This window comes from Populus euphratica, unplaced genomic scaffold (genome assembly GCF_000495115.2).
Source record: "Populus euphratica unplaced genomic scaffold, PopEup_1.0 scaffold7.1, whole genome shotgun sequence".
NCBI lineage: Eukaryota > Viridiplantae > Streptophyta > Magnoliopsida > Malpighiales > Salicaceae > Populus > Populus euphratica.
The window spans coordinates 586,311-651,508 of record NW_011499871.1 but is presented as its reverse complement, the minus strand read 5'-3'; the positions used below and the strand labels follow the sequence as shown (position 1 = coordinate 651,508).

Here is a 65,198-nt window from a genome sequence, read left to right as displayed (position 1 = left end):
TTGAAACATTAAGTTGAAGGATGTAATTAAATTTTTAATAGGCCAATTTGATTTAATCATGGGCCAAATCAAATTTTAATTATGTTTAAGAATTAATTTGGGTCCAATTGAAGGATTTAATTAAGTGCAAGGACTTGATTATACTTTAAATGGGTCAAATTAATTTTATTTGGGGCTTAATTGGTGAAAAATTAAGTTTGAGAGCTTAATTTGGGCTTAATTGAGAAGATTGAAATTTTAAGAGGCCAAATTTAATTTTCTCCAAGTTAATTGATTGAAATCAGGGGCAAAATTGCAAGAAAATCCAAGTTTTGCGGTCAATTAGGAGTTAAATTGATAAAATTCACATCTAGGGACCAATCTGCAAGAGGCGCCACACTTTAGGGGCTTAATTGAGAAAAACCAGGGGGCTAAATTGAAGAAATTTAAAGTTTAATGGTTAATTAGGGTTAAATTGACAAATTCCAAGACCAAGGACCATATTGTAAATGGCGCGTAACTTCGGGATTCCAATTGAAGTTCAGAAGGGGCTTAATTGCATTAAATCCGAAGTTTAGAGTCAATTAAAAGTTCAATTGAAAGAAATTATAAGAAAAAGGACTCAATTAAAATTTAATAAAAATCTCTATTTTGGTTCAAAACGGTGCTGTTTTATTAAAAAAAGAGAAAGAAGACCAGACGACGTGTCGTCTTGTTACTGTTCATTATGTTCTTTATTTTTTTGAAAAAATTGGTCCGATTATCCCCTTTGTAGGTGCATTTAATGCACTAAACGTCTACCAAATTTAACCAAACTTGCACGAAAATGATCACCTACAGTTCTCTACATCATGGTGTGAATAGTTCAGTCGGAATGACAACCTATCGTCGTAGAATCTGGCCTAAACATACCAACTCAGGTAGCTTTTTCGGCAGATTTGACAGTGCATTATGCCTACTTTGAACTAACGGTTGGGATCCTTCCCAATAGAATTAAGGGCTGAAATTTTACCCTAGAGTAGATAAGATTGCCCTCTTTCACTGCTTATAAATAGGGGTGATTTGATGGCCTGAGAGAGCAGAAAATCAGGTACAAAATCACAAAAAACCAGCCTTCCGCTGCTTCCATTTTCCTTATTTCCACGTCAGTTTTTTGCAACTCTCCCCACCTCGGGGTGATTTGATGGCCTGAGAGAGCAGAAAATCAGGTACAAAATCACAAAAAACCAGCCTTCCGCTGCTTCCATTTTCCTTATTTCCACGTCAGTTTTTTGCAACTCTCCCCACCTCTTCCCCAGCTGCCTTCTTCGACGAGAACACCTACAAAACCGACCTATACACCACCACAAACACCAGCTCCACCACAGGAAGCCAGTATAACCACCAAGCAACCACCATGACTCTCTCTCTTTTTTCCTTTCGGTTTTTCTCCCTCCCCTGCACACTTCTTCATTCTGCATAGTAGCAACTCCAACGACCAAGCTCTCCATCAACGCCGCCATTGGCCAAACGTCCCCAGCACGACCAAAGATCCTCACCATCTCAGGTGGTTCTCCTCCCTGCATCATCTCCTTCTTCTTCGTCGGAGCCGCTGTATGCAGAATCCATTTCTATATGCAGCGGCATGTTAATTAACATGCCTTTGGGTCGGGCAAAAAAAAAAAACGGTTGGGCTGGGTCCAGTTTAGCAAAAAAAAAAAGACTAAATTCTAGGCCGGTATCGGCTCAACCATTTTGGTCCAATATTGGCCCACCTCTTCTGGGCTGAGCTGACTAGGCCGGCCCAGCCCACATGTTTTAATAATATTTATATATATAATATAATATTATATATATATATATATATATTTTATAAAAATAAAAAATTTCAAAAATCCTTAAAAAAAAATTGTGATTTTCTTAAATATTAAGTATTTTGAAATAAATTTAAAATTATTTTTATTTTTTATTTTATATTAATTTTGCCTCCAAAATATTTCAAAAAAAATAAAAAATAAAAAATATATAATTTCAAAACAAATTAAAAAAATATATTTTAAATCAATTTCTATTTTTAAAAATTACTTTCATGCATACAGCCAAATCCTAAAAAATTTTCAAGCATATTTTTTATTAAAAAAAATAGAAAAGTCGCATCTTTTTCATTTTTTTTTTAAAAATAGATATCGTAACCAGTTTATAATTATCCGTTAGGATTTGACCAACATATCAAAAATCTTTCTTTTCAATCTTTTTTTAGGATCTGGATATAGACTTTAATATTTGTGGGGTGTAAAATTACACGATAAAGTACTCCTCAGTATTAAAGATACAAAGTGTAAATAAATGTGATACTAAAATTTAGACTTTAGAACGGTTAAGATTTAACCATATAAGGTAGAAACTCTCTCATAAAGAGATATCTACCCTGAGTTTTAGAAAAGACCAACAAATAGAAACCTGACTTAAAAAAATAATCAAACAACAATGCAGCTTACTTTAGGTAGGGTGCACTAGAGGTGATATATTTTTTCTTTGCACAACCAGTCCCTCATTCAGACTCTCATAGACCATAAGTTTTCTGTGGCGACTCCCAAAAATTATTTGTAATTTTTCAACATACAACACCAATTATCAAAAGACATAAGAAGAGTCTCCATCGTCGGCAGAGAAACAATTTCATTGAACTTCAATCGGTGTGATATGTAACCAATTGTTGAGTAATTAATATATACATGTTTAATATGCATACACAGCAATTTAGGTCCGAAAGTGCTATTAAGACTAGCATTTTTCCTTGATTAGCTAGTAGTAATTAGTAATATGTCCCTGATTAGATGTAAGTGCTCTGATGCGTTGTATTTATTATTCATTTCTTTCACTTTCATGTGATATTTGGAGAGTTATTATTTGATCAGATCAATGTGAACCACGTGAATTTAAAAAAGAAAGAAAGAAAAAAAGTTAGCTCAGGATCGAGCACAGCATTTGAAATTTGAACTCCGGCTATATTTTGAATGATTTGAATGGATGGATGATTTTCAAGATTTTCAAGTCGCTGGTTGCAAGCTTGGCACTCAAAACTGAAAAAAAAAAAATATAAGGTCTTGTCAGCTTGTGTCCAAGCGTTAATAGGACAATATATTTTATTTTGGTTTCCAGCTTTGATATAGTACCTTAAATAGCTCGTAACAGTCTCCAACAGCTGCCGATCGAAGTGTTCTTGTTTAATGAAAAGAAACGAAAATCAATGTGTCGTGGCATTTATGTTTGAGTTATTTGAAGTTTCAAAAACCAAAGAAAACTCTCACTCACCCCACGTAAGCTTTGGTTCTACTTTCTACGTTGTTTTGTTTGCAGAGAATCTTCTTTTCTCAATCAAGGCAGACTTGAGGTTGGGTTGGCCAAAAAGCTTTCTTTGCATGAAAAGAGTGCTTGCCTTTTCACTTTCCAACCACTCTCGCACATTTTCTTAAGGTTATTTGTGAAGCACAGCCTTTTTTTTTTCTGTTTTCGATGGTGGATTTGGGATTTGATTATTATTAATCTGCTACTTAAAAAAAAGATCATCAGAGCACACCACTTTCCAACATTGCTCTACACGCGCTGCTGAACTAATGCGTGGTCTTAAGTATGTGACGATTACATGTAATAATACTACAATATGCATGGTTCAGATTAAACAATTGCTAATGGAATTGTTTACTGTAAAAAACAATGATCAAGCTAGCATACGCGATCCATGCTCAGACTCAAAACGATGGATGACAGTTGGAATCCATTAAATCTTATTGATCATCAAGGATGGCAAGAGGGACGACTGCATGCGGCACAAAAGCTGTAATCTATTAATTTGTTGCTGTGGATTTATTTTACAAATATTTGTTTAGTAGAAAAAGAGGAGAGTGGAGACAATGCCTTCGATGGGAATTGGGAAAGAACAAAGATCTAGGTAAAGTTAGGTGTCTGCTAGAGGAGGGGTTAGATCAATCACCATGAAATTAGGACTTCCAGAAGAGAAAAAAAATGAAATGCTTCTATTTTTTTATGGGACTGTGGTGCAAGTAGTCAATGTTGCTTGCACATTTGCTGGACTATGATCTTCAAGTATCCAATTCTTATGTCAAGGAGAACCTTTATATATATATATATATTAAGGTAGCTAGATAACAAAGGCTAATTACTTTGATCATGTAATTAGTGGCACCCCTACTTTTCTTTTAAGAATAGATCCAAAATACACATACTTTTCTTTTAAGAATAGATCCAAAATCCGAGTCCCTTAGGGCAGCACACATAAAAAATATGATTTTACATGATTGAAATCTTGCAAGTGTTATTTTCCATCCCCAAAACTACTTGATTGTGAAGGGAAAGGAGAACAGAAGCACGAAGTTCAAAGGGTGAACTTTATTAGCTCCGGCAATGCACATGATTAAGACATGGAATTTTGACTTTGCCGGGATGATGGTGACGTATGTTGGGAAAAATTTTGCTCAAGGAAAAAAAAAAACAAGATTGCAACAATCATACCAATAGAAATTAAATTAAATTGGTTGTCTTGTATAAAGAACAGAAATTTGGTTGTCAGTTATCAAAGAAAAGAAATTTGGGTGATCAGTGAACGAATCATCTACACATAAAATCTTTTATCATTCTAATTATGAAAGGATCCAATGTAAATACCAACTAGAGTTTAGATTGAGCAGCAATGACTTGCTATCACAGATTTAATTGATTGCTTTCTTTCACGGATTTAATTGATTTGTTGATCGAATCTCTCCAAATAAAAAATAAAAAAATCCAATATAATCATGCATACATGAATCCATCATTACTCATGTAATAGCATTTGATACATATCCATACCAAAAAGAGAAAAGGAAGTTTTTTTTTTTTTTGAGTAAATAACAAGAGGGGGGGGGGGGGGGGAGTACTGTACAGAAGAAGTATACAGAGATCATGTGAAAGTCAATTATTGTGTCCTTCTTAATTACTAGTAAAGTCATTTGATGATGTCATTCAATTGGGGAAGTCAATCGATGTGATTTATAGAGAATTAAGATTAAATTCCATCTACCATAGGGAGATGAGACGGATTAGGAGAGGGACTTTTACCCACTTACCCTTCTCAATCAATTTGAGCACATTGAATTCTAAATATTCTGTATCTTTTCAGTCCTTTATACACTTGTTTACGCCCCAACATTCAACATAAGATTTCAAATATTTGATTCCAGATTTCATTTTCTAAATAGCTTTAGTACATAGTTTCTTTAAAAGGCAATATACTAGCTAGTTCCAAAGCCTTTTACTACCACAACAAAGCAATAGGCGAGGTCAAATAGCTCAAAATCTTGGTGACCTATGCAAAGCCTTTGAACAGCCTCGTGGACATGTGCCTATATTTATTGAGATTTTGCTTTTTACATGCGCTGAGAGGTCACATTCCATTGCGAGCACCATAATAAATCCCAACATCTTTTTCCATTTTTGCAAGACCGGTACTTATCTTTCCCTTGGAGGAATCAAATTCTCTGGTGAAATATTTATTGCACCTTAATTTCACTTTGATTTAATCATCATCCAAACACTTCCTCCATCTCGTTAATTTCTCCTCAGTAGCAGTGCTTTGGGTTAAAAAAAAAAACACATTGCTGTATATACAAGAATATCAAGAAATCTTGATACTCTAATTATATCTACAATAATCAAACACATTATCTTTCTTTTTTCTTTTTTACAATTGCAAATGCCACAAAATAGTGCAGAGATTTTACCCTTTCTTCCATCCTTGTTATGTGGTGTCGTTCTCCCTGTAGTTTTTTCAAGTGTTTGTACAGTTTTTCTTTTCCATTAAAATTTAAAAAGAAAAAAGAAAAAATAAGCAAAGGGTTTGTGCCCTTAACACGTGTGGGCCCTGAAGCATGTAAATGAATCTGAATGGTGAGGGCCATGTGTCATGGTGGAGATGAGAGCAGCTGAATGCGAAGCAGTAAGCTGACCAGTAACCTCTTATGACTGTCTGTGACTCTCTCTCTCTCTCTCTCTCTCTCTCTCTCTCCCCCTCCTCTTTCTCTGTGTCTGTCGTCATCTCGAATCCCCCGCAAGCTTAGAAAAAAGCAGTGATATTTTTTTTGCAGTGAACGAGGCCACCCTTTTTCATGTTTGTTTGTTTTTTTAGTTTACCCAAATTAACATTGTACCAAAATATGAAAACACTTGCAAAATTGATAGGTACCCATAAATCATAGGACTAAACTATATAGCTAGGGACGGTGAATTAGCTCAACTAATCCTCTGACTCATCTTCTTTCTTACGTGTTTATTGTCTTATATTATCGTCAATGCATCATCACGTTATCATATCTACGGACGCCTCATTCAATGTCGATCAAATTCTTGAGGGATTTGGTTTAGGTCGGCAAGTGAGTTCATGCTTTAGATATGATCAATTTCATCATATACTAATTTAATATGATAGCATGTAAATTTGGTATGAAAATATTTTAAGCTTAATGAATATTATATATAAATTAGTATGAACGTTGTATAAAAACTGATTCAAAAATACCATATTGGTTAAAAAAATCGAATGTGAATTTAATCTATATATGTGAGACATGGCTTGAATAATACCATATTAGTTTGTTGAGAAAAACACAAAATAGAATATGAATTTATCCTAGTTAATTAGTTGATGGAAACGGAAGAAAGAAAATAGTATAATAATTAAGAACACACTCACAATGCTCATGGTGATCATGAATAGGTAACAAAATTCTTGATTAATGCCAATGGGAAGTATAGCTAGGGTTAGACATAGAAGTAGTGATATGGGTTAATCGAGATTTAATACTGTATCACTTTATATATATATAAAAAAGGGTATAATTAAGATGTTATTGTTAGCAAAACAGAGATAGTACTTGGTAATTTATTTTAAGCATAAACATATGATGGTGTGATTAGGTCATGATGATATATCGCGGCACACATGGGATTTAATTTGACACCGTGTAAAGAGGGAAAGAGAGCAAAAGGAGGGGGCTAAAATCTATATATATACACACAGAGCAAAAGGAGGGGGCTAAAATCCCCACACACACACACACACATATTGCATTGCATGGTAGAGAACGATGAGATTGATGAGAATGATGGGAGGAAGAGAGATGGGGTGAGTTAGAGATAGGGGTCGTGGTCATTTCTCTGGTGCCCGAGACCCATTTGTAGGGTCAGTGGGTCTGCCGCTTTTATTGCTTTCTTTGTCCTTTTCACCTTTCATCTCTCTTCCTGCCCTTTTTATCTCCTTGTTTTCCTTGCTCGTTTCTCATTCACCATGATCATACAGACCCATCTCTCTCTTTCTCTCCACCCTTAACTCTTTATATCTTTCGCCTCTCTCACAATATGTTTGGTTTAGAGGTCCTTTTTCTTGAGGAAATAAATAAGGGTGGTCTAGAGTTTGCTTTGGTTAATTAGGTTTTTGATTGAGAAAGAGGGGGAAATGGAAGCTATTTCTTTTGAGGGGAATGTTGTCTGGCTCGAGGTCACTAATGGGATCTATGATTTTATCTCAATTGATTGACTTTCTTTTAAATTCTAGTAAATTGAATTGAGAGATCATGATCAACTTATATTTAATGATGTCGGACCAGGCTTCATTCCCCCCAATTATTTCTTCCTTTCAAATCGTTGATCACTAAAATTAATTTCCCTTCCATTTTTGGTCTGGATCTAAAAGGTGAGAGTTAGTATTTTGTAAATCGTATCTTGTTATTTTCTGTATGTATATTTCTGTGCACATGTGTGTTTACTTGTTTTAAATTGATTTTGGAATGTTTTTGTGCATGGGTTTTTTGGTCAATAGAAACACTCTAATTCTTTTGAGCATGAGCTCGCAGATTGGTGTAATGATGAGGGATTTTGACTACCTTTTCTTTTGTTTTTCTCCTTCTTTTATGACTGAAAGAGGAGGATGGATCTTCATCATTACCCTTTTATATTTTATCCCTAAATTTTATGGATCAGGGTTTTATGTTTCCTTGTCAGTCTATCTAGCTAACTCTTCCATCTTCATCATTGAAACTAGTTTTTCTCATGATGGCTCCAAGAATCTTATCTGTCTGTTTCTGGTCCTTACTGATCCACACTCTAATTGGCTTCTTTTTCGCACTTCAACTGCCATAAACCTCTAGGGTTTCATCAAAATGAGCTTACCTTATTAGACCACAGTTACTTGCTTATTCAATATGTATATATGTTTTGTCATTTTTCTTTCCCCTATGCTATTTCATTTAACTAGAAAATAAGATCAAAATATGTATTATACAATTTTTTTTTTTTGTGTAATAAGTCATAACTGCTTTAATTGGCATCAGATGGTTGTATACTTGTCTCTTCATCTTTCTGTGCCACTTTTGAGAGTGGTGGTGGGTGGTAATCTCCTCTCCTCTCCCTTTTGTTTTGTTTCTGCTTTTTCTTTATCTTATGGTTACCTTTATGTTAAAGCTTTGATCTGTGCCCTTTGGTCAACTCATGTCCTTTGCATGCTTGAAGAGATCATGGGCTACACCCAGCTGTTGCATACGTATGGAAAGTAGCTAGCTAGGGTTCCGTCCTTGAATTTCCATAACTTTTTTCTTATGTAATGTAGCTTATATTTGTAAGATAATTTGATCCTTTGCTAAAACAATTTAGTTTTCTTCTGTGAGTCATTTGCTGGCGTGAAGCTTCTTCCATTACCTTAGAGAGAGGTGGAAGAATGATTAATCTTTCAACTTGCTATATATGCTGATCCATCTATTACTTGAAGTGAAACCCTGTTATAACCTCTGTGGCTCGTGCATAAACTATGCTGTGATTCAGTGCATTTCACTCTAAAGAAGAGAATATGATGTGATGGACTGGACCTTTGATTTTGCTTGACCATGCAGTCTTCTTCTGCCATACATGAGCAGGAACTTGTAGTTTTGGACTAAAAGCTTTTGCTCCTGTCTTCTCTAAAAAGCTAGAAATCTAAATTCCTAACATTCGAGGGGGAAACTTTGATATGCTTTACACTGGTATGCAAATTTTTGTTTTCATGTTAAAATGTAGGGATATGGAGCATTTTTTTTGGCTGAATATATAGTGACCATATTGTTGTGGTGTAGTTCTTTGCCGCAATTTCACATACAACAACAACAACAACAATCTATGTCTTAATTTATTGGCTAGATTATGTTATTACTGTTAAGAATTACAAGAAAATGTAGGATACAAACATCCTCTCCGTGTGGTTTTGATAATTTACACATGCACATTATTCTAATTTAATTAGGTTAAAGAGAGTTCATCATGTACTAACAGGAAATCAAACACAAAACTAAGTGAAGGTGGTTACTCTTTAAGTTCTCTTATTTGTAGAGTCCGTAAGGAGCAAAAACCGTAGAAAAATGAAAGAAAGACGGATATTTAGAAAAGGAAACAGGTGATCGGAAAGGTGAATGAGAGAAGCCTCATCAAGAAGACAACCTTGATGTGTCTTCTTTGATAGGCGTTTTTGCTTAGCTTAGAATTTTCTTATTTGCTTGGCGTTGTGGAGTAGTGCGTTCCAATTTTCTCTTATTCTGTCATCAATTTCTAAGTCCGAGCCATATGTACACTGAATGCCTTTAATGGTCTGACTCTCTCTCTCTCTCTCTCATTATTTACTATTAAACAGTTTAGTCACATCAGCATTGATGCCATGGATTCCTCTTTACCCTGACTGTGATAAATGACGACTATGATGTATCTATTATTTGGAAGAAGTCAGAACTGTGTGCTATTAGACCGCATTGTTTGAATTTTGTATTTCAAGAAGTTATTAAGAATCTAGTACAGTTATGTCAGCTTAATTGGTGCAACCCTCTTTTCCATCTCTCAGAGTTACTCTGTGGACTGTTCTTTGAGTTGCACATTCGCTTAATACAAACCCAGATTATTCAGGGAGCAACTTCGATGTGCAATTGGTATTTTGCCTTGAAAGTGTTTCGATTCTTGGAAAATGGAGGTTTTCAATTTGTGCTTCCTCGATCTAGTGGATACATAAACTGCATTTCTTGGAATTCATTTTTGTTGACTCAGTGTTTTCTGGTTTTGATTTTCTAAGCCCTCAAAGTATGTGTCTAGCTGAGAGGGTGAGAGTGAGAGTGAGAGTGAGGGAGAGGGAGAGTTCATTACCCAAAACCTGAGTTCTTCATCTCCCAGAAACAACAATAAATAAACTAAAATAGAATAAAAAATTCATGCTGCCCAAGACATCATGAGTTCCTCCAACCCAGCACCAGAGCTAGTAAGAAACAACAATACTGCTGTGCGAATATCCAATTAATTAATTATTATTATTCTTATTATTATTAGTTTTGATTATCGTGGATGTGCGGTAATTTATTTATGTGCATCTTAGTTATTATTTTTTTATTTTATTTTCATCTTAATTAATCTTATAAATTCTAAAATTAATAATTATATAAATCTTCAATAATTCTAAGAGAAATTAATTAATTATTTAGTTAACAGGATAGGTTCTCTTCATTTTTTATTTTATTAGAAAACTCTGTATTAAAAAAAAAACTAAAGAAGAAAAGACACACACAGTTTGACACTAGGTTGGAGGAATGTATGATGTCTTGTGCATTACATAATCCTTGTCTAAAACCCCTTTAGTGAAGTATCTTGGACTGGAGACACATCCAGCTTTCTTTTTATTATGGTTTTTTTCCTGGAACCAAGCTTTTCAAAAGGTTGATTTGTCTAATTAATGAAGGCTTCTCTCCCAAAGTAGCCATTTAGGTAGGTCCTATCTCTCCATCGACGGGTTCCTGGAAATTTCTTGCAAACATTAATGGGATGTTCCCCATGAAGAAATGGATGTCTCCAAAGGGAGGACATGTTAACGCAGTGGTAGTAGGGCATATACAGCCCACATTTTATAGGCTTTACCCTTTTCACTGGTCCATTTTGGCCCGAGAAAAATTTCAATTTTAGCTAATTAGTTATTTTTTAAAATATTTTTTATATAAAAATATATAAAAATAATTTTTAATTTTTTTTTATCAAAATGATCTAAAAATATATTAATTTAAAATAAAAAATAAAAAATTTAAATTTTTTAAAAACACTTTTAAAACATAAAAATAAAATTTTCTCAACAAAATAAATCTTAAATGTAAAAGGTTGTGGCCCCTTTGCATGAGGTTGAAGAAAACGTTGCCTTCATTGTCATAGGCTCTCCAGTAATGGAATTGATCCAGAATATCCAATAGAAATATCCATCCCAAATTAATGAGTTTCCCATATGATACAGACTTCTGATACAATAGGTTTTGACTTGGAGGTCCTATCCTCCTATGTGAAATCAAGTGTGCTCAGATGACATTTTTTATTTGAAATGCATGTTTAAGGCAAATTACATTACTGTTAATACCACTAATTATATGATGCAACTGGAAACAAGATTATATTATAGCGAATATTATGCTAGTTAACATCAAATAAAAATTCTCAATTTACAAAATTTTTGAACAAAAAATTAGATCCAAAGTCCAAATCTTATTATCCATATGGTCTACCATCTATTTTTTCAATAATCTCAACAAAACCTCATTTTTTAGAGATAAATATCATTTTTTATATGTTATTTTAAAAAAAAAAGATCAATGTTTAAATTTTAAGATATCCAAAGTCCAAATCTTATTATCCATATGGTCTACCATCTATTTTTTCAATAATCTCAACAAAACCTCATTTTTTAGAGATAAATATCATTTTTTATATGTTATTTTTTTTAAAAAAGATCAATGTTTAAATTTTAAGATTAAATACAAGTTACGTTAATTTTTAGCAATTTTGATGAAATTATTTATTAAGACTTAACATTAACATGTTTGACAAGTCTTCTATTTTTAGGGTCTAGTACTATTTTTTGATGTTTTTAAATATCAACATCAAACATTTCACAAAATAATTAGAAAATAAAAAAATAAAAAAGTCTAAAAATAATTAGGATAATTGATGGCAATCAAAAAAATAAATTTAAAAGAAACACATAATAGATGTAATCTTTCATAAAAAAATAATATTGTAAGGATAACATTTTTCTTTCTTTAAACATAGCTAACCACTTACCTGAATTTGTAGAACTAGTGTATATTTTAGGATCCCTAGTTTTCTTTAATTACAAGGTGGCAACTTCAGTTTTTCATGATATATATTTAGTCTCAGCCAATGTCATAGTGTGACAGAATAATAACTCAACTAGGTAATATTGGGTTTAGACTAATTACTTGTGTTTATTTTTTTTAATTTCAGTTCTTTTGATTGTTATGTTATCTACATATGAATTTTTTTATAAATATTTTTCTTTATTTATTCTCAGAATATTTCATTTTTATTTATAATATTATTGCATGCATATGTATATTTATCATGAATGTTGCATACTTTATAAAAAAGTTGATGAAAAGCCTGGATTCGAGCTAAACCCATTTGAGATTTGATAGGTAGATTTGATGATGAGTTTAAGATTCAATGGGAGTGTAACTTATGTTTGCTAATGCTTATTTAGACTCCCACTCAAATTGGAACTCACCTTGTTTATTGAGTATCATATAATTTTCCTTAAGTTTATAATATATAAGGTGAACAGGCTAGGTTACCCTATTGGTAATTTGAATAATCTAGGAGCCTGAAAAGTTTTCAAGTTTAGACTAGTTGAGCCTGAAATCTTTATGAAGTAGATCTTTTTTTTTAGGATTGACCCTTCATAAAACACAAATAATAATATGCATTGACATGTATATTCATCTTTTTATTGTTTTCTTATTTTATCTCCTTTGATCCTTATAGAAAGTGAGAGATGAGAAAACATGATGCCATTGAGGACACAAAAACGAGGTCAGAGCAAGCCAGAAAGATGAAGGAGACTTTTTGCTTATAAGGTTTACGTCAAAATTGCTTGAATAAATGGAACAGGATGAAAAATTATCTTGCATTGGTTAGCTTTTAGACTACTAGGAAATATTATCTTCAAGTGAACAAATTGATTTTCAATAGCAATTTAAGGACATAACTCGAATGCTTAAGATCAAAACATAATATTCTTGTTTTGAGGCCATGATAAAGTTTTAGAATTTAAAATACAAGTACTTTACTTTTGATATAACAGATATAACTCCCACTTTCAAAGAATTTGACTCTTTGTTATCTATGGTTAGATAAAATGTACTTCTACACACCAAGAAAACAAGCCCTATCTAACCATGCCTGGATTAATAAGATAGGCAAGAAATAGGTAAAAGAACAAACAATCATATGAGAAAATATTCAATGGTGGTAGTAAAATCTTTTAGAAGTTACATTTACGAAGAAGCCCCATGATGAAGAAAATGAAGACCATATGCAAATATTAACATTAGGTATTTATGGTTTGGTCTTATTCCAATCAGCAGAAGGAATGATTGACTTTAAGATAATGAACATGTCTAAAAGTGTGGTTTTTCTCAAAATCAATCCAATCATAACAGTTTTATCAGAAAATTTATTTTCACTGAGCCATTGTCAAAAAACTAGAAAAGGGCATTTGATATGTTGTTTACTATTGTTTTTTGTATAAATCATTAGTCATTGAGTGGAAGGAAATATTTTTGGTTTGCTGAGGACTCCATGACACTTGTACTTGAAACTATATAAATTCACAAAACAACCATTAAAGGAGGTGGGACAGAATAACTGGGAATCCATATTTCATAGTTTGAGCAAGTTTGCTTTTCATTGAAAGACTAAACATGCTTATTTTCAAATATATTTAGCTTATTACAAAGCTTATTAGTGGCTCCCATTGATAGGAACACATTTTTGCATTAGTTATTGCCCTCATATGATTTTATGATAATTGAGACTTGAACAATTCATATCTCAGACTACTGGATTAAATGAGTTCTACAAAGACTTTAAAACTTTTAAAAAATTGATTGAAACAATTAAACAAGCCTGGAAGCACTATGGTATAATGGTATTTGCTAATAAAGTTTATAAGAAAACAACTCTAAGTTACCTGATATGAAAAAAGCCAAAGAAAAAAGCTATCAGGTCTTATCACATAAGGGTCTTTAAAGACCCATGGTTCAACCATGAAAGATACACAAAAAGATCTTTGAGCTCAATAAGAGATCTATATTGAGAATTTAAATATAAAGTTAGAACAATTTAGGGCAAAAAAAAGAAAGTCAAAGTCTAATTTAGTTGTTCATCAACAAACTCTAGTCATAATAAAAAGAGAGAAAGATGGTTTATGCCCAAGTGTAATAATAGCAACAAGATTTTCGGGAGTTATAAGATAAATTTAATTTGTTATCAGAGACCAAAAATAAATAAGATAATAAAATAGCAAAAATGACTCAAGCAACATTGAAAGCTCAAGAAAATATTACAGAATTAAAGTGAATAAAAAAAACACTTAAAAAGTTATTTCGACAGTAAAATATATAACTACTCAACTTAATAATTAATATAGAGTTTTTATTAACTTGGCTAGCAAGTTTCTTATCACCGAATAGATTTTAAGTAGAGATAATATCATTTTCACTTGATAAATTTTAACAAGTTTGTTTTCATCAATAAGATATTAACTAGAAAAAAATGTTTATTAATATTTTAAAAAGGTTTTTATAATTCTAAATATTATGATGGTTTATTTTTATTTTTATATAATTAAATAAATAATAATATTTTTTTTTACTTTAAAAGAAAAATACTGCGTATCATTCTATAGTTTCAGATCGTAAAAGGACTAACATTTTTATTTTTATTTTTTGTCAATGAGTTATGATAATATTACACAAGGTAGTTACAAGTGCATTCATAGGCTCACAAAGAGGAGGTTGCGCATGGAGTTCAAAGCCCTCACTACAAAGCCCAAAAGAAAAACCTAAGCCAGCCCTCCCTAAAAGATTGCTAGGAAAACGGCGACACATCAAGAAGACAGGAGCTACAGAAACAACAATGGAGTTTCCGAAAGCATAAAACACAAATAAGGGCAAAGGAAAGTAATCCTCTCTCCTCTTGCTTGGGAGAGGTGAAAAGGGGAGGAAATAGAAGGTAAAAAATTAACCTCATGCCCTTGTACTTTCAGTTTTTATAGTTTGACCTAATATCACTGGTTGATTAATCCTTATTCAATTAGATGTCAACACGTGTCATGGCTAAAAATCATCAAATACCCATGTACTCTAAGAATTTAGTCGAATGATGCTCGCTATAATAAAATGGATTAAATAGTTTATCTCCTTCAATTTATGCTTCATTTAAAATTTAAAATAAAGCATAAAAGAATAAATATTTTTAGGTTACGTTCGAAAAATTATGAGGTCAAGTTTAATAATTTTCATACTTTGTTAACCTAACCTAACCTAATAATAGCAAGTCCTTCATTTTTCTAATTTATTCTTATTTACGAAGAATTAAAAAAAAAAACTTGCTATAATTTGATAGCGTTTTAATTTCTTTCCATACTTTTAGAAATTACAAAATAAAATTGATCAAAATCTGAATCCTAAAATAAATAAATAAAAATTATGCATATCTGAAAAGAAAGCAGGTCATCCATGGAGAAACAAGCAAAGTGGCCTAAACAACAGCCACAGTAAAGGAAGCAGGTCATCCACGGAGAAAAGAAGTAAAAAAACCAGGTAAAGACAGAGAAAAGCAGGGGGAAATCCCTTTGAGTAATTGAATTGTGCAAGTTTTTCATCTTACTGACCGCAACTACCACCTATATTAGCATTAATTATTGCAAAAACATGTAGCAGAGCTTAAACCAGAATTATGTATTTAATTATTTTCTTTTGAGGTTGCAGTGACTATTGTTTTTTTAAGTTTTTTTTTAAATGTATTAAAATATTTTAAAAAAATTATTATTTTTAACATCAATTTATTAAAATAATAAAAAAGCATAAAATTGATAAAATAAATTTTAAAAAAATAAAAATAAATTTTTTTAAAAATAATGTTTTTATCACACTCTTCACATGTTAAGAAGAATAAATGGACGAAATTGAATTAGCCGTGAGAGTGGCGGAGTCGCCAACACAATGTTGTCTGGAACTCAGGTGGGCCGCAGAGGGATGGACCCGTGCAAGGATAGGTGATGTTTGTGAGTGTATAAAAGGGAAAAGTTGTGGTTGCAGTTTAAAAGATTACTGATGTCGTTTGAAGGAAATGATGTCGTTAGATGGAGGAAGAGTAAGAGGGTGAAAAGGAAGGAGGTGGCAGCAGCGGTGGTGAGGGGGAGCATTGGTGGAGGAGTGGTGGTGGTGGTTGATCTGGTTGTGAAATGATGCAAGGAAATAGGGTGGTGTTGGTAATGGCCTGGCTATTTTTTTTTTTAATTGGTTAAATGCATAGCATCTTTGTTATTTTGAGGTTTTATGTAGTTTTAAACATTAAATTGAATATAATAATAAATTTATAGATATTTAAATATTTTTTGATACTTTTTAAACCACGGTTAAAAATATAAATTGTTATTTAATATGTAAGCTCCAGAAAATAAATGTATTTTTTAAAAAACTTAAAGAAAAAAGGGTAAAAATAAGTTCAAACTATTTAATAATTTCTTTTCTAGTTATCTTTTTTATTTAGTAAGCCTATTTTATTATGAAAGATTTAATTTGATCAACCTTACTATAGAGGTATTTGATGATTTTTAGCCATCTGTATTTTATTGATAAATTTAAAGTAATATTTGAATGCTTTTAAAAAAACATTATTGAAAAATGTATTAAAATAATATTTTTTTAATTTTTAAAATTCATTTTAATATAAGTAAATTAAAATGATTCAAACTCATAAAAAAAACTAATTTAAATCAAAACAATTTTCAAACATGCCTTTTGAATACAAAAATAAATACATAAGAGTTGACATTATTCAAAATGAATTAGAGGGTTCTGTATCACTAAAATTCGAACATAAAGAGGCAATGGTGATTTTTTGCTGGAAAAATATATTTAAAACAATTAAAACAATAAAAAAGATAAATATTGAATAAAATTACTCCCATGTGCATTTAGTTTAAACTAGCTAACATATTTTATTGAAGATTCCATGGCCCCTCACATGATAATGAGTTATGACTAGCAGGGACCACGAGGCTGAGGGTACAGCTAGGCATGGTCACCGACACCTTCATTATAATTATTGCAGGAAAAGCTAAAATATACGGAGAATAAAATTTAGTGCTTATCTGTATTGTTTTTTTTTTACATGTTTTTTTAATGTTTTTTTTTTTAATTTTATTTTTTAATATTAAAAAATAATAATTTATCTTTTTTATTTAAGTTGTACAATTCATATGTTTAATAAATTTGCTCATTAATAAAATATGTTTTTTTTCATTATTTTTTAATTAATTTTTTTAATTTTTATATAATTATTAAATTGATTAAAAAATGGATTACATTATTATTTTTTGTTTGCTTTCTCTATTATTTTATTATTTAGAAATAATTATCTCAATTATATGTTTATTTTAGACTAGTGATTAATTATATGATCATTTATTTTTATTATTTAATTAAATAAAAAATATAAAAAAACTATTAAATTTAATAAAGTTCATGACCCGAGTGGTAACGAGGGTGGAGGTTAATCCAATCTATCATGATTTTAATATTTTTTTAAAATATATTATTTTGAAGTTTTTTTAAAGTAATCTAATCTATCATGGTTTTAATATTTTTTAAAAATATATTATTTTGAAGTTTTTTTAAAAATTAAATCATATTTTTTTTTTTATCATCAAGGTTGCATTTGGACCTGTAAAATCAATCGATTTAAGTCAAATTAATTCTTATATAATTTAATTAAAAATTTTAATTAAATAAAAAATTAAATTAGAAAGTTTTAAAATTAACTGATATTATATGATTTGATAACAGTATTAAAACAAATTCTCTAAACTTTTAATTTGTTTTATATTTAAAGAAATATATCAATTTGAATATTGGAATATCCACTTTGCTTAACTTGATTTAATTTCTTCCATTGAATCATGTTCCAAAATTGTTGGCCTTCGCTATGATCGTCTCTCATCTCAAAAAATTTTTGCACTAGCGTAACCAGCAATAACCATGGATTATGCAGAGAAATATCCAGATTGTAAAATCACCATGGCTCGTGGGATTGTACCGATACTGCACCATTTTCATCCACAGACAAGTTTCTAATGGGAACCAGGCACAATAAACTTATATGGCAGAATTTAAAATTTTAATTTCCATATATAAATGCCATTGAATGTTGAGTCTTTATGTGCCAGATGAATAATTGAATTCAAAGAGATTTGTCTGTTTCTTTTGGCTAGTTTTTCTATACGAGTTCATTGAAAGGGTCTCTGAGCTTCATTACGGGGGTAGCATCTCACAGTCCTCGATCAAATTTGCAAATCAGTGCGCAGTCAAGTATGATCCAGCCACTTGTGCCTCGATCAAATTTGTAAAATTAACTAGCTATCGCACAAATGTCTACGCTGCCAGTAAAAGACCTTGTAACAAATGAATGGAGAACACTTAAACTGGGATGAAACTAATTCATGGAGTTTTCAGAGCACACAATTAACCAGACTGATGCATCATCTGTAGCTACCAGGCATCATTAAATGCATTCTTGATGCTCGTAATTAACAAAACAAGATGGTTGTTCAGGGCATTTACAGCCCCAACACTGTACAAGTCCGGATTCTAAAGTCAACTCACGATGAGGATCTTCTCACCTACCGGAGCTACCAAAAATAAAACAAGAACACTTGCAACTAGTATTAAACGATCAATTAAGTGCTTAAAACCATTTTATTGTCTTCTCGCTGATTAATGATTGCTACTTGTTTTAACGTTGCTATCTATTAAGCATACATAAAGCCAGCTCGAATATTAGTTACTATTCACTTTTTTTAAATGCTAGTGCTTTGCTGATATTTTTTTGACGGTCCCAGACTGAAAGTTGCTGTTTACTGATTTCAGGTCTATATAATTTGGGCAGTTCATAAATAAAAAAAACACATCTAGCTAATGTTACCTAGGCGCTACCATGACAACAAAATCCTTGGTATGTCTAATCCTTGTAACCAGTTCACTGTTCACATTAGCATTAGGCAGCCAAACACACCGAGGAAAATGGAAGCTACTGAAGAGAAGCATCGGAATTTCAGCAATGCACATGCAATTGTTACCAAATGATAAAATCATCGCATTTGACTGGAAAGGTTCCGGTCCATCCAACATTTCTCTACCAGGAGGAAAGTGCGTTGTTGATTCAGAAACTACGACTGATTGCTATTCACATTCTGTAGAGTTTGATCCCTCCAGCCGGAGAATCCGACCGCTTACCATTACAACCGATACATGGTGCTCTTCAGGTGCGTTGTTGCCGAACGGTATTCTAATCCAGAGTGGTGGATTCAGGCTTGGAGATCGAGTGGTTCGGTCTTTCACACCGTGTGCAAATTGTGATTGGGTTGAGAAAAAAAATGGTCTAATTACTTCAAGATGGTATGCATCAAATCAAATTTTACCAAATGGGAAAATCATTGTTGTTGGGGGCTTAAATCAATTCAATTATGAGTTCATTCCGAAAACTTCTACTTCTGATCAAACACTTTATCAGCTTCCATTTCTGAAAGAAACCAGATATTCCCCACTCATTCCCAACAATCTTTATCCTTTCCTACACCTCACTCCTGGTGGAAAGTTATTCATTTTCGCTAATGACCGCGCAATTCTACTAGACCATGTTAACAACAAGGTGGTTAAGAACTATCCTGTCATGCCCGGAGGCGTTTCGCGCAACTATCCGAGTACAGGTTCCTCAGTTCTGCTTCCTCTTATCCTTTCCAGCAATTTCAACAACCACCCAGAGGCTGAAGTTTTTATCTGTGGTGGGACAGTACCAGACTCAAACCAAATGGCAAATGTAGGAGTCTTCATTGCTGCTTCCAAATCCTGCGGTCGACTAGTAATAACTGCCAATAATCCAAGCTGGGAAATGGAAGAAATGCCTCTCAATAGATTGATGGGAGACATGATATTGTTGCCTACAGGTGATGTGCTTATCATTAATGGTGCTGCAAAAGGATCAGCTGGCTGGTATGCGGGTAGGGAACCAGTGCTAAACCCAGTTCTTTACCGGCCTGATGCACCTATCACTGCTAAAACTAGCAGGTTTGAGATAATGAGTCCCTCAAAAATTCCACGTCTTTATCATTCTACAGCCCATTTGCTATCAGATGGTCGTGTTTTGGTGGGTGGAAGCAATCCAAATAGTAACTACAACTTCACTGCTCTTTATCCAACTGAGCTAAGTGTTGAAGTATTTTATCCACCATATTTTAGCCCCAACGTTTCTAGACCATTAATTAGTAAGATAAATCCAGGGACCAATCTTGAATACAAGCAGAAATTCTCCATGCATTTTCACATACATCAGTGGCATGAAGAGCTTGGAAAGATTTATGTGACAATGGTGGCACCATCTTTTACTTCACATTCCTATTCCATGAATCAAAGGTTGCTGGTTTTGGCTCTGGACAGTGAAGCCCAAAAGGTGGATTTCAGCAACTATGTTGTTGATGTCCATGCACCGGCAACTGCAACACTGGCACCTCCAGGATATTACCAGTTATTTGTAGTCCATGAAGGTGTTCCCAGTAAAGGAACATGGGTCCATATCAAGTAGAAGTTGTAGTAGTTGCGCCTCAAAGAAAAGAACGTGTAATCTATATGTTGCTTTGATGATTAGAATTATGGCATTCATTTCAATATCTCATAATCTTTGTGTGTGTGTGTGTGTGTGTGTGTGTGTGGGTGTGTGGGGTACAAATTGATAATTCCAAAGCATACAAGCACATGTAAGCAGCAGTAGCCTTTTGATGCAATTATTGAAACTGCTGTTCGTTAATTATTTAGACACGCCAATTTTTTCTAATTCATTAAAAGATTTTTTGAATCTTTTATTTAATGGAAGATTTAAAAAAAAAAATTAAGATCAGGCAACATATATGCCACAAGAGGAGAAATTTAATCGGTTTTGTCCGTTACCATCGGGGCTCGTCATTTTCCCATTGCTATGAGTAAACTCTCACCTTTCTGTGCCCGGGATGGTGTTAGGCTTTCCTTTCAATGTTCACTAAAGATTGTGAATTCTATTTCCTTCCGTTCATAATAGTGATTATATCTTGTTTCAATTTAAAAAAACAAAATAAGTTAGAATAGATTCTATCTCATCGAGAATATCAGCATATTCCAAAAATTATTTCTAAATTCCAAATAGAATATTCTGGTTTCATTCTAGTTTTTTTAATATAGTCAAACAATTTTTTTATAAATTTTTTATTTAAAAAAATATTATCTAATTATATAGTATCAATTATATCTTATGATTCAACTGATAAATCATATTAAAATTTTACAAGAAATTTCTTTAAGTATTATTATATCTCATTTTAAGATTTTATGATAATTGAAGTTTAGAAAGACCTTTTAACATTGTTAATGATATTTTTATAATTTTGTTAAGAAATGCCATTTTATCTTCTTTTTTTTGGGTTGAATTTTTTTAAATTTCATCATTCAATAATAAATTTATTATGATTGAGTTTCGTAATTTATTTTAATTTGTTTTATTTTTTGTTACAATAATTTTATGATCCATATCATGAATTTAAAAGATTAACCCGAATTAATTTTAATCAACACAATATAATAATATCTCAATAAAATAACATGTCAAAGTACTTTGAAATCGAAACACATCATTCCAATTGAAAAAACAAAACGCCAAACGGAGGGATAACCTTGTTCCAGTGGTAATAATGTTGCTGGGCTGGTATTTTACACTAAGGCTTTAGGAGCCTATAGTAGTTTCCTTGTATTTGTGAACCTACCAGGAAAGCCCTTGGGCTTTTATGGACCAATCATTGCCTGTCCCCTTCATTTCTTTAGCTTGAGGACCCATTTGCAACGTTCTTGTATTTGGGATCCTACTAGGTGTAGCCCTATGCTTGAATTGGGGCCTCTTTGGCCCGATTTCTTATAACTTTAGTTCCTTCCTTGATTAAATGAAAACCCTTCTATTGTTTTTTATAGAGAGCTGTTCCTTTCATTTTGACAGCTAAAAAGGATAATCATCACACAACATCAATCAATACTGATGTTTGTTAGTGAATAACTATGTATACTTTATTAGAATCTTTAATTGAGTTCAGATACACTTAAGATTGAAAATAGTGTCGCTTTAGTGACCTAAAGGTATTTTTAGAATAAATAAATTTTCTTTATCATTTTTTAAATATATAAAACTCGTTACGAACATAATCAAAGAAATTAATTCAAATAATTTTTTCATAAAACACAAAATACTGAAATTTTTATAATCTCCATTACTTATTTGGGAATTATAAATTACAAATCTTGTATGTGTGTGTGTGTTTATATATATATAATTTCCATCATCATTGCTTTAGTTTAATTGTCACTATTGCATTGTTAAATCAGAGTCCCCACCATGGCCGTGTCTTGCATTTTACATGACGCCCCGCTGTTTGTGATTAAACATCAAATTCCTTTCTGGAAGGATTAGTGATGGGTTAATTATCTTATCATCAAATTCCTTTCTGGAAGGATTAGTGACTAATCCCGCCTTAAAGTATATTGTAAAAGTAGGTAATGATGATCATAGATTGAACTAAGGGATCGTTTTCCCTTTCTCTCTTCTATAATTTTTAAAAGATTCTAGATGCCAGAAAGATAGACTTTTTGAAACTCTATGGATTACATCAGAGAAAAGAAAATTAAAATTGATTGAGTTCTAAAATTATAATTAAAATGCAGAGGAAATTAACTCTGATTCGATCATTTTGAATGTCAATAATGATAATAATTCAATAATCTTCTATGAAAAACGACATATAAAACTGTTTAAATAATAGTTAAAGGGACCTAGTTAATTAAAATCAAATTAAATTAAAATTGTGAAACTTAACTAGAAATTGGAAAATAACTAGGAATAAACTTAACTAGAAATTTTATCAAATTAAATAATAAAAAAACTCATTTGATATATATAAATAAAACGAGAGTAGATTTTATTCATTTTCTTTGAATTAAATCTTTTTTTGTGAAAAACCATTAATGTTTTTGTTATGATAGCTACGATATGTCAAAATTTTGGAGGTTCAGCTTGGTTGGAAAATGTTTGTTTTCGATGATATCATCCATTAAAACATGGCAGGTGCACAAAGCTACACCATTAAACTCTCATTTTGGATGCTGACAACAAAATTATAGTATAGTTTGTCACTTGGATTGTGGTTTAACAAGCAAGGCACAGCCATATATAGGCATCTAGAGTCATTTCATTGATTAGCAATCTCATTCTAGATGGACAAACTAGCCCTTTTCTGTAGGGCACACCGAAAGAACATGGAGCTAATACTTTGCTTGATTGAGTAGGATACCTCTCCAGGATGCATGAACTTTACCAACGTGTTTTGACGTCTATGAAATCCTTGAATGTGATCTAGCTAGCTATCAAGTTATAGGAATGGAAAACAACCTCCTTGCAATATAGCAACTAAACGAGAAATCATACTGGATCCCGTACACGAACCACTGGGGCAAATGATGGAAGAGCAAGCGTTGATTCATTTGAAGAAATTCTATACAGCTTATTTGTTCGTATAATATTAAAGTCTGTTTAAAAGGGTTGTTGCTATTGTTTTTTGGAGTGATTTTTATTTAAAAACAATAAAATAAAATATTTTTAAAATATAAAAACAAACATAAACTTAATCTTCTCTCTCGAAATCGCTTTGAAAACACGACTATACAAGGTCCAAAATCACTGTCAGTCTGTTGGTTGCCATTTACTGGGTAAACTGGGTGTCCCTGGTGTAGGCATGGAATGTCAAACGAGCGAAAAGCTGACGAATTCATATGGCTGTACGGATTTCATCATTCACTGTATTTTAGCACGCTCAGCAGCCCACGTTGGTCATGTGTTTCCCGGTGCTTGTTTCTTAGGCATCACAGTCATTTCATTTATTCTGCCCAGGCATCTCCCCATCAAGTGCGCACACGCATAGGACAAACTGACCATGCAAAATGCCACAAGATATCATTCATCTCCCTTCTCTAACCTCTTTTGTTTTTTATTCCTCGTCAATGCTTGTTCACTCCAAAAAGATTCAATGAAACACCCTTTGATCTCTACTATTAATACAAGCCAAGGCTTGATGAATTTTTACATTCAAGTTTTTTTAATTATTAATGTGAATATTCAGATTAATTTATATATATTTCAGTTAATTTTAAGAATTCTAAAATTAATAACAATATAAATATTCACTAACTTTAGTGAGGTTAAGCTTTAGTCCTTGAATTATATAAAATTTATAGAATAGCCCTTGATCTTTCATGTCATGGTGAGACACTAGTACTTCTTCAGCATCAATGGCGAAGCAAGATAATGCACTTTATGGGTCAAACTCAAACTACAATCATTATATAGAACCAAAACATACTTGGTGACCCCCTCACCAAGTTTTATGTGAAATAAATGAAATATTAGACAAGGAACCTTAGAGAAATAATTACTTTAGCCTAGTGATAATTAACCGAAAAAAACAGAGAGTTAGGAAAAACTAAGAAAAAGTACTTGAAATTAAACGAAAAAGGAAAAAAAGGGGGAGCGCTTGGAATTGTTTACTTTTATAAAAAGAAATTAGAATTGATGCTATATATTGCATTATTGATGTTAAAAGGTTGCTTGTTCAAGTGAAAAATTAGTGAAAGGGGGGCATTGATTTGACCGTAGCAGCATCAAAGTATGGCTCCATCCACACTCAAATGTTTTTATATGTGGGCAACCCTAGGTGCAAATAAAAAGACTCTCCATGTGATTGACTGTTAGTTTGGATTCTTGTCCATTTAGTAATGAGAGTGAAGTTGACTGTTTTATGGGTTTTGGTTTTTATTATTATTAACTTCTTCTTACAAATTATTATTTATTTGAATATTTTTTTAATTAATATTTTTTAATTTTTTAATGTTAAATTTATTTTTATTAAATTATTATATTATCATTACACATATAGTTGATTTGTGAGGTTAATTCGATTTAATAGGTTATATAAATTATTTTTTTGATATATAAAATCAATCAAATTATATTAAATCAATTTTTATATAATTTAATTTTTTTTTTAAAAAAATATTATTAATATTTAAATATTTTTTTATGTTCAATGAAAATTTAATTTAATCTATAATATAGCGCAGGTGAATAATTGCAGTGATGGTTAAAAAATCCTTGATAAAAGAAATTAATGAAAATTAGGTTGCAATAATTAAAGTAGAAAAGCTTTGAAAGCTTTAAAACGAAGCTTCTAAAAAAGCTGACTTTGGAATCATATTTGGAAAAAAGATTAAAAAAAAGCTAACTAACTATCGGTAAATATATAGGCAGTTAAGGTTAAGATTGGAATGATATTTCAAATGGTATTTTATGAAAAAATAATTTTTTAATGCTTTTGAATTGTTTTAATATGCTATGTTAAAAATATTTAGTTTTAAAAAAAATTATAATTTTAATATAATTTAAAATAATAAAACACATCGTTAATATTTTCAAACATCTTTTAGTAATGGACTCCACGTCCCCTCTTGATATGTTTAAGATGCTTGGTGACTAAAGTCTAACTTTACTGAACCTAAGACTCAATTATATCGCAGTAAAATTAAAGCAAGTCTTCAATTAATCGAACCTTATTTATTTTGAACATGTTCTGTAATCATTTTTTGCCCCATCTTCTAGAAACGATTTCCAATTCTCAAATATCAACCAACCTTTGTAGTAAATGTAGAGGCTAAACCTTGCGGGTCATTCGTCTAATGGGCAAGTGGGCACACCTTTGTTTTTTTTCTACCATGATTAATTTTACGTCAAATCGTAAGAACAAAATATGTTTATATATATATATATATATATGAATATCTTAAATCCAACGAGAGGTGACAATATTGTTAAGGAAAACACAACTAGAGATGGCAGTGAAATGGGTTCTAAATATAGCCACGCCTGATTTCGAGTAGCTATGACCATCGTCAACCCTCAGATTTTGTACTCTCTAATTTGATCCCAGTTTTTGTTTTATTAATTAAAAATCACATAAAATCCCTAAAAAAAAATTAAAAAAAAAATATTGAACATGTCTAAAACGCAAATTTACACACACAGACTTATACTTATGTATTAATAAAAATTATAATTATTAAACAATTTTGACAGACATGTATAAAAAATTCAAGTATAACAAGCAGCTTGGACATTCTTGACAAAAATTGACCAATTAGATGGACAAAGGAGAATCAAATCCCATATCTATTCTTGTAAAGCCATACGCACAGGCATCATGAGGATATGAAGAGTGGTATTTACAGCAAACAGAGGGCTAAAGTCTTAGTTCAAACGCAATATTTTCATGGATGCATTCCTACTTTCTATGACAGTGCTTTTTTTAATGGGGATTTTTTTGAAGAAAAAATTATTAGATGGTTGTATGAGTTGAGAATGTACTTTCAATCAAAGAAAACTCCTAGTTATTATAATTTTACCATAGATAATATAGTACCATAGATAAATTTTACCATAGATAATATGTTACAATATTCTAGAGGATAGAGTTTATGTTAGGAAGCTTGTAATTTTACCACATCAAACTAAAAAAAATAATCTACGAAGGCATTTTATTGCAGACATCTAAGCTACTTGATTGTCTATTCGACATTTTCAAATAATAAGAAGGCGAAACGTGGAGGATACAGCGATGGATTGTTGTGAAAAAATCTAGTCTTTCTTTTCCTTTATGCTGTGTCAAATTTCAATGAGGGGCTATGTGAGCCCCTCATTCGTTTTAATTTATCTCCGATTCCAGACCGAGTCTTACACATATATTATCAAAGTTTAATCGAATAAAAATTAGATAACTTCAGACATTTAAATGAAATTATTATCTCAAATTCCAATATGAATTGCTAGTTTTTAAACAAACCAAGAAATTTCATTCCCATGGAAACCCATCCATCCAAGCAAGGCCGAAAACACATCTTTCAATTATCAAAGAAAAAAATAGTTAAGTACCGTACCATCTAGCTTTGAAAATGTTTAAAAGAATACTAGGAGTGAATTTTTAAAAGTGTTTTTTATTTTATTTTTAAAAATTATTTTTGATTTAGCACATTAAAATATCTGAAAATATCAATAATATATTATATTAATTTAAAGTCAAAAAATAAAAATAAAATTAAATATTTTTAAAAAACTTTCGGTGGAGTTTGTATGCTTTGCTTTTGTTATTCACAGCATAAGCTCGAATTCGAGAGCTTTTTTAGAAAGAATAATATTGTTTGATTTCATCGATTTTCTCTTACAAAATCACGAGTGTGAAAATCTTAATTATTAAATATCTGAAAGCCTCAATGGCACTTTTATTTAATGGATGTGATTTTTTCGAGTGATTTTGACACAACCTTTCAATGAAGTTAAATAGTTTGGACTCTTTTTCTTTGTTCTTTTATAAAGAAAGGATCCACTTATCCACACGTCTCTCTCCTATTGAATTGTTTTGTAACTTTGTTGAAAGACGAGATTCGTAACAATAATTTTTTCATCTCTGGTACTGAATTGAAATCAAGGAACAAGACGCGAAGAAAATAGTCCTAGTTGGCATGCTTAGCAAGGCGTTTGTGAAGAGGGCTACAGATTGCATTTAATTTGGGTCATTGCACTTGGTGTCATGCTGTTTCTGTTGTGCCATGCTATGCCCAAGGCCAGATTCAATGGATCTCACATCCCCTTCTGGAAATGGCGACGTTGAGGTCTGTTTGGAAGAGAGGCAACATGGTCTTATTACTATAGCAAACAGAGACCTCATTTTATCATGCCATTCCTTAAGCGACAACCGGCTCATCTAGGAAAACCGCAATTTTCATTTCAAATTAAATTTTTAATGGATTCTTCTACTATCAAAAATATAATTTTTAAAAAATAAAAAAAATATTATTTTAATATATTTGCAAGTAAAAAACATTTTAAAAAATATTTATGAGAAGTTTCCTTTCGGTGACAATATTTACAATCTTTTAAGGGATTGATCATTATAAATTTACCATACAAAGTGTTTAAATAGTTAGGGGGTATTAGTTATATATCAAGATGGACATATAACTGTACTCCCAAAGCCTAACCAAGGAACTTGCCTCTTCAACCATGTGATCGCTCTATCGGATTGCAAATTGTGATGTCGGTTTCCTATCAGTTAGCATTACAAATTGTTATTTATGTTAAGATTAAAGGAATAATGAGAATTTTACTATTTATTTTCTGAATTAGTGATCAATCGGAATGAAACTTGTGTCCTGGTTGCCAAATAAGTTACACGAGGAGCCACTTTATAATCATGAGAGCAAACCTCTCGATCGGATTACGAGATATGTGGATGTTTGAATGGCCATTAACACTAGCAATGGCTTATTGACTATACGGCCTACCATAAACGAAAAGAAGGGGAAAGGAACTCAGAGAGAAACAATTGCAATCATACTGTTGAGCACATCATGGACTTTACAAAGGTTATTGAGGGAATACCGCGTCCCAATAGTTATGAAGACAAGACGAGACAGCCATGATGTTCACGACAGTAGAATGATTCAAAAGTCAAAATAACAACGAACAACATGCTAATTTCTCGTTCTTTTTCGCCGTTTTCCACTGGCCTTTTCAGGATCTGGTGGGCTAATTACTCAGTGGGGGGATGACTATTCGTCTGCACCGAGAGATATCCATCCTAATCAATGTGAATGAGTTGAATATTTTACTATTACTTTCTTGTTTGTGTTGGGTTTGGGTAAATTTTGAAACAATAAAGTTGGGATTGGGGCAGGTAATGGATACTGCAGAACTATAACTGATCCAAAATTTATTTCTCTCTCTATATATATTACAAATATATTAAAACTACTAGGCCTTTTTACTGTAGCAATCTATAATAAAAAGCTAAGTTATTATTATTATTTTTTTAAAGTTATTTTTAGCTATTTTTCTTTATTTTTTTCAATGCCTTTAGCTTTTTTCTTTCTTTCTTTGTTTTTTTATTTTAATAAATTTTATTTTATTTAATTTAATTTAAGCTATTTTTTTTTAATTTTTTTATGCCTTTAGCGTTTTCTTTTCTTTCTTTGTTTTTTTTTCTTTTAATAAATTTTGTTTTGTTTGATTTACTTTGTTAATGTTAATATTTTTTTTAATTTAGTTATCAGACTTTTATGATATTGATCCCGAGTTTAATAGGTTAACTTAATTTCACGAGTTAACCTAGATTTTTTTTTAATTAATTTTTTTGTTTACTTTAGTTTGTTAATGTTAAATTTCTTCTATTTAGTTATTAGACTTTCATGACACATATCTCAGATTTTACGGGTTAATTTGGTTTCACGGGTTAATCCAATTAATTTTAGATTAACCCGTCTATTTTTTTTTTTTTGTTTTTTTCTTTTTAATTAATTTTTTTCATTTACTTTAGTTTGTTAATGTTAAATTTCTTTCTATTTAGTTATCATACTTTCATGACACATATCTCAGGTTTTACGGGTTAACCCGTCTATTTTTTTTTGTTAATGTTAAATTTTTTTTATTTAGTTATTAGACTTTTATGGCATAGATCCTGGGTTTAACGGGTTAACCTGGTTCGACAAGGTAACCCAAAGTTTTTTCTCTTTTTAATTAATTTTTTTGTTTAATTTAGTTTGTAAATGTTAAATTTCTTTCTATTTAACTACCAGACTTTCATGACACATATTCCGGGTTTGATTGGTTAACCTGGTTTCATGGGTTAACTGAGTCAATTCTTGATTAACCTATCAAATTTTTTTTTCTATTTAATTATAAACTTTCATGACATGAATCTCAAGTTTGGTGGATTAACCTAGTTTGAAGGGTTAACCCTGTTAATTCAGATTTTTTTTTCTTCATGTTGGTTTTTTTCTTTTTAATTAATCTATTTAATTATCATACTTTTATGATACGATATTGCAGCCAGACCCACATCCAAGGCTCTTGGATTTGGTGTTGCAATCAAACTCACTTAAACTTGAATCATGTAAGTTTAATATTATTATTAATATTATAAATATTACTCTTGGGTCAAGTGTTGCAGTTAGACCTAAGGTTTTTGGGTATAACTTTGTAGAAAGACCTAACACTCTTAAATCTTAGCTTTTTTTATATTTTTTATGTAAGAAAAAAATTAATCCGTGGGTATGCTTTTATTTTTTGCTCTTTTCTTTTTCTTTTTAAGTTTTTTATTGTGGACTGCAATGAAAAGCTAATGCCTTAGTTTTTTTCTGGCTTTTTTCTCTTTTTTTTTTAAATTATTTTTTAAATTTACTTCTTAATATTAAATTTTTTTCTATTTAATTATTAGACTTTTAAGACACAAATCTTGGGTTTGACAGGTTAGCCCAGTTAATTTTGGGGTAATCCATCAATGTTTTTTTTTATTTAGTTATCAAATTTTCATGACACAAATTCAATGTTTAACTGGTTAACCTGATTTGAAAAGTTAACTTAGTTAATTCAATTTTTTTTCTTCATTAGTTATTTTTTTCATGTTGATTTTTTTGCTATGTTTTTTTCTTTTTATTTAATCCATTTAATTATCACACTTTTATGATATGACCTTGCAGTCAGACCCACATCCAATGTTATTGAGTCTGATATTGCAGTCAAACCCACTTGTTTACTTAGGATATTAAATTAAGATAACTCAACAAAATAAAAGTCTGAAAGCCTAATAGTTAAATATCAAATTATGAATCTGGAAGAAAAAACCATTTTTTAATAAAAAATATAAAAAAAACAAAATTAAATTAGATCCGGGTCATGAGATGTGGATTATCCAATATAAGAAGAGAATTGTGAAAAATAACAAGGTAGAATTTCCAACCATAAAACAATTTAAAACCCAAATAATATGGACCAAATATGGTATAAAAACAAAATAAAAGAAAATAATTAGGGGCTAAATTAAAAAAATAAATTTAAAGAAGGATAAAAAATAATTGAAAGAATGAGGACTAAATTAAATTAAAAAACAAAATAAAACAAAATGTTGAGGGATAAAAAAAATATAAATCAAGAAAAAAATAAAAAATAGCAACTAAAATAATAAAAACCAAAATTAGATTAAAAATAAATACAATAAAATGGTAAGGAATGAAATTAAAAAAATAATAATTAAGAAAAATATAAACACAAAAAAAAGTAATAAAAAGTAGGAGGACCAAGTTGGATACAAAAATATAATGAAATAAAGCATCCAGAGATAAAATTAAAAAAAAACTAAACTTTAAAAAATATATAAAAATTAATAGTAATAAAAAATGAGGGTCGAGATTGTTAAAATTATAAATAAGATGACAAAATTAGTTTTTAAAATAGCTGACATGAATTTCAAGAGCATAAAAAAGAAATGAGAAAGAATTAAAAAAAACTTTATTATAGCCCAACCAAATCTTTGTTATGATCATTCACCATATTGCTGAAAAAAAGATTGACTCATCACTTTTTATGTTACTATAAATAAATAAAAATTATAACTACAAGATCCAATATATATATATTGCTTGAAAAATACAAGAATTATAATAAGTTGATGCATATATTACATGCATTAATAATTATTTTATTAATATTAAATTATTTAAAATGAGCAAACAACCCTTAACTTAAAAAAAAAAAATACTAGAATAAAAAACCTAGAACGCCCTTAAACTTGCCTTATGTTTTTGAATTTCAAAGGTAATTATATCATTTAAGTTTTTTAAAAAATAAAAAACGATGAAGAAACCCTTATGTGCATATTCACTTTTTTTTTTTCTAAGGATATGTTGTAACGTTATTGTGCAATTTTTCTTGAAAAGATAAGAGAACTTTAATTAGGGGTTCTCTTTTAATTAGGGGATGTTTGGAAATATAGTTAAATTTGTATTTTTAAAAAATTTAAATTTTTTTTATTTTTTATTTTTATTAAAATTTAATATAATTTGTACATTTTGGATCGCTTTGATGTGCTAATATTAAAAATAATTTTTAAAAAATAAAAAAATTATTAATATATATTTTGATACAAAAAATTATTTAAAAAGCAACTACTAACACACTGTCAAATACATTTATAAGCTTAACATTTTTTTTTAAGAATAAAATAATTATTTTACTACAATAAAAAAGGGTATCTTGACCTGTTTCTCCTAATTTAATTTTGCTATAATTAAAGAAACTACTGGAAAAAATGATTTCACTCCAAATTGTAAGTTTATTCAAAAAACAAATTTCGCCAAGAGTAAAAGCATTTTAAAGTGAAATGTTATTTGATAACAGCTGTTAGTGTTTTTTTTTTGTAATCATTAAATATAGTACGACACCTCTTGTCGCTCGTGCCCAGAAATTAAAGGTTTCTCAACGAAACTTCTGATGTGTAAAGAGACATTGGCAGGCTCCTTCATCACCATGGTACAATATCATGTGCGAGACTGTGTGAGAGAGAGGAAGAAAGCAAATGCATGCATAATAAATTTTTTAGTAATCATCAACGCGGATATTTTTCCCCAATTCCAGACCATGTTATATAAGTGATTACAAAGGAACGTTTTTTAATATGCAATTGACAGTGTTTTTAATTTTTTTTGAATTTTTTAATTAAAAATTAGTTATTTTTTAATGTTCTTAAGTTATGTTTATGTATATGTCAAAATAAATTTTAGAAAATAATAATAAAATTATTATTTTAATATATTTATTAGTAAAAAGTTTTTTGAAAAACAATTCCCATTATTTTAATATATTTATAAGTAAAAAGTTTTTTGAAAAACAATTCCTATCGTAATCTCAAATATACTCAAAATCTAGTCTAGTATATAATGGTGACCTAGAAAATTTAAAACATAGAACTTGATCTAGTTTCAATTGTTATTTGAGTTAACTAAGAATTGACAAAACTAGTTTGATCCAATCGAGTTTCTACTTATTAGGATAACCTAGCCAAACAAGATTGAACATCTTTTTTTTTTTATATATATATAAGAATGAAACTAGGGATACTAAGGTGGTTTTTGATATAAAGATTGGTCATTAATTAGTTTTAACTAAGAATAGTGTCTGCGCTACTAGAAAATTAGTAAATAATATAGAAATGCTAACAATTTTTTTCTATTAGTATATTATAATGACATTTACCAACCAAATTTTAAAATATATCATCGATATATACGGAGAGAATCGTGGTCAAAATAAAAGGAATAGAAAACATGGAATGATATTGTCGATACAATACAATTCATCTATGAACACACTGACAAAAACATTCTATTGATATATACCGATGATATTGCATATGGTATTCAATGTGCTTCAAAATGGCAAATCTTACAGTGACATGGAATTGAGACTGATAAAATTGCTAACAGAGTTACCATTAGAATAATTTTATCGGTCAATCCATCAGTAATATTTAAATTATGACCTAGTGCTTGACCCTCTTTTCACCCTTTCCCATATCTACTTCTTCCTTGTAAAATTTTTATCTGCAACAAAACAAGCACCCCCTCAATCTCAACATAACTTAATCTTTTACAACTTTTTTAGCCACCACAATACTTAATTTGTCAGCATCCGTATTTTGATTTACATTCCATTAAGGTTGTCCACCTCAAGTAAGTAAATCTATTTTTTTTTTAATTTGAACATAATTTTTTTTTTTGCATATTTGTGTAGTATATGTATTTTATTTGGCTGTTTACTTGTTTTATAGTTTTTTCTCAAATAAACTTATTGTATAGATTTATGATTTGTACATATTATGGTTTGTTTTAGATTTTATAAAATTAAATATTTTTTTATATAAATTGTTGAAACTTATGTCAAATAACAAACTAGGTATTTTGTGATGAAATTAGTAATTGCCTATTTAACGGGTCTATTTTATATTTTATCAATTTCTTTGTCAAGTTATAATTTCCAGTAAATGTGTATAAATTTACATTTAAGTAGATAATTGATATTGAATTAATAAAAGTATTAAAATAGAATGAACAATCTTGAGCTAAACCAATACTTTTACAAAAAAATTTAGTTAATATAATTAATTAATATATGTTGTTATCATTATTATATATGGGTTTGATAAAAGTGATGAATGATTGTTCATGAATCTATCGAGATTTACCTCAAAGATTGCAGATAATGAATTATTGTAATGGAAGCCAGGGTCTTATTAATTACGCAATATCTAATCCAATAAATAATAATGAATGCAATATTAGATGTTTATATAAGAGGTATAAAAATAAAAAGTTTCTCGATCTAGATAGTATAAAGATGCATCTTCTATAAAAGGATTCATAGAGCAATACCTATATTGGTATGTACACAGAGAACCATATGTTCTTCACGAGACAATGACAGAAAAGATGGTTGGGTCAACTTTTAATACTAGCAACGTGTATGAGGTTGTAGTTGGCAACAGTAATCCTTATAGGACTATGATTATAGATGCAATGAGAATAAATTAGGGTCATTCCAGTCAATATTTAATCATAGATGAAGAATGTAATATAGATACGACCAAGCTTTTTGATATTTTAAAAGATTTGAATGAACCATTATGGGATGGTTACACAAATCATACTAAATAATCGGTCGTTGCACAATTATTTACCATCAAGTCGGATTATATTTAAGTGAAGCCAATTATGATATAATTATTGGATGAATGACAAGCATTTACCTGAAAACAAGTTTAAAAAGAACTTTTATGCTACTAAGTCCATGACAAAACCCCTTGGTCTAGAATATCAGAAAATTAACATGTGTCAAAACTTTTGCATGTTGTATTACCTTGAAAATACAAACCTGACCAAGTGTAGGACATATGGGCATTATCATTATAAGCATAGAATTGGCAAGGGAATAACTCTTATCATACATAAAAAACTTAGATACTTCCCAAGCACACCTAGACTGTAGAGGTTATTTATGTCACCAAAGACTGATGAGCACATAATAAGACACCAATCACATGATGCAATGGATAGAGCGATGGTGTACCTTTTCGATGGTGAAACATGAAAACACTTTAATAGTTTTTAGCATAATAAAAAAGTGTGTGTCTTGGGTTATATATAGAAAGATTCAATCCATTTAGGTCATTTGCTACTCTTTATTCATGTTGACCAATTATACTCATGATTTACAACTTGTCATAGGGGATGTGTATGAGGCTGAAGTTCATATTTTTATCAAGGTCATGCCTAATATTAATAGTTTTAATCTGAATATAGATATTTATTTTCAACCGTTGATTAATAAGTTGAATCAATTGTATTCATCTAGGGCTTTAACTTATGATGTATTGACGAAACAACATTTTTAAATGAAAGTAGTTTTGATGTGGATTATCAATGATTGTCTAGCTTATGAAATAATTTTTTGTTGGAGTATGCATGCAAAACTAGCAAATCCATGTTGCAAGGAAAAAAACAAAACATTCACGCTAAGAAACAACGGTAAAACATCTTTTTTTTTTGGTGTCACGAGCGCTTCTGTCAACATATCACAAATATAGAAAGAACAGAAAAGACTTATTTGTTGGTAGAGTTGAAAAGGATGTTGCACCGCCATATCTTTCAGGTGAAGAATTGTAGAACATGGTGTTAGAGTACAGTGAGATTGTGTTTGGTTTTCAATTCGGTAAGTGGAAGTTTTCTGGTTTTAATTTGACTCATAATTGGGTAAAGTAGAGTATTTTCTAGGAGCTTTTTTTATTCGAAGACCAATTTTCTTCACCATAACCTTAACATTATGCATAAAAAAAGGAACATCTTTTAGAATATTTTCAACACAGTTATAGATGTGAAGAGGAAAACAAGGGACAATATTAAGGCAAGAATAAATATAGCTTTGTTTTCTCACCTTAAAAATATGAAGTTGGTTTATGTTGAGTCATAGGTTACAGAGCCCAAAGCATGCTTTACTTTAGACAAGAATTTATAGTAGAAAGATGACCTTTCAATGTAAGTTTATTTTGCTTTAAGTGATTTATGTTTACCAATTTATGAACATTATGACATTTCATTAAATTTATCCAATTTCAAGTGCACAAGCATGAAGGTTGCCTAGATAATAACATCAACATTTAAATTTTAGATGAAAATTCTATTATTTTAATGGAGTTAGGTTTCCAAACATTCTGAATGGAAACTATAGGTTGATGCATGGTTTTCAATATTTAAAGTTAGTATTAACTTAAAATTTTACCTTTTATTATGTGAATTCGTTTACTTTATTAAAATTATTGAAATTTTTCTTTTTATAAATTTTTATTGCAAGACTAAATTTAAGTGGGATAGAGCAAATGATAATGTTGTGAGGACGGCTTGAGAGAATTACACTGCAAATAGGTAACATCAAAATCAAGAATTTTTTTTTGTTCCAAATATTAAAATTTCATTTTTTATTTACTTTTTTGTTCCAAATATTAAAATTTCATTTTTCATTTACTTATAGATAATTTATTTGTACAATATAGGTTGTGTGATTTTTGATATGAAATAAAAAAATCTAAAAAATATGCCAAAGAAAATGCTCTACCAAGTTGGAATGACATGACAATGTAGAAGGATTTCAGGCTACTATACATCTTGGAGACTATATGGGTGGAATATATTCAACATATGACTTTTGAACATTTCACATAACGGTTATAGTTCGATGCATGGAACCGGAGTCAGTAAATTCATGATTTCATTACCACCTACACTAGCAGCCTGTTCCGTTCATTTTACATGCAAAGCGGATGATAAGATTTATTTGAATTACATCTATTTCTCTAATTTGTTGTTATTTATAAATAAATTTAACTAACAATATTTTTATCTTGCAGGCTATGACTCTTAGATGTGATCCAAGCCCAATGGAGCTCTTTATAGAGAGACACGTGCGAAGTGATAACTGCAAAAAAGGAAAGCAACAGTTTGTCGACAGTCGAGCTCAATACTTTGTGGTATGTTGGTTTTCAACCAAATTTTTTCTTAAGTTATTACATACTTGAATTTGATGATTTTTTTTTCTTCTAAAAGACAGATAACAGTTGGTTGAGTGGGAGATATGAGGATAATCCTTTAACCCACTTGGATTTTGATCTGGATTTGTGGTTGGAGGCAGGATCATTTGGTGGACTCAATAGAATTCGAGTGTACGAACTCTCTAACACTACAATCAAGAACTTACAGATGAACCGTAGCGTTTCAATCAGTGGGTGCTCACAAACAATCTCGACCACTCATTCTCTGGAATTTGTAGCCTTGTTAGATCAAGTAGTGCAAGAACATACAACCCATTTCAATGAAAAATATAAACGACTCTCTATAGATTATGAAGAATTCTAGCGAATAGTCATGGATATGAGATTATAGATAAGTAGGACATATGAATCCTCTTATTAGCCCCACGGTCTTGGGGATGACCAACCTCTTCCTCCAACGCCGTCTCTATCCTAATATCATGGTATTTGAACGTATAAATTTATAATAAATATTTTATTTTTATATTAAGATAATTGGTTTTTAAATATTTGAATTTTAAATCGATTTAATTTTTTTTTCTATTTCTATTTAATAGAGTTTTTTAAAAAATTTAAATTATTTTTAATAGTGTTACCGATAGAATAATTCTGTTGGTATGTTCTAAAGAGTTGAAAAAGATTTATAACAATTGCCCTTGCAACTATTAAATCACCGATGAAATTATTTCATTGATATATTCTAGAGAGTTGGAAAAGAATTACTTCAAATGCCACTGCAATGCACTAACAGAATTACCTACGGTTAATCTGTCGTTGATATGCTAAATATTACCGAGGGAATTCCTGGTGGAATGAAGTTGGATATTTTTTGGAGCTAAACAGCACCGATAGAATTACTGACGAATTGAAGTGAGTAATTTTTTTGGCGTGCTTGGTTTGTCTGTAAACCCATTGATAAATTTATTAAAGATAGACTTATCAACATATCAAAAATTACCGATAACCACTTTTTTTACGAAAGTTTTCTATCTGTGATATTATCAGTAAAGTAAATACAAACAAAACATCATTGTAAACACTAATAGAAATTTCTATTGATAAAACTCTTAAATTTGATGATGGCGAGGTTTTCGATATTGATTGTTTGTTCTTTGAAGTGGAAGTGGAATTCGAAGTTGAGGGCGAGGTTTTCGATATTGATTGTTTGTTCAGTGGAATTCGAAGTTGAATATTTTTATGGAGGAAAGAAAAACCCGATCTTTATTTTTTATTTTTTCTGGTGATGAGGATGGGTTTGGAGAGATGATGAATGTGGGTTTTTTTTTTGTTTTTTTTAAGATAACCAAACTAGAGGGTTTTTAGTAGAAGATGGAGATGAAAGAAATACTCTGGATTAATTTACATTTTCTATCTACAATTTTACTATTGAAAAAGAAGCAAGAAAACCGTCAATCTTTTTAAGCTCTTGGACTCAATTTCCATGGGCTTGTATATGTCATAATTTATTGAAATTAAGATTAGAAGTTATGTTAAAATTAAAGCAAGTTTAAATTCAGCATGCAAAATTATTTTAATGTAATATATGTTATTGATCTATAGAGTTAACGCGGTGATCCGCAGACAGATCCAATAATCTGATAACCCAAATTCTTTTTGAAGTCAATTATCCGATTGTATTTGACAACTATAGTTTCTTGTGTGATAGTACTGTAAACAACAAGAATTAATATTTGAATTTTCTTCAGTACTCGACGCATGTAGGGTAATTTATTATAATCGGAGCAACATAATTATTCTGATTTTCTAAAAAGTACATCCATTAGATTAAGCTAGAGATTAGCCCTAAACTATATATTAAGATAGGCGATATATCGACCTTTTTAACAAGCAGCAGTCAATGGCCATTAATTTCTTAATTACACCTGCTAATTTTGTACAAGCTGCTCCAGCAATATAGATGTTCGAATTTGAGAAACATATATCACGTTGAAGGTTAGCAAATCAAAGTTCTACACATAGCAACGTTATGTGGGCCATTAGCGAAACCTACAAGTCATGTTGACTGATTACGGAAAAAACTGGTATTTTTTTTCTAAGACCAAAATCAAATAAAGGTTCATAGAATTTCCATTCAAATTTGCTAGTCGGTGAACTCCACTAATTTTTTTTTTAATAATTTCATTTCTAGTTGTTTGATCTAATGATTTTAATAGTCCAACTATATGGATATAGATATTTTACTATCTTAAATTTTAAGGTTTTCTTTCTTTTTCTTTTTTCTTTATTCTTTTTTTTTTTGTGGATTGCATCTAGTACATGAGATTATCTGTTTTTGTTTTGTTTAATGTTCGGATTGGATCACAAATTTACAGTTTTAAGTGGATATTAGGGTGTAAAGTTGTCATGTTAGTCACTAGAAAAGTGCCTTGTTAAGTCCTTGTTTCTTCCATTAATTCAATCTAATTATGGACCCATTTTTTTATAAATAAATTTTTTTAAAAATATCAACAAAATATTCTATCTATATATAAAATAAATTCCATCAACATTGAAAATAGAATATAACAATGATGAAATGTCATCATAAAAAAACATCTCAATGGTTTTTCTATTATATTGGTAGTTTTAAATAATGATGTAATTATTGATGAAATATTCATGTCTAAAACTTAACTTTTACCTCTTATTTTTTGTTAGAGATTCCATCACCATTTAATTCTTACAGAATATTTTGTCGACTAATTTAGTATGTAAATTGCTACATATTCTGTAAGGTTTACCAAAAGTTTTAAAATGAATATGAAATTTTTGGTGGAAATCTTAACAAAATTGCTTTTTCATTAGAGATTTTGTTTGTTATAATCTCCAAACCAATAATTTATGGCTCGGTAAACCCATAACCAACAAAAGAAAAAACATCTTCAAAAATTAACTTAGATAAATTTCATAATGATTAATGATTAATGAATTATGTAGACTTAGGAGTTTTCATAGTTGAAAGATTTAAATAGTAAATGCACATAAATAATGCATAACAATGAGATAGATATAAATATGCAAACATTAAAAAAATAGAAATGCAATAAGAGATATCACTAAGGAACTATTAAAGTTACAATTAAAATACAATATGATCAATAATGTGAAGTATATATACTTGATACATTATGTGGGAGGTGCTGAAGACAGAGATGAAGGAGAAGTAAAAGATACTCAACTAGAAGGTCAAGGAAGCATCGGGGGAGGGGGGGTGTCCCACCTATACATGTACTTAGTTGAGCCTAATACATCTTATTTTGTTCTAGGAATTGTGCACTCATCTTCTTAATTTTAACAACCATTTGTTCTATTTTCTACACAATCTCATTAAATTCATGTGATGAATAGTATGAGCTCAAATATGGTGTGTCTAAATTTAAAATTGTATAGCCCAACCTTAGTTCTTAGGCTAATGTTATAGAAAAATCATAAATCTAATTTCTATCGAGTTCATCACATATGACAGCCTCCAATCATAATTAAGCGTTGTAAGGAGGATGAGTGAAAGTGTTTTTGCTAAATTTATTAACCATGTTGGCGTTATATCTCTCCTATAAAATAAAATAAAAAATTAAATTTCAAAATCTAATAAAAATTTGTATTATTGACATAAATAAACAATTTTAACATCTTAAACCAATAATAACTATCAAAACACTTCCAATGAAGGCTTCTACTCTATTCTTGACAAACTCTTTTTCTTTTTTCCCATGTCCCTATTTTTTATATGACTCTCCTCGTATAACTCTATTAGAGTTGGTTCTTGTCCAATCTATTTTATCTAAAAATCAAATAGTTTATTGAAAGTCTTATTAATAAACATGTAATTAAAACTATAAGAAAAATAATAAAACATATATAGCAATAAGCTCTTGCTAGGCGTTTCTCATGGTGGGTAAATATAATTATTTTTTTAGTGTGCTTGCTCATTAAACCTCGAGGTTTTTTATTTTTATTTTATGTAATAGGTCTCGAGTGCTTTGAAATACTTCTAAAACCACGAATTCAAAATACATTGCCTAATTATCATTTGTGGCATACTTCGGTTTATAATTTTTACTTCTCTTTATATCATTCAACCCGACCTTCTTAATTGCTTGTTTATGGGCATTATAAAAAAAAATAACGCAAGTTGATACATAAATTTATTTTACATAAATTAGGTAAGAAAATAAATAATAAAGGAATACAAGTTTACAATAATATATGATTGATTAATTTAAATTTGGTAATTTAATATCTTCTTGAATGCATTATAAAAGGAGACAATTAACACAATTCAAGAATTGAAACATGTTATCAAACATAAATTCAATTATTTATTAAAAATAAATCACAATTATCCTACACAAACCAACTAATAACTCATCATTTTTTTAATTCCAAGGTAACTCAATTCTCCGAATTTGAAAAAATATAATTTATAATCTAACAACTATCAAATACGTTATAAGTTGAAACATACTTAGCCCCAAATTGTTATTAGTTCCACATAAATTCATTTTTTTCCCCAAACTTTTAACTAAATCATAAAATTGACAAAACATAAGTGGTACCTAACTAACTACCCATTATTTATTCAATTCAAGAATAAATAAAATCAATTAATATCCTAATTGTTATCAATAATACAATAATTTATTTTTTTCTAAATTTTCAACAAAACCTATCATTAAACTAAAATTATTTGGGATCCAATTAATTATCCATCATTTCTTCAATTGAAACTTATTCAACCTAAATTAATACTTGTAATAATTATCAATTCCATACATTCAATTTCCCTAAATTTTCAAACTTAACCATAGAATTGACACAAAATAACTTGTACCCACTAAATTACCCATTATTTTTTCAATTCTAACACACCTAAGTTACAAAAACACACTCAATTTTATCAATTAACAAATTAAATCCATTTCCCAAAAAAAACCTAAAATATAAATCATATATTAATATTATACAAATCATATTAATACAAAATTATAATTATAAAGCAAGTAAAACAGTTAAATATATAAGCAAATTAGAAATAATAAAAATAAATTTTAATAAATTAACTTAAGACATAAATGTGTTAAAACATAAATGAATATGTTTACTTACTTGGTTGAGTGAAACTTGACAAGAAATGAAATCAAGAGAGAGAAGCTAATATGCTTGCTTACTTGGTGAAGTGAAACATGACAAGAAATAAAATCAATAGAGATAAGCTTAGATGATGCATTAGTGCTAGTGAGTTGTGGTAGCTGAATTTTTGAAGAAGAGTTGTCCAAATTTTGAATTAATTTTTTTATTTGTTTCAAATTAATATTTTTAGTTTTTTTGATATATTTTGTTTAGGTGTTGATATTAAAAATAATTTTTAAAAAATATAAAAAATATTTTAATATATTTTTAAATAAAAAATACTTTAAAAAATAACCATTACTATAATTTTAAACACCTTCTAAAAGAAAAAAGATGAAATGGAAGAACGAGAGTGCTATCTAGTTTTAATTCCTTCTAAATTTATTGATGAAGTTCTTATCCGTAATTTAACACATTGAAAATGAAGACATGATTTTATTTTTTTATTTCATCGCCGTTTTCCTTGTTAAACCATGACAGAATATCTTTTGTCCATGTTTTGTTGCTTTTATTTTTTTGCCCTAGTATCACAGTAAATAGAGAGGAGACTGCTGTTATTGAATCACATGAAAAAAAAAAGAACTATGGTTTTTGACAATTCTAAATGAAAAAGATTGGACAACTGATTTTGGAAGTATGCTAGGTACAGAGAATGAAATGTTGCTCATACAATCTATGATTACTATTATAGTTATTGGATTTACATAATGAAACTACGAACCTCTTCTCATAGAAAGAGTTCTGCTAGCACTGGAGCTAAGCTTATTAGTTTGAGAAAATTTAATTTTGAATCTATATTTCTGTTACAAAAAAGTCAGGTCATGGATCTTCCCACATATCGAAGTAAAATTCTTGGTAATAATTTATCAAGCAGTGCAAATACAACTTACCTTGAAAGGTGTATATCCTAAACAGAAACAATGGTACCTAAAACGTCAGAAAACATCTCATTCAAAATCATTTTACACTAGATGTGACAAGATTCAATGAAACCAGAACATAATTTTTACCAAGTGTTGGCATCATAATCTTCGTAATAACTTCACGTGATAATGGTGGAAAACAGTAGAAACTACAGTACATGACCAAGCACAATGCTTCAGGAAGTCTTTTTATAAGCGGAAATCTCTTGTACATAACCTCCCACCTCTCTTTCATTTACAATTACGTTTTGGCTTTTATACAATCTCCCCCACTCCCCCACTCCATCAACACAGTGAGGTAGAGCTGAAAAGCTAGAAACAAAAAGAAAAGAAAACAAAATTAATCAATGGAAGAGATACTGTCCTCCTCTTCTTCATCTTCACTCATGTCATTTGCCCAAGAAACCTCTTCAACACTTCAACAACGCCTCCAATTCTTCCTTCATAGCCGGCCAGAATGGTGGGTTTACTCCATCTTCTGGCAGGCATCAAAAGATGCCAGCGGCCGCCTTGTTTTATCATTGGGCGATGGCCATTTCCGTGGTAATAAAAAGTATGCAAGCAAGGATAGCAACAAGCAAAACCATTCCAAATTCGGCTTCAATCTTGAAAGAAAGTCTCTTTTCAGTGAGGATATGGACATGGACAGATTGGTTGAAGGTGATGTTGCTGAATGGTACTACACAGTATCGGTAACACGAGCATTTGCCGTTGGAGATGGAATTCTTGGCAGGGCATTTAGCTCTGGCGCTTTCATTTGGTTGACAGGTGATCATGAACTGCAAATTTATGACTGCGAGAGAGTCAAAGAAGCTCGGATGCATGGAATTCAGACTTTCGTCTGTGTTTCAACTCCATCCGGGGTTCTTGAATTGGGTTCCCCGGATTTGATCAGTGAAGATTGGGCCCTAGTGCAATTAGCCAAATCAATTTTTGGTGCAGACATCAATGCGGGTTCATTTCCAAAGCAGGCCAACCAGGAATCTCAACCTCAAATTCCAAACCGCACTGTTTCTAATTTCCTTGATTTTGGAATGTTTTCAAGTCCTCAAAAGGAGAGAACAACTTCTCTAGAGAATCAAAAAGAAAGCGACACACGGAAAGAACCCTCAGGCCAAGGCCGATCGTCTTCGGACTCAGGGCGTTCTGATTCAGATGCTGGATTCACAGAGAATAATATCGGGTTCAAGAAGAGAGGAAGAAAGCCAGGTGGAAAAGAATTGCCTCTAAACCATGTGGAAGCAGAAAGGCAGCGAAGAGAGAGGCTAAATCATCGATTCTATGCACTTCGATCCGTGGTCCCGAATGTGTCAAAGATGGACAAGGCATCTTTGCTCGCAGATGCAGCTACTTATATTAAAGAGCTCAAGAGCAAAGTTAATGAATTGGAGGGCAAGCTGCGAGCAGTATCCAAGAAATCAAAAATCTCTGGTAATGCAAACATTTATGACAACCAAAGCACCAGCACCAGCACCATGACGAATCACATAAGGCCCACTCCAAATTATATGTCCAATAATGCAATGGAAGTGGATGTGAAGATTTTGGGATCGGAAGCTCTGATCCGTGTACAATCCCCGGATGTTAATTATCCAGCTGCAAGATTGATGGATGCACTTAGAGAGCTGGAGTTTTCAGTTCATCACGCGAGCGTGTCCAAGGTCAAGGATCTGGTGCTTCAAGATGTTGTGATTATAATTCCTGATGGATTGGTAACTGAAGAAGTTATGAGGGCTGCTATTTTTCAAAGAATGCAGAACTAAGTCAACTAAACAATAATAAGTTGGTGCTTTAGAAGTAAGAAATGCGAATTAATTTCATCGTTGAGGCAAGCAAACTCCAAGGTGAAGTTCCTGTCATAAGCAACATAAAATGATATTAGCATATGCACTTGAATTATGTGGCTCGTTTTTCATTATCCCACTTGTATAATAAGTTAATGTTCTGTTGTGAGTTTACTGAAAAGCAAGCACTTGAAATTGCTTGCTTGCGCTCCTCTTCTAGCCCTTGTTAATTTCATCTCTTGTTATGCTTTGAAATTGAGTAAGTACTGATCTTATGAATGTTATGTATCTGCAATTCTTCAGTCTTGATATAAGTGCATGATACTGAATTAAGTTTTGTTAATGTAATATTCCATATTGATGGCGATGGAATGGTAACTCGTTTTATTAATAGTACTGATTATCGACTTATTATATGTATTTTAGGGTGTTAGATTTAAAAATGAGCTCGCATTATTATAAACAAAATGAATAACATGTAGCAAGTTAGATTAGGCTATTATAGTTCATGTACTTCGTTCTCTTTTGGTTTCAAATTAAGTTCTGTAAAATACTAGAGCTATCAAAATGTTTCAGAGTGAAAATCATACATTTTTTATATTGTTGAACTTAAATCAAGCACTAGGTTAGTTAACATGAGTTCTTCTCTTTATGGATGTTGATTAATGTGTTTTTTATATTGTTGAACTTAAATTAAGGACTAGGTCTGTTAACATGAGTTCTTCTCTTTACGGATGTTGATTAATGCGTTTTTTATATTGTTGAATTTAAATTAAGGACTATATTGTTGAATTTAAATTAAGGACTAGGTCAGTTAACATGAGTTCTTCTCTTTAAGGATGTTGATTAATGTTTGTTTTGATTCATCATAGGTGACTGCTAATCTAGAAACCACCCTGTATTATTTCTTTCCTAATTTCTTTGTAGATGAATATTCTTCTCTTGAGCTTTTTCAAGCAAAAATGTTTGGAAGGAAATTAAGTTTTATGTTTCACCTAATTAACATATCAGAAACGGCAATCAAATATTTTATTCTCACCTAAATCCTTTGTCTTAGCCTCAGAAAAGAAAAGGAAAATCCCAACAAGCTGTAACAAGAAAGAAGAAAAATTGCCCTCTGAAGAGGAATAAAAAGGAGGAATAGGAAGTTCTAATTAATTGAATAACTTAGATGAAAAGTTTTGTGGAAAAGAAAATGGGGATAACTTAATTTGTATCACTAAATTAAGGACTACACATTATTACTTCGGTTGAAACTCATTACAAAATTAATAATATATGATTTTTGGTTAATTCGATTTGGTTATTTTGAATTTATTGTGTTTTTCGTTCCCAAATAAAATCTCAATTCATGCATTTTGGACCAAATTAATAAAACTTACATTTTCATTATTTTGCACAACAAGAGAGAAAAAACAGATGAAATTATATCCTACTTTCAATTAAATAAGAATACATTAACAGTACGGTCATTTAGAATTTTCAATTTCGTCAATGTTCAACTTTGAGCAAAGGCTAATTTTTCAAACATATCTTCCGAACGGAGAAAAAAAAACTCGGAGATGGAATCTTCAATGCTCGAAAACAAAAATGGAGTTGAAAAGCAAATGCAAGAGAATTGAAAAAAATAGAAATGCAAATGCAACAAGTGACGCAAGTTCAAGCTTGTTTGGGAACCCAGCTCGTTGTGAATTGTTTTTTAATTTTTTGAAAATATCTTCAATTATTTTTATATATTAATATCACAAATAATTTTTTTAAAATATATTTTCAAATAAAAAATATTTTAAAAAATAATCACTATTATAATTTAAAACAAGTTGTTTATCTATGGATGTATACTTTCAGGATACATTTAAGAAAAATCCATACAAGTCAAGGGAAATATTTTTTTTTTTCATTTCACAAGAAATTTATAGCATTCACAGAAGACCATAGAATAAGGATGACGAAAGAACTTCTCTGTAAAAATAGGTGACATATACATACACACATATATATATATACATACATATATATATATACATACATATACATATGTATATGTATATGCATATGTATATGCATATGTATATTGCAGTACAAATTAACAATTGTTTCACTCTTGAGGTATTAATTTGAACGAGGGAGAATATTATAATATTTCTGCTAATCTATTTGCGTAATGATCACTTGCACCCTCTAAACAGCAACGAGCATTTGAATTTGGACTAGTTAAAACCTTACACAATCATGCATGCACCCAAATTAATTTGTAATAAAACTTGAGTCATAAGCCAAACTTTTATTTGCCCTGTTGAAAACTACAGATATTTCAAGTGTCATCTTAATTACCGTACCAGTTTCTTAGCTCTAATTTGATTTTCTTGAAAGCCGAACTGAAGAGTCACCATAGTTTTGAACTTGATATTTCGTGCCAAAACTCTTCTTGTATTTTCGACGGCTTGGCATTTGGAGAAAGCAGAAGTTAGGGTGGGGAGTTGTGGAAAATGAACTTTCTTCTTTAGCAGAGACGATCTGCAACGGTACTAATTCCCAAGAACTCAAAATAGAAAAAATCTATACACGGAAAATATAGAGAAAACCTACCCTTTTTTCTTAACGGGTTTTCGTCCATTTATTTTACTATGTCTTAAGTGATTCGTTTCATGGAAAACAAGCAGTAAGATGGTCAAGAAGGTATATAGCTGTTTTCACATGCAATAATATGCCGCCGTCTCTTTGCTTCAATAGCTAGCTAGCTTTCCTTTTCTTTTACTAATATAATATCTAGTTAATTTCCGTGTATTTTAGTTAATTTTATGAGTTTTAAAATTAATAATTATATAAATCTCAAATAATTATTATATTAACAACTACAACATTCAAATATGAAACCATAAAAACACAAACATTTTATTTTTAAACTCTTATCACTAAACACCTGCTAGATAGCTAGCTAGCTCACCTTTTAATTTGTCCCTTGGACGGTGCACATACCATGGATGGAACACTATCGGTTTTCGGCCTGAACATTTTCCCCTGAGAGCCAAGCTCTTATGGGAATCGAAAAGACACTGGTTAAAGAGAAATCGATCCATTTAAAGAGTTCGTTTTCGTTTTTATTTCGGGACGTGCCGGAATTATGGTACGTTACATGAGAATCATGTTATTAATTATTTGATTTTTCTACTGTACTTCCAATTATAATTTAATTATTTTAATTTCTTTAAATCCAAACTCCAAAAGTAACTTGAATTAATTACATTAATTTATGACAATTTCATGCAGGTAATTGATGGGTTTCTCTCTCTCTCTTTTCTTTGGTGTTGGATACATGTATAAAAAAAAACATCAAACACGCATCCAAATTAATAAAAGAACTGCATGCGCTCAAAATTCATTCGAAGCCATATATAAAAAAACCTTAATCATGAATCCACATCGTGTACAACCAACTTACCATCAGAGTACTGTTAGTGAAAATTTCAAACTAGTTTGAGTCTTTAATGACTGCATCTTGGACTAGGAGAGCAATTGGTCTTGACTAGTAATTAATGGATTCATACAGTGACTTTCATACTCACCTGCAAAATCTCTATAGAATATGACCCTCACATGTTCAAGATAATCAATTTGGCCAGTGAAAGAGCTAGGATTATTTAAGAAAAAAAGCTAAAATAATATAAAAAGATTTTTTAATTTACTATACATGAATTGTAAAAATAAAAAAAAAACCTAAAATAATATAAAAAGATTTTTTAATTTGCTATACATGAATTGTAAAAATAAAAAACAACTACATGAAAGAAGTAACTACAAACATATAATGATCTTTGTATAAGATAAGAGGTTTAAAACAATATCAAATTGAGTCAAAGTTATGAAATTAATTTTATTTTCATAATATATTTGTTACTTTAATTTTGTTAGTCTTTGTACCTATCAAATATAAACATATAAAATAAATAAGAAACATTAGCTAAAACAATGCATTATTTATGTTTGATAAAACTTTAAAATAAAGTAAAAAATAATAAAGAATGATCCTTAAATATTTATTTTAATTGTGCTTGTCTTTCTTTCATGAAGTAGAAATCATTGATTATCATATCAATTATGAATTTTTCAGTAATTTCTTTTTCAATATAAACAATCAAATAATTTACAAGGAAATCATCCTCCATCAGATTGTGAAGTTGTGTTTTAACAATATTTATCACTGAAAAAGATTGTGAAGTTGTGTTTTAACAATACTTATCACTGAAAAAACACGTTCAGTAGTTACTATCGAAACAGGAAGAGTCAAAATAAGTCAAATAAACCTGTCAATGAATGGATAAATTGTTGATTTTTCTGTTTCAACCAATTCTTGATATAAATCAGCAATCGATGGCATATTATTTAACTTTGGATGATTGGATACATCAAGCATATAATGCTGCAACTGAAATCTCAAATGAGTTTTTTCTTGGTCAGAAAAGTCTTTAGGATAAAACTTGTCAACAAATAAGAACAATAAAAACAATTTATAGTTATTTTTAGGATCTAAAGTTGTGCTCAACTTAAAAAGCTCGATCACCTGCTTATTAAATCTATTATTTAACTCTTGCAACTGTTGATCAATGATAACTGTAAATATTTCAACTCGATAGTAATGCTCAACTATTGTTGATTTTGTTTTACGGCAAGATCGTCTCACATTAGAAAAGCAAGTATTCATATCAGAAACTTCAATATCTTATTGCTTACAAAATGATGTCACTTCTTCTAAAAGAGTTCCCCAGCCATCAACTTTTAACTTTTGAATTAAAATCTTTGTGGTAGTCTTGAGATTTTTGTTGCGAAGCTTAGTAAAGCATATCAACTTTATGGTAGTCACCAAATGTCTTGAGATTTCTGTTGCGAAGCTTAGTAAAGCACATCAATAATTCTCATAATATTCTTTATTATATGTAAGATGAATATAAAATGAAATGAAATGATATTCTTTAAAAAGATATACTGACAAAAAATAGTCATTGATTAAGAAAGATAAGCAACTTAAAATCCTAAAGATTTGCACAAGGAGGATTCAACTCAAGGTGATTGGATTAGGTCGAGGTTCACTGGTCCGGTATAAGTCAGTAGAAACCTATTTGATCTCGTCTAAATGGATTGGATTTAGGCCGGAACCGATCTATTTTTTCTTTGTTTTTTTTTGTTGATAATCATCATCTAGTAGGAATCTATTTGTTTTTTGTTCTTTTTATCTTGTGATATGCATGCTTGCTGTACTACAGAACTAACTAATTTGACAAAGAGAGATGGAAGGAATGAGACCAGAAATTTTACATTCCAAGAACCTTGCTGGGAAGTTAAAACACATGATCAGTATCAAGACAGATCGAGATGATCACGTAAGTCTACGTGGTCACACATCAGCGTTGAAAATGTTTAGCATTGACAAGATTCATTAAAACCTTGTGCACCTAGTTTGCAAGCTTCACAAATCATATTGGTCCCAAGGGCGTGGTAGGATGGCCTGGTGAGGTCCTTTTCCACTTTTAAAATCAAGAAAAGTTGAGAGCTCATCACGTGATTATGGTGTCAAATAGCACCATCTGAAGATGGTGCGACCTGAAAGGGATTCTTGCATATCAATTTATACTTACTTAATTGTTATTTTCAAGAGAGGGATTCTTGCATATCAATTTATACTTAATTGTTATTTTCAAGAAAAAAACAAAAGAAGCAAGACTGCCCGATATAAATAGCCTAGCTAGGTTCCCTTCGTTCAAAAATACTTCTTGGGGTCCATACTGTTTTCAAAAACTAATTAATTAATTAAGCAAAAGTACCAGATACAATGTTAGGGATTTGATCATGGACGATTTCTGATATCGATCACTTATAATTATGTCCCATCATCAAAGGATGATTCTCCACTTTAGCAAAGCGCTCGACCAATGCCATTTAACTGAATTAAAAATTGATGTTTTTGTGGACATTTTTTCATCCAATTTAGGAAAGCAGATTGCTAACACAATGGGAAAGGAAGCGGAAGTCATCTTTGTTTTTTTATGGCAAGAATGAAGGGATTTGTACTTAGTTCAATTCACTTCTCAATTGAAACGACATCTATGAATCTAGTTAATAATTCATAAAAAGAAATTATTATTTTTTCTGAGTGTGGAAGGTAGGGCTTGAACTCTATCGAGCAACATCGTTCTTAATCGGCCCTTCCTGCTACCAGGCCACCATCTTTATAGAGAGGTGTGGACACCCTCTTACATGTTGGTAGTCTTGTTGGGTGATCGATGAGCATTTCATTGGCCATTGAAGGGATTTTTTTCAATAAAGGTAAACCAGTAAAACCCCCCCGGTTACAGTTTTGTAAAGTATTTTCTATTTAGAAGTTATATTAAAATAATTTTTTTATTTTAAAAAAAATTATTTTTAACATCACCGTATCAAAATGATACAAAAATAATAAAAAAAATTAATTTAAAAAATCAAATATTTTTTTTTAATTTTTTATAAAACACTTTTAAAACTTAAATACAAACGCACCTTTATTTGGACACTGATGTGATTCGAGTCGCAATTTCAATACTCGTGACCTTTGATTTTTCAGCAAAGAATTTGTTCATTGGTGGATAATTCTAAGAAGGGCTATTACTACTACCATATTTACTATATATTTGTTCTGTCTCTTAAGAAGGTATCTGGGTCCAGGCCCGATCACTTCCATATTAAGTAAGGCTTATACGGAGGATATACGTTGGGCCTAGACTCTTTACCTGAAGTTGAAGCCTTATTCTTGTTGTCCAGTTAATCAGGCCTTCTTATCGGCAGTAGGCCTGATTTTATGTTTTGATTGGCCATGTAGCTTCTTTGCGTTCTTGTTGTGATGCAGTCTTCTTTTTCATCAGCATGCCCCTCGAAGCCATTAATTTGCATCAACGAACACTGTGATAGATTTGTCCAGCTTATTATTCTATAGAACCGATAACGTATCATAAAAATTATATGTTATATATATATATATATATGTATGTATGTATGTATTGAGATTTGGTTTCACAAATTGAATTGGGCAAGAGGAAAGTTTAGCTCCTTGAAAAAAAAAATATTAAAAGGGGGATAAAGAATTGGGTTGTGAGAATACGTGTGTGAGATTGTGATGTGCATTAAAGAAAAACCAAGTTCTGTATATTATTAAGCCATAAGCTAGACATGTGGATTTAGGTAAGAACAAGATCTTAACAATTGGCTGGCAATCCCTCATGTCCTCTAATTAGCTTAATTACATTACAAGTATAAAAAATGTTAGGTCGTTTCTTTCACCAAATTCATGAAGATCAGGCGTGCGGGCATGAGCCGGATTGTATAATATTACTCTAATTAGGTTAGCCAACAGCACCCAATTAAGATGCATGCAAGCAGAAGTTAAATCCATTTATATTGTTTCAGGCCTTTGCATAAAAACATTAACATGCATGATGGGTCCGATAACACTCGCAAACTCTGCAGTCAAAGTTGGGTTGCACTCACCCAACCATATTCGAGATTTTCTTCATCGACAACTGTTCAGTCCGCAATAATGGAGTTCTTGAAATCTGGCCGATGGTTGTTTCTGTGCTGTCCTCAAGGAACACTATATCTCGTCTACAACAAGGAAAATTGCATAAATATATATAGTAAATTGCCCAAAGACATGAGCACTAATAATGTGGTGTTTGGAACGTGGTTGAAATCAAGTATTTTAAAAATTTTAAATTTTTTTTTTGTATTTTTAAATTATTTTGATATGATGGTGTTAAAATTAATTTTTTAAAAATAAAAAATATTATTTTAATATATTTTGGAATAAAAATATTTTAAATAATAATCATTATTGTACTAGCAAACAAACAGCTATGAGTTGTTTCCCGGAGAGATCCAAAAATATGACACTTGTAATTACACTTTAATTTTCAATGATTTAAATCCTAGATGATCGCAGAAGAAGATTTATCAAGTTTAACTCTAGAAAAAGGGACATGAATGGTAACCAATCCGTTTAGCACTTTGTCAGGAAGTGTAGAAATACAATGGCAAGATGGAGACAAGTATCGCTACAACTACATGCCTTGAAGATCTCTATCGAGTCCCGTCTCTCACTGCAGATATTTTTTATAGGGGAGAAGAAATGGCTTCGATCTGATGTCCGGAAAAAACTTCTCACACTTACATTAAATTTTCTATAGTTTGCAGGCCAAAACGTGTTTGCTGGGCTTTAATTTTGGATTTGAGCATTCCTGAAAAAATAAGCCTTTCGTGTAATAAAAGATTCTTTAATGTTTAAGCAATGAATGATACAAGAAAGATAATATAAGAGAGAACTGAGTTTTGCAACATAATACAAAGTCAAGAGGAGATGTTGAGTACAAGTTTGTGAACTTAGAAGCTTGTTTTGGTGACTAAATGTTTTTATACATCTTGTTTCACCTTGAAATTGAAAAATGATGTTGCCAATGATTAGCAAATATATCAATTACTAAGAATATCGTGTGGGCTGTGCTGTATTTTGACTAGTCAAGACCAAAAAAAAAAGTATACAAGTTTATATGGGTGTGTGATTGTAATTCATTTTTAAAGTATTTTTTATGTTTAAATATATTAAAATAATTTTTATATATTTTTAAAAAAATTATTTTTGAGATCAGTGTATTAAGATAATAAAAAATATGTAAAAAAAATTATTTTTAACAAAAAAAAATTAAAAAATATTATTTACATCGTATTTTTAAACAGTCTTTCAAATCTAAATTACATGGGAGTTTTTGTTGCCCAAAACGATGATAAAAGGTTGGGCTGTTACTGACTTGCCGAAATGAAAAAAATTAATTACTATTTTTCATATATAAAACCTTAAATATTAAATTACTATTATCTTTCTTCTTATTGTTGAATAGTAATAGTTTTTTAGGTTCTTTTATTTTGCACTTTTTAAAAGTTTTTTTTATTTGAAAAGGTGCTAAAAAAAATTTAAAATTTTATTTATTTATTTTTAATACTGACCCATTAAAAAAATTTTAGGTTCTTTTATTTTGCACTTTTTAAAAGTTTTTTTTATTTGAAAAGGTGCTAAAAAAAATTTAAAATTTTATTTATTTATTTTTAACACTGACCCATTAAAATTATTAAAAACATATTGATTTAATAAGTTTTTTAAAACCAAATATATTCTTAAAAGACGCTCCTGCACAATTTCGAAAGCAATTTCAAATAATCTAAAAAACAAAACCGTACGCATGAAACTTAAAAAGAGGCAGACGATTTCACCTGCATTGCGGTGTGTTAATTTCCTTCGACATCAGTGGCAATCCGACAGGGTATTGATAGGACTTGAGGGAGACCTGGCATCCCATGGATTTTAAGAATATTTCATCACATTCCTAAAACTTTATGATATTTCTAATTGGCTCCTCCAACAATTTAGTACATGCTCATGAATTTGATAATTTAATGATAATTCGTCAAAACAGCCTGAGGGTAGGGTAGGAATGCTTTCTCTTCAGTTGATTGAAGTGGTAGGACCTCGAATTCGGTTCGCGTACAGTTCATTTAATTGCGATTCTCTCCGGCCACAAATTTAAGTTCCTTACCATATTAATTGTACGTTTGGCAACAACAACAGCAATAAAATATAAGCATTGAATTAAAGTGTTTACTTAATATAAACTATATTTTTTTTATAAAACTCAAAAATTAGAATCGAACCCAAGCTTATAAGAAGTAATTTTTATCTATTTTTTTATAAAGAGAATGAACTCTTCACCTTTTATTTAAGTGAATAATAGAGAATATCTTCACCATTCATATAAAGAATGGAGATTGTGACAGGTCTAAAGCTATAAAAATACATTAAATTGGGTCCAATCTAGTAAAAAAATAATTATTTTTTATTTTTAATTGTGTTTTATTTAAAAATCTAATCTTTCATATTATTCAATAACACTATATAAATCAGAAGGAGTTTGTTTGATGGTGTAACATTTATAAAATTTAATCACAATCCCAATTTTATTTCTTATAATATTTTACCTAATATTGTTGTGTGCTTACAAAATCAATGAAACTGTAATTCTTGATGAATGTATTTCATACGTGATGATATTATAGATAGTTCAATGGAATAATAAAAATATTTTTTAAATCTATAATATTTAAATTAAAAACCATCAATATTAATATATTTTTTAAAATTATTTTATAACTTCAATTTAAAAAGCATTCTTAATCAAACACATTAAATTACTTTTTGTTCAACCTCAATTTCAACCATAGTTTTAATCAAATATATATAAATATCAAACCAATATTAATTAAAAATACTTTTTATAAAATAATTTTTTTAAAATGTGTTTGGAAGATTGTCTGTGCTTTTAATTTTTTTTCCAGCTTACGTCGAGTCTTGATTGGTATAGATTGTATTATGGAATGAAAGAGATGGTACACATGGACATCCTTGTTAAACAAGTCGTCAAAAGCGACATAAACGATTATCATAACATTTTAATATATATTGATGGTTTGCAAGGATCGGTGAGACATATACTTGTATTGTAAATTGTAATTATTATTATTTAATATATGGTATATGTCATAATTTATTTTTGGATCCCTACATAAAAAGAAGAATATTGAAAAGAAAAGAAAAGAAAAGAAATAAATAAATATAAAAAATCAGAAGAATATTGAAAAGAAAAGAAAAGAAATAAATATAAAAAATAAAAAAATATAATAAAAAAATAATAGCAATAAGAAGAGGATGTCAGAGCACCCTAAAAATGACTAAAAGTTCATTAAGAAGGTTCAAAATTATAAAGATTAAAATTTAACAGTAATTTTTTGATTGGTGAGAGTTCTACTAATAAAGAAAATTCAATTTAAAAAAGAAAAACCCAAAATCAGATATTTATGGACTTAATTAAATTTTATTGAAGGTTTAATTGAATTTGTGGGGGGTTTGATTGCAACAAAATTGACTTTGAAGTCAATTTGGGCTTTAATTAGACGAAATCAAAGTTCAGGGGTCAAATTATAATTTTTGAGAGTTAATTTGATCAAATCAGAAGTTTAATTGCATAAATATTAAAGTTTGATGGTCAATTAGGGACTTATTTAATAAAATCCAAAACCAAGGACCAAACTAGAAATAGCTCGTAAATGGAGGGGCTGTGATTTAAACTGAATCAAGAGCCAAATTGAAGAAATTAGAAGTTTACTAGTCAATTGAGAATCAAATTACATAAATTAAAGATTAAGAATCAAAGTAAAAAAGGCAGCCAACTTCAGGGCCGCTGTTTGGTTTTTGACAAGGATGCAATTGCATTGATTTTTTAAATTAAAATTGCAATGGAGAACTCAATTGAACAAATTGAGGACCAATATAAACTCTGACATGTTTTTGCCACCATTACCTTTTAAATGAAATGACACCGTTTCATACACTATTTATTTAAAAAAAAAGGTCTAAAATGGTATCATTTTAAATAACATTGTAGGTCTTCTTCTTCCCCTAGACGCATCAAACAAGGGAAGAAGAAGATTTTTTCTTTCTTTGTTTTCACCGACTTCCTTCCTCTAAAGCATCAAGAAGACACCAATCAAGGATCCCTACTTACCTAAAACTTTTCACGTGTTGGAGGGATGGCAACATAGTGGTCACCTTGTTCTTTTTCTCCTTTTATTTTTTGCCTATATAAATAGGGAAAGAAAACACAAAAAAAGAAAATAAGAGGGGGCAAAACAAAAGAGAAAGGACATAGAATAGAATAGAAAAAAGAATAAAAGAACAAGAAAAAAAGAGACAAAAACAGGGGAGAAGTAGTGGCACCATCGAGTCCAACCACTACCTCCACCACCACCATGAGTTGCGTTTTGTCACCGTTACGGTAGCCAGTAGCACCGTATTGACGCCACCACATGTGAGCCTTCTTCAATCTCCCTTGCCATATCCTTCTTTTTCTTCTTCTATGTTTTTTTCTTCACTGTTGCCAACCCAACCTAAAATAGTTGGGCCGGGTCCGACCTAATTCAATTTTTTTCTTTTTAAAATTATAATTTTTTTCATGTTTTTATTAGATTTTTCTTAATACCAGTCTGTATTTTGTGCCAAAAAATACATATTTAGTATTAAATTACTCAATTTTCATCAAAACTTTTAAAAATAAAAAAAATATTTTTGAGCATATAAATGTCTCAGAAAGTTAAAAAATCATATTGTGTTTTTCATATAACAAAAAATATTTTTTTAGCATGCACTTTAGATTTAATAATCAATTTATTAAAATTAAGCAAACATTAACCAAAATTATAAAAACAAATAGAAATTTTATTTTATTTTATTTGTCTTTTAGTATTCAGAGTATGACATTACATTTAATATATATTTTGGATTAAATTCTTTTTTTGACGCTAAAACAATTAGTTTTTACCCCATTAATATTATAACCTCCTTATTAAAGATGACTTTTTCTTGAATTTTAGACAAATAGGACCAGCGACTAGAAAATGCAACAAAAACTTAGATTTTGATCAGATAAATAAAACAATACAGCTTATCTTAGGTAAGACGTAATTAGGAACAATGCAGCTTATCTTAGGTAAGACGTAATTAGAGTGCTAAAAGTTTCTTTTTACGCAACCAATCTCGGTACCTAATTTTTGAGACCAGTTACAGTTTCTAGTAATTAAAATACTAGATGGTGACTCGTAATTTATATTTTACTGATAAGAGACAATAATTTCTTGTCTCTTTATATTTTTCAAATAAACCTATATATTTTTTTTTTAGGGTGTACGATCGCCATAATATCACAAACATGTGCCTATATATATATATCACATTGGTTTTAATTAGCCACTGACATGCCCATTTTTTAAATCTTTAAATCTCTTTAATCAAGTTATTAAGTGGGTGAATGTGTGTGATGTCTCATTTAAAAATGACATGAATCATATTTTTTACCAATGAATTCTTCTCGAACTGGTTTAACCAAAAAACGAAAGAAAAAATAGAGAGTAAATTATAATTAGTCCTTGGATGTAGTTTAACAAGAATAATTAATTAATCCTTATAATATTAAAAACTATATATCTAGTCCTTATATTATTAAATTTGTTTATAATCCAATCCTTTTGTCAATTCTTCATTTTAGATTGAATTTAATTTTTCTTTCTTTCTTGAAAAATAGAATAAAGAAAAGAGAGAGAGGTAAAATGAAGAAATATGACCATGAAAGAAAGTATGTTCGAAAAACAAATTATTAAATTTAGAACAACCAACTTTAATTATGGATAATTTAGTTATTTTCTAGACCACATAGATTTATTAATTAGTTTTGATAAATTATGGAGACTAAATTATAGTTAAATAAAAAACTCTAGCCATTATCAATGCACTGAGCCCATTGATATATTGGCCGGATATTCCAGCTAACCTAGTTTTTTTTTCTCCAATTCGTATAGGCTATAACAACATATATTGACGAACAATCAGAAGTCCACATCGATATTTTTTGTTTTAATTCTATGTCAAGTTTCTTCCTTAAAATCAAACTAATCGATGAACTAGTCGTTGCATGTGGTCAGGTTTTTTTGTTTTTGTTTTTTTTTTATAATCCCTTATAATATATTTAATATTATATATAAATACATTAAGTAAAATAATTAACTAATTAAATTACACGAAATTGAATAGGTTTTTTTGGTGAGATTATTCACAATATTGATTATTTATACTTGTGTTCATATTCAAAAAATCATTGTTAGTAATTATTTGAAAGTCGTTAACCCATAATGTGGCCTTGCATTGCGAGAATTATTACACTTCCACAGGTCTTCATTTATTACATTTCTTTCTTTTTTAGAATAGGAAAAACATTTCTTTTAACTTGAAGGTATAAAACCTCCAAAATGAAAGTGTACATAATTAAAATATAATATATATATATATTATATAGGCTTGTGGGGAAGTTATAAGAGATTATATTTAATGAATTATGACAATTAATGAAATATTCATATGTCGTATCAAAATTGTAAGGAAACTAATTTATTATTATTAAAAATTATACACTTTTTTGTTATGAAAACCCTAAAAAATGTTCTAGCAAACACATAATTTGATTGAAAAGATACTTTTTAAAATAGTATTTAAAAACCGATATATATATATCGTCATTCACACAGTCAGCTGCTTAATGCATCATCATCATCATCCATGAAATTTCATTCGCTGCCTATTCAAAACAATTTTGGAAAAATCTACTTTTCAATATTTATACCAAACCTAATTAAATCACGGATTCGTACTAATTATTCATAGTGTCTCTTAATTTCTTAATTTTTGTTTTCCACTTCAGCACTTAATTGGCTGCTTTTCATCCAACTATGAAAGAAGCATTTATTTTGTTCTGAATGGTAGATTTAGTATTGATGGCATTTCGTTCCGATAGAAGTATTCATACATTGATAACCTTAGAGAAATTAATTAACTAAAATAAATTAATGGCATAGAGAAGAAATAACTTTTGGATTTTCAATAGGATGAATTGCATGAATGTGTGACTCGAATTTATTGCTTAAACATCGTTTCACTATTATGGATTGACCATACAATTCATCGAACATTATATATGAAAGTAAAAACCAAGAAAAAAAAAAAGTAAACTGCGCCAAGAAACTCAAAAAAAATGTTGTAGAGAGATAATTTCATTTAGAGCATTTTGCTTATCTTATCAAATCCACAGGCCTATATAGTGATTAAGCATTTCACATGGCCTAGTTGAGAGACTTCAAACTTGAAGTAGCAGTAAAGGAAATAAAAAAAAACGCCAATCTTAGGTTACTTAATTATACCCAATTTTGACAGGAAATATTTATGCATGCGGCAACCGACTTTGATTGAGCTTGAGCAAGAAGAGGGTCTTAATTAACCACTTGATCTCTTCCAAATCTCTTCAAGCTCCCTGGCAAACGCCTTTTGTCTATTAACAACAATTGTAATATGATCTTCATCATCAATGACCTTAACCCGAGCACGAGGGATTTTATGTTGAACATTGTAGCTACATTCAACTGGGATAAGCTCATCTTTTTTTCCGTGGAAGATATTGACATCACACTTGAGGTGATCACGGACTGAATCCAAGTACCCTTCGAGCTTGCTGCCGGTGCCACAAATGATGTTGTGTAGGGTGTGCCATGCAGCGTTGTGGGTGTGGCAACAGAACCCTTCAATTAAGAATGTCTTAATCCTGTACATTTTTTTCTCAAAGTTTTGCATTTATGTCAATAGGAGAGTAGAGAGATGTCTCTTTCATAATGCATGGAATAAATTCAAGCAGAGGTGTAGAAGAGAAAACACACACACACACACACATCAAGCATGCACCTGTCCCCATCATTTCTGACTTTGTCTGATGGACGCTTGACCAGTGTTTTTAGGGTAACTTATTGCACGATTCACCTATCACAGTGTATTTCATTAATTGTTACTACTATTTTTCCATATCTATTTCGTCAAGAAGGATTTTTCTAAATCTTTATTAATTTGGGGCGGGAACTTAGGGATGCTGTGAAAATTTCCCTAAGTTCCCGCTCCAAATTAATAAAGATTTAGAAAGCTAAAAGATCTAGACGTTCAATTTTATTACCATAATGCATTATTTGGAACATATTAGCATATTTTAACTTTTGTAGCTTCAAAATCTCATATCAGCAAATTTTAAAAGGAGGGATGGACATTTGTCAAACCAAGATTTGCAATTTTCACCGTTTGAACTATTGTAGGTGTACCAAATCATTCATCAGCGCCATACCCTCTTTGGAACGACCGCCAATGCCATAAAACAGTCAAAGATCTTCTAGCTGAGCACTTGAGGGCCGGAAAAATTAATACGGTGGACACCTATACTGTGATCGGTCATGGATCTCAAAAATTACTCTAGAGGCAAGCGATTTTTTTTTTTTTATAATTCGGATATGACAATTGTCTATTGTGTGGCGGTGCACCGTGGCCCCGCCCCTTAGCAGGGCTCCGGAACTTGGATTGAGGCTATCTGTGAAGTAAGCTAACAGTACCGTGGACGTTATAGTATAGTGATTTAAAGGCTTAAAATGCTCAAAATCTAACAATATCGGTGGTGCCATTATCCCAAAAAATAGACCCCGTAATAGAAGGTAAGTGAATGTGGTTGGGGCGTCATTGTCTTTGTGTGTCTGGGAATTGACTTTCAGGCTGCTAGTGAAATGCCAGGTCTCACTCATTTCTTGCTATTCTAAAATCTCAAGAGCTTATTAAGAGTCGATCCTAGATTACTTAGAGCCCTTGATCCCTAAGACAAATTAGATTTAATAAAGAGCTCAGAATAAAAGGCCAAATACATATTTCAAATAAGCAAAAGAAGAAAGAAAAGGGAAATATTAAGACCCAATTAATAATAAGTTTGGTGGTTAGTTATGAAATTGAGCACGAAAGCATGAAAATGCGTTTATTATGAACAAAAGGAGAAGTCTCGATGTTTGAATTTTATCACGGCACTTGAATTCTTTGGACAGGTTTTAAGGCGGTAGAGGTTTGATGAGAATTTACCTGTTTCTTGTGACTAGTTTGGTAAGGAACTCCCACAACCGATGATTTTTGCATATGACAAGGCAAATTGCCCTGCTGATGTGCTCATACCAGCACGCCATCGATGCACCAAATGTGATCAGTGGCCAAACACGCCTTGGAGCTACTTGTCTCATCACATGCTGCGTTGCTAGGACACCTTTTGGTACCTTGTAATATGGCTGTCATTATCACATAAACTAATCGGTAATCGATGCATTCAAAACTTTGAACGATTCCATGATTAATTTTCTTGGATAATTGAAAAGGAATAACAAAAAAAAAAAACTTCGAAAAAAAAAAATGAACGTACTGGTGCAAGGAGGGTCAAGGACTTGACCGAGCCGGGGTGTTTGACGGCAAGTGCTAGGGCCAAAATACAGCCTAAAGAATGAGCAACAATGTGGAAGGATTTGACTTTGTATGGTTCAATAACGGATTGTTCAATCATGTCCAGATGCTCTCTTAATGTGTAAAGGGAGTCAGCTGGCTTAGGGCTCCTCCCAAACCCTAATAGATCGATGGCAAATAATCGGTAGGTTGATTTAGCTGCATGTGAGAAGTTCGGAAATAATGTCTCTGTCCAAAATGCTGAAGACGAAATGAATCCATGAATGAAGAGGACATCACCTTTTCCCTTATCTGATCACATATTACAAACCCGATATATATTAGTTTCAAGGACTTAAACTAATTATTACACATAAGAATTAATTACACTAAATGAAGAACATGTATATACTATATGCTACTAATCAAGATAATTATTATTTTTTAATTTATTACCTTCAGGTCCTTCAGCCCTAACGAAGAGGGTTTCTTTGCTAGAAGAGGTCCATGAAGTGCAAAATTTGCAATCACAATCAGACCATCTTGAAATGGGATGTAAGTGCTGGCCTCCAATCTTCCCTTGAAGCATTTCAACAATGGTAGAGTTGACAGTTAATGTGGATCTCATAGTTCCTTTCTTGATCTTCTCGGATGTCTGTACAGTGACAGTACTTGACTTACCCTCCACCTTGATTCGTTTGAGCTCATTAACCGTTGATTTTGAAATCTCAGACACTAATGAAGTACGAGTGTAAAGGGTGTCCGAGATCTCTTCTAACCTTAACTTGGTAGAAGTAAGGCAAACAATTTTGGACTCACCTTGTTCAGAGACCAAGATCTTGCCAGTACTTGTTATGGCTTCCTTAGCTGAGGCACAATAACAAGGTTTCCATTCAGCTTCAATGATGAAATCCACTGCTTTGAATGCAAAGCATAGAACGAGATCAAGGATGTCTAGAAAAGAGAAGACGATGAAGCTCACAGCATCATGTAAAACCCTGCCTGTTAATGTTAAAACCATCATGGTTTTTCCCATTACAGCCATTTCACCAAGAGGCATCACTACTACCCACTTCAAATAGTTGAATAGACCCCAGAGACACAAATAGAAAGACATGTAGAAGAAAGAATTATGAGATGAAGCTAGCTATGAGGGAGGAGTTTTAAGGAAATCATTTGTTCCTAATAGATCCAAAATGTCAATGAAAGCACGCATGCCTCTCTTCTTAGTCTTGATTTCTTGATTTAGAGTTCTCGGAAATGTTGTGGAAACAATGTTTCCCTAACTTGTTGACCACTTCCAAAATGTGCCTCACTTGATGAAAGCGTGAGGACTTTTCTTTTCTACCTTCTAAGGACGTACTGGGGAGAGAAAAGGGGGAGAGAGGGAACACACTATTACTACAGATAGCAGATAATGGAATTGATTGTTTCATTAAACATCGTTTGTTGGCCAAGGAAAAAAGTTAGGTGGTAGTTGAACCTCCCCTGCAGGAGAAGAAACAATTCTTCTTAGCAAATAATAAGACTACATTTAAGTTTCTTTTCTTTGCCTCTTCAAATGAATACAAATAAATAACACCATTAATTAAACACCCGAGCCTCTCTCTAATTAAAAAATCTTAAGGAAAAGAAAAGAATTTTTTGTAGAGAAGAAAATGTCTCTTTCTTGCACTTGAGAAATACTACTATAGCTCTAGGTCAAATTTTTTCTCATCTACCAAGTTACAACCCATCATTTGTTAGTACTCTTGATCAGAAATATGTGCCTAACGCATTAATGTAAGGATTATTTTTCAAAATTGAACAGCCAGCTCCGAACCTCTTGTAGTTATTGCAGGCTGTCTTGCCCACATGACTCCATCCTCATTGGTAGTAGAAACTATTATGATCCTCGCCACCGTCCTAATTCCTGAGGTGACCTTATAAATGATAAAATCCCTTGCTTGATCTATACAGATGGCTTGGAGGGTGAAAACGGGTAGATGACAGATTCCTAGTTCTAATAAAGTACTTTTTGTTTGATGGTCAGGTGATACTCTAGCTAGCTAGCAATAGTACATTGTGCATGTAAATTATATATGGTGATCATCAATACAAGTACTTAACACACAAACTAACTTAGTATTTTACTTTTAAGATAGGAAAAGGATTCCTTGAAAAAAAAAAGTGTTAAGAATTCTTATTGAAATATTATAGTTTGAACTTATCTTTATATTCTATAATCTTTCGATAAATATAAGGGTCATGTTTTTAGAATTTAGGATGTTTGTGCTTGTGTGTGTGTTAAATATCTATAATGAATAATATTTTAGAAGGTTAAATACTTGAGTGTTTTATAGTATGTTATTGAATGGTTGATTCGGAGCTAGCATTAAGGAAGATTTTGTAATTATCAAGCCTCCATTCTTTGTATATAATGCTCAAGCAGCTTTTCCTCCATCAAAGATCTTAAATGAGACAGTACGAGAGTTTTTTTAGGAGCAAATAAAACTTTACCAACTTGGGATCGACAAGGTGAAAGAAATGCCAAAGATCTTAAATGAGGCAATATGAGAGTTTTTTGATGAGCAAATAAAACTTGACCAACTCGGGATTGACAAGGTGAAAGGAATGCCAAAATTAGTTCATTATTTGTTCATGGGAAAAAAAATAGACTCTACTCTAAAAATTCTTACTTTGAGAAATAAAATTTAGTGCATTGAGCAATGGAAACTGCAAGTATTGTAGCTAATAAAATAGATGTATCTGTAGGGAATTTTGACCGGTGATGTACTGATATTTGCTCATAGGAGGGTCAAGCACACTGACATGATATTTACGTGGTTCGGCAAAACCGTCTACATCCACGGAAGAGAGTCTATATTATTAGAGATTAGAGAAAGAATACAAAACAAATACATGGAGGAGAAAGATCACTTCTCTCTACTCTACTCCGAGCTCTCTTTGCTGCACTTGCAGCTCTCTCTTTCTCTCTACTCTCTTCACATTCTCACAATCCTCTTCACGTTTTGCTCTCTAAAATCGTGCCTCTTTTATAGGCATCCTTGGCAGCTCTTCTTACTTGTTTGTCAATATTGGTGGCCACCAACTCTTGCTCATTCAACAATGGTGGCTGCCAATAGTCAATGGTTGGTGTCGTCCATTTGTTGCACATGCAATGGCAACCAACCTAACAGGATCATCATAAAAAA

General features: G+C 30.7%; 3 protein-coding genes and 1 long non-coding RNA gene across 4 annotated transcripts; 3 read left to right on the top strand and 1 right to left on the bottom strand.

The window, feature by feature from the left end:
- Positions 1–7,101: 7,101 nt before the first annotated feature.
- Positions 7,102–9,836, top strand: LOC105127256 (uncharacterized). Its single transcript, XR_842592.1, has 2 exons — positions 7,102–7,705; positions 8,343–9,836. It is a non-coding gene; the product is annotated as an uncharacterized LOC105127256 (long non-coding RNA).
- Positions 9,837–18,981: 9,145 nt separating this feature from the next.
- On the top strand, positions 18,982–20,736 carry LOC105127255 (galactose oxidase-like). Its single transcript, XM_011028481.1, has one exon. The coding sequence runs from the start codon at positions 19,072–19,074 to the stop codon at positions 20,713–20,715; it is 1,644 nt and encodes a 547-aa protein (XP_011026783.1). The 5' UTR covers positions 18,982–19,071; the 3' UTR covers positions 20,716–20,736.
- Positions 20,737–43,491: 22,755 nt separating this feature from the next.
- On the top strand, positions 43,492–45,406 carry LOC105127254 (transcription factor MYC2-like). Its single transcript, XM_011028480.1, has one exon. The coding sequence runs from the start codon at positions 43,614–43,616 to the stop codon at positions 45,027–45,029; it is 1,416 nt and encodes a 471-aa protein (XP_011026782.1). The 5' UTR covers positions 43,492–43,613; the 3' UTR covers positions 45,030–45,406.
- A 14,211-nt stretch (positions 45,407–59,617) lies between these two features.
- On the bottom strand, positions 59,618–63,860 carry LOC105127252 (uncharacterized). Its single transcript, XM_011028479.1, has 4 exons — positions 62,461–63,860; positions 61,988–62,316; positions 61,657–61,856; positions 59,618–60,319 (listed from the first exon to the last, which is right to left on the bottom strand). Exons 1-4 carry the CDS (start codon positions 63,119–63,121, stop codon positions 59,995–59,997), a joined length of 1,515 nt encoding a protein of 504 aa, XP_011026781.1. The 5' UTR covers positions 63,122–63,860; the 3' UTR covers positions 59,618–59,994.
- Positions 63,861–65,198: the final 1,338 nt, after the last annotated feature.

Excerpts from the sequence above, each read along its gene's own strand:
- LOC105127255 (XM_011028481.1), top strand. The coding sequence starts at position 19,072 with ATGACAACAAAATCCTTGGTATGTCTAATCCTTGTAACCAGTTCACTG.
- LOC105127254 (XM_011028480.1), top strand. The coding sequence starts at position 43,614 with ATGGAAGAGATACTGTCCTCCTCTTCTTCATCTTCACTCATGTCATTT.
- LOC105127252 (XM_011028479.1), bottom strand. The coding sequence starts at position 63,121 with ATGTCTTTCTATTTGTGTCTCTGGGGTCTATTCAACTATTTGAAGTGG. Across the intron at positions 62,317-62,460 it reads TAGGGCTGAAGGACCTGAAG|ATAAGGGAAAAGGTGATGTC; the intron begins GTAATAAATTAA and ends ATATGTGATCAG. Across the intron at positions 61,857-61,987 it reads CCTTGACCCTCCTTGCACCA|CCATATTACAAGGTACCAAA; the intron begins GTACGTTCATTT and ends TGATAATGACAG.